At 44.6% G+C, this 60948-nt stretch overlaps 1 protein-coding gene across 1 annotated transcript; it reads left to right on the top strand.

Annotated features, from left to right (window-relative positions):
* The first annotated feature begins 9869 nt into the window (after positions 1–9869).
* LOC132386670 (C3a anaphylatoxin chemotactic receptor-like) lies at positions 9870–10805 on the top strand. The gene has a single exon (XM_059959008.1). The coding sequence runs from the start codon at positions 9870–9872 to the stop codon at positions 10803–10805; it is 936 nt and encodes a 311-aa protein (XP_059814991.1).
* Positions 10806–60948: the final 50143 nt, after the last annotated feature.

Genomic DNA, 60948 nt, shown 5'->3' with positions numbered 1-60948 from the left:
GATTTACTTTTCATCCAAAAAATTGTTTTAGTTAATGTTTATGCTTCGAATATTGACTGTCCCAAATTTTTAAAATGTTTAATCCCTCGATGGACAGATCTATGTCCATTCATGTTCTTCCGAATAAATCGGCCTCTCTCATCCACTCCTTTATGGTTATTTCTGGAATCTCTGAAATTTGGCAATTTCTACATCCCAAGGATAAAAAATTTCAATGTTTTCGCATGTTTATAATAATTATTCCGGAATTGACTATTTCTTTATTGATCATCGTTTCCTTGCGGACGTTATTGATTGTAACTACGACTCTATTACTATCTCTGATCATACACCTTTGAAGCAATCTATTAAGACAACGGATTCATCCTGTTAAACCATGGAAGTTCAACTCCACATCAGTGATGAGACTTTCTAAACTTTATTAAACAACAAATTGATTTGTTTTTTTTTCAACAAACTTTACAGAACAAACTTCTAGGGGAATATTATGGAATACTTTTAAAGCTTTTATCCGTTGACAAATTATTTCATACTCTGCTGGAGTCAGAAAACGAATTAACACTGAAATACATATGTTGGTTGATAAAATTAAAGAAATTAATAAGACTTACTCTGTGACCCCTAGTAAAGAACTCTGTAAAAAGAGAGTTGAACTTCAAATGGAGCACAGTTTGCTGACATCCTCTTCGACTGAAAATCAGTTAGTTAAATCTAGGACTCAATTTGTAATCATGGGGAAATATCTGATAAATTATTGGCTAATCAATTGAAAACTCTTTCAGTTAAACGGCAGATCATTAAGATTCGTTAACGAGATGGCACTTTGACGGTTGATTATAAAGAGATAAATAAAGCATTTCAAGATTTATAACTCTCTATATCAATCAGAATTTTCCGATGATTCTTTCATAATGGATTTTTAAGGATGCGTTAACTGCAGGTAAACCACCGCAATCTTTTTATGACGCCTCCATGTTTTTACTTCTTAAAAAAAAATAGACCCTACTGAATGTGCATCATATCGGCCAATATCCTTGCTGAATATGGATTCCAAGAATTTTACCAAACATTTGGCCAGTAGATTGGAAAACATATTACCTCAAAGTATATCTGAGGACCAAATGGGATTTATTAAAAATCGTTATTCATCTTTTAGAAAATTAATTAATATAACTCCGACTCCTACATCTAGAAACCCAGAATGCGTCATTTCCTTAGATGCTTAAAAAGCGTTTGACAGAGTTGAATGGCAATATTTATTCCATACTCCGCAGAATTTTAACTTCAGCCCGACATGTATATCATGGATTAAATTAATATATAATAACCCTTTGTCTTCGGTTCTTACCGACAAACAAATATCTCCCATTTTTCAGATGTTTCGTGGCACGAGTCAAGACTTTTCTTTTAGTCCTCTACTATTTGATATTGCTTTAGAACCCCTAGCCATTTCTACTCATTCAACATTTTTGGTACTTTACTTTACTTCACTTTATTGTCACCAAATAATTGATAGTAGAGCGTACAATTATCACAACGATATTTGATTCTGCGATTTGCGCTCCCTGAAGGACAAATCGAATTAAATATAATAAAAAATTAAATTATATGTCATAATTACAAAATAGAAAAGGGAACGTAAGGTAGTGCAAGTCAGGTCCGGATATTTGGAAGGTCGGGCCCAGATCCGTGTCAGTATCTCTTCAGCAGTCTTATCACAGTTAGAAAGAAGCTGTTCCCAAATCTGACCGTACGAATCTTCATGCTGCAGAATCTTCTCCCGGAGGGAAGATGGATAAAAAGTGTGTTGGCTGGGTGGGTCGTGTCCTTGATTATCCTGGTAGCACTGCTCCGACAGAGTGTGGTGTAAAGTAAGTCCAAGGATGGCAGATTGGTTTGTGTGATGTGCTGGGCTATGTTCACGATCTTCTGCGGCTTCTTCCGGTCTTGGACTGCACAATCTCCGTACCAGGTTGTGAATCACCCTAGAAGAATATTTTCTACTGTGCACCTATAAAAATGGTGAGGATTTTAGGGGACAGGCCAAATTTCTTCAGCTTTCTCGGGAAGTAAAGGTGCTGACGGGCCTTCTTGGCAGTGGACTTTGCCTGGTTAGACCAAGTCACGTAATTTGTGATATTCACCCCGAGGAACTTCAAGCTTTCGATTTGTTCCACCTGCGCACCACCGATGTAGATGGGGTCGTGCGGTCCGCTACACCTTCTGGTCAACAATCAATTCTTTCGTCTTGCTGACGTTGAGGAATAGATTATTGTCTTCGCACCATGCCACCAGGTTCTTAATTTCTTTTCGGTACTCAGAATCATCATTACCCAAGACACGGCCTACAATTGTGGTGTCACCGGAAAACCTGTATATTGAGTTTGATGGAAACTTGGCGATACAATCCTGGGTGTACACTGAGTACAGCAGGGGGCTGAGTACACAGCCTTGTGGGGCACTGGTGCTCACATTTATTGTAGAGGAGACCTTGTCCCCTAATTTTACAGCCTGGGTCCTGTCCGTGAGGAAGTTGTGGATACAGCTGCAGATCTGATTGCTAAGACACAGGTTCCGGAGCCTAAGAATCAGTTTATTTGGAATGATGGTATTAAAGGCAGAGGTTTAGTCAATGAAAATGAGCCTTACATTTGCGTCTTTATTCTCCAGGTGTTCGAAGGAGGAATACCGTGCCAGAGAAATGGCATCTGCCGTTGTCCTGTTGGTCCGGTAGGCGAATTGCAAAGTGTCCATGTTGACAGTTCGGTTATGGTTGATGTGTAACTTAACCAATCGCGGGAAGCACTTCATAGCAATTGATGCTAGAGCCACAGGTCGTTAGTCAATTAGGCATGCTACCTTGCTTTTCTTCGGCAGCGGGATTACCGTTGCATTCTTCAAACACGAGGGAAACTTGGACTGAAGCAGGGGAAGTTGAAGATGTCAGAAAACACTCCAGCGAGCTCGCTTGCACAGGCCCGGAGAACCCGTCCCGGGACGCCTTCCTTGGATTTATTTTCATGAAGGTTCTTCTACCGTCTTCCTCGGTGACGATGAATCTTGAAGCCACCAGATCTGGTTCATCCAAAGGGGACGGGACGCTCCTATTCTGTTCGAAACTTGTGTGGAATACGTTAAGTTCGTCAGGAAGAGAAGCGCAACAGTTATTGATATTACCCATGGGGAAGGGCCATTTAAGCTATCACTATATGTTGATGATTTGTTATTATACATCTCTGATCCTGAGAGATATATTCCTGTTATTTCAGCTTTTCTGTCTATAAAGTGAATTTTAATAAGTGAATTATTCCTATTAAATATGCAAGTTCTAATATATAACAATCTACCATTTAAGGTAGTTACAGATATCTTTACTTATTTGGTATTAAAATCACCAAGAAACATAAAAACTTATTTATACTTAACTTTTCACCTTTAATTGACCAAATCAAGCAACTTGTTAGTAAATGGTCAACATTGTCTTTCTCATTGGTTAATCGAATCAGTGCTATTAAGATGACAGTTTTACCTAAATATTTATATTTATTTCAGGCACTACCAATTTTTATTCCTAAATCTTTTTTTGATATTATATATTTCAAAATATCCTCGGATGTGTGGCAGAACAAAAATCGTAGATTACGTAAAATATACTTACAGAAGTCTAAGAAAGAAGGTGGTTTGACAAAGCCATTTTACTACTGGGCAGTCAACATGCGATATTTAATATTCTGGAGACAGGAATCGGAGACATTACAAAGTCCAGAATGTGTAAATTGGGAGTGTAAATTTGTACAAGGCTTTTCACTGTTCTCTATTTTAGGATCTTCGCTTCCCTTTGTTTTTTTTTTCTAAATTGAATAAACAAATAACTAACTATAATTAAATATAAATTACGAATATGGTTTCAATTTCGTAAATTTTTTGGTTTGCAAAAGTTCATCCTATGAAGCCCTATTATAGATAACTTTTTTTTTCAGCCCTCTTTTATGGACCATGCCTTTGAACTATAGAAAACCCGAGGTATAACATGTGTTCGTGATTCATTTTTAGGTAATTGATTTATGTCCTTTGAACAGTTGTCCAATAAATATAATTTGTCTAGAACACATTTTTAAATTCTTACAAATTAAGTTTTTTTGAATGATATGTTACAGTCCGTTCCGAATTTATACCCAATTGATATTACGAAAAATTCTAGGTTTGAATCTCTGTCAGAAGGGTTTAGTAGCCGTCATTTATAATATGATGATGAAAATACAACCATGGATGTCAGATAAAATGAAGAAGGAATGGGAAAGAGAACTTCATTGCTCTTTACCTACAGAGCAGTGGGAGAAAATTCTACAGTTATTTAACTCCTCTTCTATTTGTGTCAAACATGCCTTAATACAATTCAAGGTTGTACATTGTGCTCATATGTTCAAGGACAAACTTGCTCGATATTTTTCTCATGTTAATCCAAACTGTGACAGATGTCATTCTGAAGTTGCATCATTGACTCACATGTTTTGGTCTTGCCCTTGTTTTCAAAATTACCGGAAAAAATATTTTTGGCGTTATTTCAACAGTTTTGAATATTAAATTGCAACCTCATTCTATTACTGCAATTTTCGGCTTAGCAATAGTGGATAACAGTCGTTTACCCCCTCAGCTCGCCGAATGATTGCATTTGTCACATTGATGGCTGGAAGATCTTTTCTGTTGAACTGGAAAGAAAGTTATCCCCCAACTACATGTCAATGGTTTTCCCAAACTATTTCTTGCTTGAGTTTAGAAAAAAATTAAAAATGTCATTTTTTACGTCTTGCTCAAATTTGAAGAAACCTGGAGACCAATTATTCAACATTTTCATATGAGTTAATCTGACCTTTACCAAACCTTATTCTTATCATCTTTAATTATTTGGATAGAGGTGCAGAGTTATTGACATTACTGTGTATATTTCATATGATACAATAATCCATGTCGGTGAGGTTTTTTTGTTTTTTTTTTTTCCCAGTTTTGTAACATACTATAAGTTTGGGAGGTTAATATATTTGAATTATTAACTGATTGCATTTGTATTCTAGCCTATCAATTATGTACTCTCAACGTCTCTGTATTCGATATTTTTCTTTTTATGTTTGTTTGAAATCTAATAAAAAGCTTTAAAAAGAAAAATAAATATTGACAATTTGAGTATCGAGTTTTTGAAAGTGAGTCTGTAGGTTGTGAGATCTTTTCAGTGTTGGGTGAGAGAAGTTACCTTCTCTCGTTCAGCAGCCTGGGATGGCCGACGGGTCATAGCTGCTCCTGAACAGGTGGTGCGCTACCGAAGGCTCTCCTGCCTCCTGCCCGATGGTTGCAGAGGAAGAGAGCATGGCCTGGATGGCAAGGGTCCTTGAACATGAATGCTGCCCCTGGACTAAGGAGAGAACGTGAGGAAGTCCTGGACAGATTTTAGTTAGCGCAGTAGAAAGCTGAGAATCGTGACCACCGGTACTAATCGCTGGATTGCTGGCTCTGGCATGTGCCAGTGATGGTGAGGATAGGAAGAATTGCCAGGTAAATGTGTTGCTGATGAGTTGTTGTAGGGAGCAGGCAAGGATTCAGATTTAAAGATCATCGGGAACCCCTCTGGAGAACGTAAGGGGCGGATTAAACCTGAATATCAATGTGGGCGGGTTTGCTGAAGCTGTTCGGGAATGTTTCTGGCAGGGCAGTGGGAACAAGAGAGATCTTGCTGAATATGAGGCAGTTAGTTTACTAATACTAATGTATATTGAGGCTCCTAACAAGGAGAGGCTAATGACAGCAAATAATTCTGTCAACACGATGAGTCACAAAGAAAAAGGTGGACAAAATCGAGAACATTGAATAGAGGGTGAAGGTATTATATTTTAATTCACACAGCGTGGGGAATCAGGTAGATGAACTTGTGTGTATGATGCTGGTGTGGACATTACTGAATCGTGGAAGAATGAAGATTGCAGCTGGGAGCTTAAAGTCCAAGAATAGGCACTATGTGTCGAAAGGTCAGGAAGGAAAGCAGAGGAGAGGCGTTACTCTGTTGGCAAAAAAAAAAAAAAAACAAGTGAATTGAAATCATTGCGGATAGAACTATGGACCTGCAAGTGCAAGAGGCCCTGGTTGAAGTAGTTGTGGAATTGACTGGAAAGCTTAAGGTAAAAGACCCCAAAGTGGAAGTAATCATAATATAAAAGATTTTAGTCGGAGAAGCAGATGCTGAACGCAGATGTATCAATATTACAGCAGAGAAAGGGATTTAGAGTATTGAGAGAGGAGTTGGCGAGAACTGATTGGAAAAGAACACTGGAAGGGATGATGGCAGAGCAGCAAATGCTGAAATTTCTGGAAGCAATTGAAGGCACAGCATATCTAGATCACAAACAGGAAAAGTATTCTAAAGGCGAATCGGCCAAGAAGAGAAGTTAGAGCCAACATTAACCCAATAATGGACTATATATTACAAAAAGAATTGGTAGATTTTACGGGATTAACAAGCTTTTAAAAACTAATTGGAACAACTAAATAGCAGTTAAGAACCTCTAAATGGAATAGGAAGGTAAGCTAGCCAATAACATTAAAGAGGATGTTAAATGTTTATTTAGAGCCATAAAGTGTCAAAGAGAAGCGAGAGAGATAATATTGGATCGCTCTAAAAAGGTACTGGAGAGATACCAATGGGGGATATGGAAACGGCGGAACACCTGTACAAGTATTTTGCATCAGCGTTCACCGTGAAAGACACCAGCATGAAGTGAGTTGATTCACTATTCCTCGGGAGAAAACTTCGTTGAACTTCAAAGTTTAGAACATAGGTAAGTCACATGGACCAGATAGGGTTAACTTCAGAATTTAACCACGTGGCCTCCTTATCTACTTTACTTCTCAAAAATAAAAGGAAATGGTTGTTTCTTCACCTCTCTCTGAGCAGAGTATTATCTTCTGGTGCGATCAGCCCAACTTCCTCATATCGAGCCTTTTGGAACTTCTACCGAGGTGGACTAACTCATCTACTCGGCTCATTCGGAATTAAGACCGCCACTATTGCTAAATTAGCATCCATATTCCCCACAAGACACCACTCCCTGATGTACCTGGAGCACGCAGGAAATCCCACCGTCGAATTTAAGGTCTGAGTGCAAGTATTCTATACCACTAAGGACCGGTGACGGAGCAGGAGATTCCAGGGAAAGGTGAGATGAATTTCCATGGGTTTTATATTAATTTGGAAGAGTGGCATCTGATCACGGTTCTTCAGCGTGGCTGTGTTCCGGAATTAACATGGACTTCCTACTTTCGGGTGTTTTTTTTCAGAGATAACTCAGTTATCCAGTGAAGGCAGGACAGTGGGATTGTCAATATGCAGTTCAATGAGGAGAACTTCAGAGATTACAGAGGCTGTGCTTGTTTTTTATGTGTTCGAAGGACGCTGACCGATGAGCTGACAAAATAAATTAAGATAACAGATGCAGAGATAGTGTGTACAGAATCGCTTTCCCACGGTAGGAGCAACGTTAACAGAAAGGCATGTATTTATCTTGAGGAAAGGAGAATTAAGTCGAATATAAGGGATAGTTTTTTAACAGTTTGTTCTAATTGCCAATTCGATTCCGAGATACACCACGTGGACAAACCTCTCCGGCTCTTCGAGAACGCCCCGCCCAATTACACCCGTGTGATCAATTGACACTCCAGAGTCGCAGGCCTTCTGGGTTTGAAAGGCTTATCACATAAGGAACGTGTTACGGTGCTGCTCTTCTACTCACCCAAATTCAGAAGAATGAGAGGTGACTGTATTGAAACCTGAGGACTGTTGAAAAGCCTCAATGCAGTCGATGTGGAGTAGGTGTTTCCTATGTTGCGGGAGGCTAGGAGGCTCAGAAGGGAGGGCTGACCTTTTAAATAGGAGATTCGGATTAATTACTGTAGCCAGTGATTGGTGAATCTGTGACATTCATTTATGTACATTTTAAGATGTAGGTGATAGGTTCTTGATTGGTCCGTGCCTGCTCGGAAACAAGTGGAAGGGAAGAGACTGGGGCTGAAAAACAATATGGCGGAGCAAATTCAATGAGCCAAATGGACTAGTTCTACTCCTATATCTTACGGAATTATAATCTTATGTGTGAGGAAACTGGAGCACCCAGAATAAACCCACGCAATAGCGGGGACAAATTCTAAACTCCCTTCAGACAGCGGCGGGAGATGAACTCGGCTTGTTGGCACTGCATCAGAGTCATGTTAGTCACTGCGCTACCATGCTGTCCATTATGAACTGACACTTTGAACGTGGCTGCCAGTGGAGTTGACAAACGTCATATGGATTGTTGTAAACGGGGAAATGGGAGGCATGGCCTTCTAGGCCAAGGACCTGTTGCTGTAGTGATCTTGTAGCAATAGTAATAGTAGTAATATTTGATAGTGATGCGCTAGTGATGGTAGTAACGGTGGTAGTGGTAGAAATCCTTTGGTAGAATTGGCCAGTACCAGAAGGCGTGCATTTAAGGTGAGAGGGGATAAGATGAAAGGAGACGTGCAGGTAAGTTTTTTTTTCATAGAGCGGTGGGTGCCTGGAATGTGCTGAAAGAGTGGTGGTGGAGGCAGATACATTGAGAATGGTAAGAGCCGCTTGGATGGGAACGTGAATGTGAGGGAAATGGGCATTGTGTTAGCAGACGCCATTAGTTACGTAGGCCATGTGCTTACTTACTTAATTGATTTGGTACAATATTGTGGAGTATTCTTGTGCTGGATTCTTCTGTGTTCGTGCAAACGTCCTGGGCACATTTCTGCAGTGAAGGTGACTTCGAACTTTCCAGGGTACTATAGTTGTCAACGTAGACCGGAGAGCGGCGGGCGGACGTAAAGGATGCTGGGAATGGCGAGGGTGATGAGCCGCGGGAGGGATTTGGGACTGGTGCCAGAGAAGGAGGGCCAGGTTCGGTATTGGGAGCGGTTGCTAGCACGGATGTAAACATGCGCTGACCTGAGACAACAGGGAAGGTCATTTGATTTTCAAATAGTTTGTTGTCCTTACAGAATCGCCCTTTGGTGCTTTCCGCTTCCTCGCATTCACTTCCCCTTTCCTCCAAGCATGATTCCCTTCTCCCTGCCCCCTTACCAGTCTCGGTCCACAACCCATATGAGAGTCAGGTGTATCGTCACTCACAAACAGTATATCATGAAATAATTTTGTCTTTTGGCGACAGTGCAATACATCAATTTACTAAAGTACCGTGCAGTAATAGACCCTTCCGGCCCAGCAACTTACCTGGTTGACCCGAGCCTAACGACAGGAAAGTTCAATAAGGTCAATTCACCTAAGAGCCAGAGCGTTTTTGGAATGTGGGAGGAAAGCGAAGCACCCGCGGGAATCCGGCACGTTCACGGGAGCAAGAACTAGTACTGGTAGTAGCTTGATCGCTCCAGTCCAGTAGAATGTTCTTCTAAGGAATTGTCATCCTTGGGTCCTCGGCGGGCTGTAGAGGCCGATGCAAGATCCACAATACGTCAGTGGTCGGGTGCATTTCCTTAATGCGGATCGGCCGCGCGCGACTTTCTCTAATGTACGGCCATATATCACATGGTCGTTGACAGATCGGGGACATGCCGGTAAGGGTTAAGTGGCCTGGAATGCGAGACGACTGTGGTCTCTGCGCTGCAGCAGACTTCCGCCAGCCTCACTGCCGTTGCGCTGTGTCAGGTTTCTCTTCCGTGTTGCATCCCATCTCTGCTCCCCATCCTCTCGTCCCCTCTTCGCTCTCACACCTCCTCCTGAATTCGCCACCTCTCCATTCTGCACCCCTCTCACTTCCACGATATCTCATCTACCAGATCCGACAATATCGTTCTCCGAAGGAATGACCAGTTCGACGCTCGCTGGGAATCTCTCCTCTCACAATTCCATGGCCGATGGAAACAGAATGGAGTGGGGAGCACCTTCCGTCGTGTCAATGGTCATCTTCACCCTCACCGTCCTACTGGGCGTCCCGGGCAATGGCGCAGTCATCTGGGTGACGGGCTTCAAGATGAAGAGTAAGGTCCACACGGTGTGTTTCCTGAACCTGGCTCTGGCTGACCTGATCTATTGCCTCACCCTTCCCTTCAGAATGGCAAACATCTCCCTCATCTGCTTTGGGGACAACGCCTACTTTTCCATGGAGTTTATTAGGATGTTGACGTTCCTCAACGCAACCGTCAGCATTTATCTGTTATGTCTGATCAGCATCTGCCGCTGCCTGGCTATTACTCGGCCTTCGTGGTTCCAGCAACAACTGAGCCTCACGTGGGCTCGTGGGGCTTGCTTCGGAATCTGGATCCTAGCCTTCGCCATGTGCAAGCCCGTCCTCCTGCTTCAGGATTGGAAGAAGGAATTGACTGTCTTGCAGCCATTTTGGTTTGTTTTCATCTTCGGTCTTCCCCTTCTAATTATGATCACCAGCTACTCCCTGGTTGGTTGTAGGCTGCAAGAGAACAGGTTCGTAAAATCTAAGAAGTCTGTCTGCCTTATCATCACCGTTGTCATCACCTTTATGATCTGTTGGATCCCGAACACTGTCTGCAACCTCGTTGCAATCGTGAAACCGATTCCACCGGACCTGTCATTATTCACTGTTGCCCTGGCCTCCTTCAACAGCGCCCTCAACCCGCTTCTCTATGTCTTCGTTGGCCGCGAATTCCACCAGGTCTTCAGGCGCTCCATCCAAACTTCGCTTCATCTGGCCTTGGCCGAGCAGAGGCTGGAATCGGAGACCCAGCCCCAAACCCCCAACCTTGCCTCAAATACGAATGTCTGAGGGAGTTCCTCGCGGCTAGACGTCCGACTGATATCCCCTGACTACCGACACAGTGGACAGTCGAATGCAGTTATGGTCGGCAGTGGAGGCTTTACTACACTCTTATTTTAATCTCTCAGAACATAGAACACAGTCCACTCGCTCAACCAATTCAGTCAGTCAATAAATGGTCAATTAACCAAATACCCTCCGCCTACACAATGGAGATATCCTGCCTTTATGCTGATTCTACCTGTCTAATTATCTCTTAAAGGTCTCTAACCTATCTACAATTACCACCATTCCGGGCAGCCTGTGCCAGGCACACACCACTGTCTGTGCAATTAACCTGGGCTTTGTATATCCTTCGGAATGACGCCCTCTCACTTTAAATGGACGTCCTCTGGTATCAGACATTACAACCCTGGGAAACACACGGATTACCCATGCCTTTCTTTATCTTCTAAACGTCATCCCACCACCCCAGTGAAAATAAACCAAGTGTATTCAACCTCTCGTAGTAGACGATGCTCTCTAATACAGGCAGCTTTCTGGTATATCTCCTCTACACCCTCTGCAAAGCCTCGACATCTTTAATGCAATGGGCGACCAGAACTGCATACACCTCTTTCACCAAGTAGTCCCAATTTTCCTATGACCTCTCACCTTACAAGTCATTTTCACCCACAGAACTAGATGGTTTTTATCTCACCCTTCTCGATAAACTCTAAACAGACCGTCGTGCGTGAGAATCCCATTAAATCAGCAGTTTCTGATTTTCTGGTGGTGGCTGATGGAGTAACAGCAATCTGTCGATGCTCTAAATCTAGTTATCATACTATTTCCAACCTGTCCTGAAACTTCTTTTTTATGTGTGATATTTTTTTTCATTATGGCTACAACGAGTGACAGAGGTAGTAAAAATGATGATCCGCTGCTTCGCTGGATTCTATTGTGGATTTGCTGCAAATCATAAACGAGGAGCCTCTGAGAAGTTTCAACAGTTCAGCTGTGAATTTAAAGTAATGGATGGTGAATTGAATTCTATTCAACAAACTGTTAATGAACACGATAAACGCATAAAAATAATGAAGCAATGTTTTCGTTTCTGCAAACGGAAGTGGATGAACTGCAAAAGATTTATGAAAAGTAATCGACGTCCAACGAAAGTTAAGACAGAAGATTGTCAACGTGGAAAATAGAACTAGAAGGTACAGCCTACCGGTTCTGGGTCTCGAAGAATTAACAGAAGGTAATCGTCCTACGGAATTCTTTGCAAACTTTCTACGAGTATTCCTTCCGGAAATGTTGGCGTCTTTGCCTATGATTGATCAAGTTCATAGGTATCCCGTGTTTAGAACTCATAACAGAGATATACCAAGATCAGTAATAATCTGTTTTCATGAATTTACAACAAAGGAACTGTTAACATGTGATTCTCGACGATGAGGCATGATTGTCTACCTTGGTTGCAAGATTAGAATTGTGGAAGGCTTTTAACAAGGATTCCCTTCGCTACCCAGCTCGACTCAGAATCACACAAAAATGGATCTTTGGAATCGTTTCTTCGACTGCTGAAACACAAAGGTGATTTTTTTTTCTTTAAATCCGAAGGCTAGCTGTTTAGTTTGTCCTTACATGAAGTTTCAGGATTAAATGAGAAAATACTAATTCTCAAATGCCGTCGTAGGGGCATGATTCGTTATATGTTGGAATATTAAGATTCTCGAAGACGATTTGCTTGAGTTTATGCAGGAACGTGCTAAGTGTAAGCTGCTTTGTTGGAATTTTTTAACAAGAGTTTTAACCCGTCCCATGGCTGCCCAGTTTGACTGAGAATCTCACTAAAGTTCGATCCTTCGAATGGTTTAGTTCGAGAATCGCAGCAGAAAGATTTTTTTTTTTAATTTGAAAGCTAACTGCTTAGCCTGTTTTCCCATGGAGATATAAGTTTAAATGTTCAATGACTTTCTGTATGAAGAATTCTAGGGTTTGCTTTTGGTAAACATTTGTAACTATTTTCCTTTTGTATTTTTAATACTGTATATTTGTTATACGATAATTGTTTGGATATTCTTTAGTCAAGTTTGAAATATATTTTAAAAAACATTGAAACTAATTGGAGCGATCACTAGGTTTTTTTGGGAGGGTTCTCAGTAGTAGTAGATGCTGGCCATCTGTTGGTCGGTCTTCTTTCTTGGGAGGAGGGCGGGGCATGATTATTTTTCTTATACGCTTTTTTGATTTTTTGTTAGCTAATTTGTTGCTTGGTTGCCATTTCTCAAGGTTTATGGATTGGTTTAACTTACATTTTAAACTTTCCTTTAATTAATATAAAAAAATGAACCAAACTTCTAATTTACTTAGATTTAACGTGAGGGGTTAAATCACCCTGTTAAACGTAATAAGATTTTTGCATATATTGGGGCATTTAAAGACCCTATTATATTTTAGTAAGAAACTCACATCTGCAAATGCGATCATCTACGTTTTTTAGCCGTTGGAACGGCCTTTGTTTTCATTCGTCTTTTCAGGACAAATCTAGTGGAATTTGATTCTTATAGGCAATACATTTTCCTTTGTCGAACATGAAGTAGTGTCTGATACGATTGGACGTTTTGTTATAGTTTCAGTAAAACTAAGTAATAAAGTAATCGTATTGCCAATGTGCATACCCCAAAAGTACATGATCCGGATACATTCAGCGTTTTTTTTCGTCTTTACCAGATCTGAGTCTTTCTTCTTTGGTGATGGGAGGAGATTTTAACTACTGGATAAACCCAAGTTTAAACCGATCATCTTCTAAACCAGCGTCTCTTAATAAGTCAGCTTTGTTTTTTGTTTAATTTTTTTTAATGAAATGTGGTATTGTTGATATTTGGCGTTTCTTACACCCTTTAGATTGGATGTACTCGTTTTTCCCCATGTCTATCATACATATTCCAGGATTGATACTCTTTATTGATAGTCAAATGATTTCATCAGTTCCTTCCTGTGAATATAAAGAGAATGCTGTTTCAGATCATGCTCCTGTATTTCTGTCTTTAAATCCCCCTGGTCGTCCTCAAGCAAACACATTTTGGCGTATTAATACATCTTTGTTATCTGATAAGGATTTTTTTTAATTTCTAAAGAGGCATATTATTTTGATTTTTGAAGAGAATAAAAAGAATGATACTTCTATTCGTACTGTATGGGATACTTCCAAGGCCTATATTAGAGGACAAATGATTTCATATACTGCGATTGTTAATAATGAAGCTAATAAAGAAAGATTTGAATTAGCCAAACAATTGAAACAATTAGATCAGAAATCCGCTACAGTTCCAGATCCTGTTTTATTTAAATGGCGTGCTTAAATTAAAGCTAAATATGATCTTTTGTTAACATTTCCAATTGAAACTCAACTTTTGTTATTTGCAACTCAACTCAATTGACCACTGTGCAGTGTGTTGGACCAACGGGATCAGGGAACCTCTGCAAGACTGATGGTGTTGTGGTGTCTGGTCCGCAAGTCAGATGAGATCCTTTCCATGGATGGGAGGAGGGTGAAATAAACATGAGAACTTCGCCGCATCTAATCTAACGTCACTGCGAGGGCGATGAATGAGTGGATATTCTGGATCGGATGAGGGACACTCGGAAATTAAGCGCGGACAAATTGCTTTATAAAAGGGATTTGAACTATATCTGTATTAAAGCCCTACATATTACTTTCTATTTTGCAGCCTGTCCACTCACCTGAAAGTTTGTTAACCCACACAGAATGCTGGAGGGGTTCGGCAGTTCAGACAGCATCTATGGAGGTGAATAAAGAGTCGACGTTTCGGGTCGAGGCCATTTTAAATAGAGCTGCGAATTGGACTGGAGAAGAAGGAGGCAAATGTCAGAATAAGACGGTGGGGGAGGCTATACTGAGTAGAGACTGGTACGTGATATTTGTGGCCAAGTGAGCGTTTAGATGGGTGGGTGAGGAAGAGGGATGAAGTAAATACTTTGTATTTGTTATTTGAAAAAAAGTAAGAGATGGAGAAGAAGGAATCTGATAAGAGAGGGGAATAGAACATGGAGAAATGGAAGGACGGGGAAGCGATTTGCTCGAGAGAGAATGTAGTACCAGAATGGATAATTGAAGAAAAGAGAAGGGGAGCAGAGAAAATTATGGGAAAACATTAAAACCATGTTATTTTGTTTTTTATGCACGTACCACAGTGAAAATGTTTCCGCAATTATACCCGTCTGCATGTCTCATAAGTTGATATATTTCGTTCGTTTCCCCTGCAGGAAAAATTAAGACCAGCTTATCCAATGTCTCATCATAACCTGCAACCCAAACAAATTTCCAGAGATTCTCCTCCTCAGCTGATCGTATCCTCCTGTGCTACGGTGACCAGTATTACACACAGTTCTCTAAAGCCGGGCAATTTAATGTTATGCACACAGGAGTGGGGAATATTGGAGAAGTCATGTTGGGCAGAATATCTTCATTATGATGCTCTCATTTGCGGGTTCAATATCTCACGCTAGGTCACTTTCACTTTCCAGTTTTAACATTTATACTCGCAGGTTATCCCTGTCTTTCGCCTGTTGCTATCTCCGTCTTAATACTCTTTAACTGGACGTCTCTTTCTTCCTTAGACTACTGCTAGAGGTCGTCGAAATGACTGGATATTATCCCTGTTCTGGTTTATAACTTAATACCCGGATGCGTTCTCTCCCTTCCCATCACGAACTGAACATTAACAGTCAATCCCACAGGATTAGGGATCTGCCGAAAACTGTTTGGATAGAGGCTGTCTTTAAGCCTGATTTAATTTTCTTTCGATGGGATAGTGGAGCAGAGAGAATGTCTTCAGTTCAAGGATATGTTGTTATGTGGGCGCTTTACTGTGCCAGACAGGTGTGCAGACAGAATCTCTGAAGTGGAGACAAGTTGACCAAATGGCCGGTCTGCGACAAAAAGGGAAGCACTGTCAGTTAATTCATCGGGAGCGTTTAGTACGACAGCCTGAAAACACCCTTTGTTTCAGGTGTGTGGTACAGACCAGAAATCTGTACACTGCAGGGCTGTGTTGCGCTGTGTGTGTACATTCGGGAAACCAGCACATGTGTAAAAGGTCGGAAGTTCTGCGCGCGTACCAGATTGCACATTGCAGATTGCGCATGCACAGGGGCACAATTTTGCGGATACACACCAGTACACCAGGGAGCGGTGCTGCGAGACGTGAGGACTGTCAAATTCCAGTGGAGATGGGTACAGCATAGGGAGGCGTGTGGAAACACAAGACAACGAAACAGTGGTAAACATGTTTGGATCTCCCTCCAATATGGTGATTTTGTTATCGGCTCTGATCCGATCAGCGATAATGTTATCGTCGGCAAACCTAAATATGGCATGGGAGCTATGCTTAGCCTTAAAGTTATTGAATCTGAAGCAAATTAAGCAGTGGGCTTAGCACACAGTCTTTTGTGGCTCCTGTTCGGAAGGAGATTGTGGAGCAGATGTTGTTGCCAATCCGAAGTGACTGGGGTCTGCATGTGACGAAATCGAAGATCTATTTGTTCACGGAGGTATTCAGAACAATTTCCTTAAGCTTATTAAATATTCTTGCTTGGGCAATGAAATTAAATGCCGAGATGTCGTTAATAAAGGTCATGATAATGTATGCAGATTTGCTGTCCAGATGTTCCAGCTTTGAGCTCATTTCTGATCGTAGCCAGAGACTCCAATCAGACTTGTTTGAAGAAAACCCTGGGTTTTCCCCGAACAGAAGCCCTGAATGAGATCCGAAATATGCTGAGAAGCATATTCTGAATCAAAGAAGGGTACAAGAAGATTAGAAGAATATACAAAGAAGGGTACAAGAGGTGAAGGCACAATTTCTGGACACCCGGTCTTCGGGCTGTTTATATCTCCCTCTTAATCGTCTCTCACTTTCCAAATCGACCTCTGCTGGATGTCGCCTCATTGTCTGAATATTAGCCCTGCTCCAGTCTTGGATCTTAACTCGTGCACACTTCCATCCTTTTCCATCTGAGGAGTCATAGTAAATCTTGTAACATCGGGATAGAAGCTGTCTTTGAGCCTGCTGTTTCTATTTTCTTCCGATGGGAGAAGGGTAGCAGAGAAAATGACTGGTGTTCATGTAGATTTTGTTATGCTGACTTCTTGCCGTGTCAGACCAGTGTGTAGACGAGCGTATGGAGTTGAGATGCGTTGGCCCGAAAACGTGGGAGAAACTTAAAACTGACCCCTCTCCCCCGGCTGCCACCCCCCCCCCCCCACGCAACATACCGCGTTTTAAGAGCGGGCGGAATTAACTTAGTCGCAGGTAGGCAAGATGGGGTTGATCGTCTGAATATAAAGGGAGGACTGGGGTCGTTAGTTTAACTCGAGATCCTTAAAACTGCATTATGTTACCTAATTAGAAGCTGTCGTGCAACTTCATTCTCTCTGGCAATTCCCTTACTACCTATGGCTCCCTCTCCCTCTTTATTTAATGCGTCCTCTTGTTCGTACTCTCTGCTGCACTCATTGGACCCGCTCTCCCCTATAAGCGCCTGTTTTTTTTTTCTTTTCCTCACAACCACTGTCAACCCTCTCTCTCTGTACCCGTTTTCCTTGTCTCTGTCTCCCTATGTCGCTCTGTTCCTCCCCAACGTGCGTTACTGTCCTCTCTTTAACTTTTACGTTGCGTTGGACACCTCTTGTGATCCACGGTTGTGTCTTTAAAATCCTTCTTCTTGTTAGGAATGTGTATATTCTGTGCCTTCTGAATTGCTTGCAGGCTTTTCAGCCATTGCTGTTCTGCCGTCATCCCTGCCAGTGTTCTTTCCAAATTGTAGAAACATAGAAAACCTACAGCACAATACAGGCCATTTGGTCAACAAAGTAGTGCCGAACATTTCCCTACAATTCTGCCCGTCCGTGTGTGTCTCTCTCTCTCTCTCTCTCTCTCTCTCTCTCTCTCTCTCTCTCTCTCTCTCTCTCTCTCTCTCTCTCTCTCTCTCTCATGCCGCGATTATTCTCTTTCCTCCACTGAAATGCTGATACATCTGACTTTAGCTTCTTCTTCCAAAATTTCAGGGTGAAAGAAATCATTTATCATCATATTATGATCTATTTTCCCCAGTGGTTGTGTTATATTAATCTTTCGATTCAATTTTGTTTTTTTGTCCAACGCTCACTCCAGAATAGCTGATCGTCTGGGGGGCTCAACCACGAACTGCTCTGAAAAGCCATCTCGCAGGAACCTTAGAAATTTCCCCTGACTGATTTTCCAATCCACCTGGATATTAACGTTCCCCTTGAATAATGTTCCTTTTTACATGCATTTACTAACTGCGGTTGTAATCTGTAGGCTACGTCCTTAATACTGTCCAGGTGTCTGTGCACAACTCCCGACAGGGTTTTACTACCCTTGTGTTCCTTAGCTCTATCCACAATAATTGTAGATCTTCCGACCCTATGTCACCTCTTTCTAATGATTTGACTGCATTTCCTTAACAACAGAGCCACACCGTACCTCTGCCTTCCTCGCTACGCTTCCGATACCATACGTAACTTTGGGCATTAAGCTATAATCATATTAAAATTATAAGCTATGAGATATTAAGATATAATCTTTCAGCCTTTAGTCAGTTTTGCCGAAAAATTCACACCTGCCAATCTGCAGCTCTGCTGCAAGTGCGCCCAGCTGATTCCGAATGTTGCACGTAATCAAATACACCTTCAGTCCTGAATCACCCGGTGTGATTTTGATAAGCGTTTAAGGTGCATCTCACCATCTTCACTGGAATTTTGCTCAATCAACATTCTGTCCTCACTACATATTACTTCTGTTTGCAAATCGGCTACCTCATCTTCTGCACTATTACCTACCTTTTCCTGCGATAGTCCCTCATTTAAATACAAGATGTTCATGACACTAGGTATTACATGCTCAATCTTTTGATTCCTAACTTTGTCTGAACGCGTACCAACATCTGCCTCCATAACCCCTCCACTAACTGTTCTGGAACTCAGCTTTCCATTCCCCTGCAACTCTCGTTTAAACTCCAGCGTGCACAATTAAGAAACCTTCCTGCTAGTTTATGAATACCTCTCCAGTTCAGTTGCATACCGTCTCTTCTGTACAAGTTCTATCTTCCCTGAAAGATCCAAAAGTCTTATGCTCTCCGTCCTACACCAATGGCCTGGCCACGTATTAAACTGTATAATCTTCATGATCCTGCCCTTTAACGTAGCACCTAACTCCCTGAACTCCGTATGCTGAACCACGACACTCGTTGACCCCAGGTCATTTTACGTACATGGACCACAACTGCTACCTGTTCACCTGCCCATTGAGAATGATGGGGACTTGATCCGACCTATCAGGGACCCTGGCACCCGGTAGGTAACATATCATCACGCCCACAGAACTTCGCGATCGTTCCCCTGTTTACACAGAGTCCCACTCTAACTTCCTACCTCCCCTTCCCTGCTGAGTCACAAAGGCAGATTGAGTGTCTGGAACAGGCCCTTCCGGTCGATTAAACCGCGCCCTACAGAAAACCACATATTTAGCACTGGCCTAATCACAGGACAAATTTGCAAATACCAATTAACCTACCTGGTGATCGGCATTTGGATTGCGAGAAGAAACAGGACCACTTGGGGGAGAAAGTCCATGCGTTCCCGTGACGGATGTACTAAATGTTCTCAGAAGACGTCGGAATTGTAGTCGAACTCAAATGCAACGAGCTGTAATCGCGCCTTGCTGTCTGCGACGCTGCGATGGCGCAGTAGATCAGTTACCGGGCAAAAACCACTGAGCAAAGGAGCAAATATATTGGGAGATGGAGACACAGACACCGGCTGTCAGTGCGTCGGAGAGGGTAGTGTTTCACAAAAATATGCGGAATATAGGTAACCCTGCTGCTTTCTGGGCCACAACAGGGTGATAATATATTAGTTTTAAGATACATGCTAACAACAAGACAGGATTCTCAGTTGAAAGTGTGGCAGTGAGCAATGGGTGGTCCTAAACACAACTGTAAAAGAAGGAGAGTTGGGCATGGGACCAGCAAAGAAATGCCAACAGAATCTCCACAGAATACATCGCCGGGAGAGGGAAAGATTTTGGCTGAGAAGACGATTGAAGTCGTCTGGAAAAAAAGGGGACACAGGGTCGATATCTCTCCAATCAGCCAGGTCTGAGGATCCTGGCAAGTTGTACCGGCGGCCTAGACCACAGTAGGGGTTATGGGATTTAAGAAGAAAAGGAGGGCTCTATATTTGTATATTTTGCTGACAACATCCAAGGTCAAGTTCCTAGGGCGTGTGCACATGTGCTGACTGACGTCCCAAGGACATCTTCAACACCGCTCATACAGGACATATACATATATAAACGGGACAACACCGCTCAAACAGCACATAAACATATATAAACTACTGTCCAGGCCACTGAGAGCAGGACAACATATCTTGGTGCGCAAAACCAAGCGGTGTTAGTCAGCTGACTAACAGCTGACTTCGGAGAGCATAAAAAAACAGAAAACGTTCTTTAAACAGCTCAGCGCGGCCCACGGTCCCCAGAACCACAGTCGCCATTATCTCAGGGCAGTATTTGGCTTTCAGATTCTGGCAGCGAATAGCCACAAATCGGCCAAAGGTGAACATGATGGTCAACCAGACGGAACAGTCGGTGGCTGCGTAAAGTAGGACCGCGTGGACATTAAACACGGGGATGTTCCTCAGGAAAGTACACGCATCCAAATAAACAATCGGAATCTGCCTCAGGACCAGTCCTGAGATAACAACTAGGAGATCGGCTGCTGTCATGGCCACCAGGTAACGGGTGACTCCTTTAGAAAGACCGCACTTTCCCCGGGACAGGACCACAATCGTCAGCACGTTCACTATTGGAATTGAAAGAAACACAAGCATGTCAGTGGGTAAGCAGCAATGTCAGAAACGTCACAGACAGCAAATATCCCATTAGATGTTGGGATGTTAAACACAGAACTAAAGTCTTTAAACGGCAGCTTAGCATGTGAGACCCTATTTTTCCAGGTGGGATAGGAAGGAAGCTAATACATCTTCGGTGGATTAATACCAGCAGTGTGAACTGAAAGGGTCCAATGCAGCCAGGAGAAAAGCCTTAATGCGCTCTATGAGTAGCCGCTCAAAGCACTTCAACTGGCATTTCATGATTGCTAGTTGTTTCGGACAGTATGTTATCTTGACTGACACGGATATTCACAGTGGTGACAAAGGGATGCAGTTTTGTCTATTTCAAGTTGGAGAGGGCTGTGAAGGTTTGAAATTAATGCTTTGTGGTGCCACCGTCTTTAACTCCTTGTGCAAATTAAATTGACGACAAATCATTGACGTCCTTCCTATAATGGCGTGACTAGTACTATATGCAATTCTCCCGATGTGGCTTAATTCCAGTTTTATAGATCTGTAAGATAACTTCCTGACTTGAACTCAATATCTCAGATAATAAAAGCAAGCATGCCATTTCCCTGCTTAACTGCCTTAAAAAAACTATGTAGCCACTTTCAGGGAGCTGCGTACTTGGACGCAAATATCCCTATGCTCTTCTCCGTCTTATACTACGAAGTTCATAGATTACAGTACATTAGGGTACTGTACATTGAAGTCCCTGTATGACAACAATTCAATTGTCTTTACAGGTTTCGTTTCTCTGCCTGCATATCTGTAGTGCTGATCTTAGAAGATCAATCTAACTGTTTCCTCCTGCATCGGACCACCTAGCGGAGTGCTGTCGCAGCAACAGCCATGTCAGTGAGACGAAAGAGCTGATTGTGAACTTCAGGAACGGGAAGGCGAAGGAGCACATACCAGTCGTCATAGGGGGATCAGAAGCGGAGAGTGTGAGCAGTTTCAAGTTCCTGGGTGTAAAGATTTCTGAAGAACTCACCTGGCCTTGCCTCTCTAAAGAAGGCAAGGGAGCGACCATACTTCATTGGAGTTCGGAGAGATTTCGTAAGTCAACAAAAACATTCAGACACTTCCAGAAATGTACCCTGCAGGTGGGAGTGGGGGTGCTACATCACAGGTCTAAAATAAGCTGCAGAGGGCCGTATATTTAGTCAGATCCATCTTGTGTACTTGCCTACAAAATTCCCAAGACATGTTGAAGGAACGGTGTCTCATTAAGGCAGCGTCCACTATTAAGGTCCCCCAGCACCCGGAGCACGCGCTTCACTCATGGCTGCCATCAGTTAGGAAGCACAGAATCCTCAAGGGACGCACCCAGCGATTCAGAAACAGCATCGTCCTCTTTGGCATCGGTCTCCTAAATGGATATTGAACCCGTAAACACGACCTGACATTTTAAAAGGTATAGCATGCTTTTTTTGATATTTTTAAACCTAATCCATATACACAGACAGTAATTGGTTCACTCAGTTATTTACTTTTGCTTCCATATTATGTATTGCTTTGAACAGCTGCGGCTAGGTTAACAAATGTCACGACACGTGCGAGTGATCATAAATCTGATTCTCATTCCGATACTGATTCTGACTGTATTATCCCTCTGTTCGTTTACATTGCCAACACTCCTGTCATTAGCACTCAATTGCGCCAGATCCTTTACTTTTTTCTTGGTTTCCCGAACAAGAGGATTGGTGTTTGCATACTTGGTCATAAAGAAACCCGTCAATTTACTCTCCGATATTGGTTCACAGAAGTTTTTCAAAGTTTTAGATGATATGCCAAATCTTTGGAAAGTTCTAAGAAAGTAGAGGCGCTGTCATTCTTTCTTCATTATGGCACTTACGTGCTGGGCATAAGGGGGAGCCTCTAAAATTACAACAGAGAGGAACTCACTAATATTATGTGAGCAGCAAGCGGCGGACAGGTTTAAAGTTTTTAAGAAGACATCGGTAACAGATTTTATGACATACGTGAGCGACGATAAACCTGATTCTGATACGGGTATTTATTGCGGACTGGCAGTGGAGAAAGGGTAGGGAGAGGGGTATCATTGTTGGGAACAGAGGGGAGCGAGCAGAAGGCACCAGAAATACATTTTGTAATGACGAATATAATATTTATTTGTAATAATTTGTTCTTGCTCTGTGACTTACGGCTTGTTTTGGTGGTAACCGTGCCGGTGGCCTCCCTCGCCTGGGCACTCCTTTCTTGCCACGTGTCCCAAAACCACCTCGGAAAACTCCACATTCGCTGCTCCCAACCTCCTTTGCACCCACGAAGTTTACGAGCTCGTTCTCCGCTCTCCGTTGACAGATGCTTACTGTGTAAATGTCTTATGCACCCTAGCTATATAAGCGTGTCAATAACTTACGCATGGTAATGTATATTTGGGGTAAATGGGCAGTTTCATGCTTGGGTGTGGAATAGACGCCATTGACGTCAACGGTGATAATTTCTAAAACCAAAGGAAATGAACGAAATGTTAAATCCTCAGCTACATATACAAACAGGAAAAGATCTGGGGATGCTGGAATCCAAAGCAACATACACAAAACGTTGGAGAACCTCAGTAGGCAAGGCATCATCTATGTAAAGTAATTAATATACATTTACTCGTGAAAAGGACATAGTTTCTGAGTTCACTGGAGGGTTCTGTGCTATCTGAGAGCACATCAATTAGAATGGACGAAATGTAGGAGATTTTCATGAACGTTCTCCGATCCTGACCATCTATTTGAAAGGACATTATGGGGAACGAGCAGATATTGTTGTGCCCTTGGCAGGGATCTTTGTTCCCTCCTTTTCAAAAATTAATGTATTGCAAGGCAGAGATACATTAAATATTCCATCACTATATTATGATGCCGAGAAGAGTCAAGTAGCTATTGGTAGAAGAACTTTTCAACAGTGGTCAGTCATCTAATGGGTGGGATTCAGATTGACAGGATCTACCTTCAGAGACAGGTAGTGTCACCGGAAGGGGGTCAGCTGACAGAATGGACAAGGAATAGAGAAGTGAAATACTGACTATGGAAGTGTGTCGTGGAACGAATGATTAATGCGCAGAAAAAAAATAGTTTCTAATTGTGAAATCAGAGCTGCATGCGGACTCACGAGTCTTGCTCGGGATTTCCTGAAGGAAAACATGCAGGGTAATTCGGTGCTAGCGAAGGCAAAAGCAAGGCTGGCATTCATTTCACGACTCAGATTTGATGCCATGAAGGTGTGCATGCCGAGTCATTGGGTGTTTTTTCAGAAAAAGGTTCACAAGTTCTTAATTGGTCAGGGGACTAACGGCTTTTTGGGAAAGAGGAGGAGGTTAGGGTTGAAGATCAGATTACCCGTGATGGAAAATTGGAGGAGCACGATGAACTAAGAGGCACAATTCTGCTCCGATATCCTGTGATTTCATGTTCACGTCCCTTGCCATTAACCATTGGACATTGACTCAAAGCCTTACTAAAGTGCCGAGGGTGGCTTCTACCGTGAGGCTTTCATTAAAATGCTTTGCTAAATCCTAACTTCTTTGTTACACTGCAGGAAATAAAGCAGAAAGACGACTTCCAAACTAATTCATCTTTAGAATTTCGTTAGATAATAATAGGACGTTGTTGAGTCATTCCCTGTTCAGATAACCAGATCAGAAATTTGATACCAACTCAATGGAGGCAATTAAACGCGAAGGTTGAAGACCTCTGTGCAAGTGGATGTGTGAGAGAGAGAGAGAGAGAGAGAGAGAGAGAGAGAGAGAGAGAGAGAGAGAGAGAGAGAGAGAGAGAGAGAGAGAGAGAGAGAGAGAGAGAGAGAGCATGGCATTGGGGGCAGGGTTTCAACATGGATAGAAAACTGGTTGGCAGATAGAATGCAAAGGGTAGCAGTGAATGGGTGTTTCTCGGACAGGCTGGAGGTGACTAGTGGGGTACCACAGGACTCTGTATTGGGACCACAGCTCTTTACGATTTATGTCAACGATTTAGATGAGGGCATTGAAAACTATATCAGCAAGTTTGCTGACGATACTAAACTGGGTGGCAGTGTGACATGCGAAGAGGACGTTAGGAGAATACAGGGAGACTTGGATAGGCTGGGTGAGTGGGCAGATACTTGGCAGATGTCATTCAATGTGAATAAATGTGAAGTTATCCACTTTGGAAGCAGGAACAAGAGGGCAGAGTATTGTCTGAACGGTGTAGAGTTAGGTAAGGGAGAAATGCAAAGAGACCCAGGAGTCCTAGTTCATCAGTCAATGAAGTTGAATGAGCAAGTGCAACAGGCAGTGAAGAGGGCAAATGGAATGTTGGCCTTTATTACAAGGGGAATTGAGTACAAGAGCAAGGATGTCCTTTAGCATTTGTACAGGGCCCTGGTGAGACCACACCTGGAATATTGTGTACAGTTTTGGTCTCCAGGTTTAAGGAAGGACATTCTGGCAATTGAGGAAGTGCAGCGTAGATTCCCTAGGTTGATTCCTGGGATGGCAGGGCTGTCTTACGCAGAGAGATTGGAGAGATTGGGCTTGTACACGCTGGAATTGAGGAGATTGAGAGGGGATCTGATTGAAACGTTTAAGATAGGATTTTGGCAGGAAATATGTTCCAGATGTTGGGAAAGTCCAATACCAGAGGGCATGGATTGAGAATAAGAGGTCAGTTATTTAAAACAGAGTTGAGGAAGAGCTTCTTCTCCCAGAGAGTTGTGGAGGTGTGGAATGCACTGCCTCGGAAGAGGTGGAGGCCAATTCTCTGGATGCTTTCAAGAAGGAGCTAGATAGATATCTGATGGATAGGGGAATCCAGGGATATGCGGACAAGGCAGGGACTGGGTATTGATAGTGAATGATCAGCCACGATCTCAGAATGGCGGTGCAGTCTCGAGGGGCCGAATGGTCTACTTCTGCACCTATTGTCTATTGTCTATTGAGAGCGATTATGATTATGATCTCTGATCATAATCCATACTCTCTAAACCAGGCAGCATCCTGGTAAATCTCCTCTATGCCCTATACTGAGGCGACCAGAACTGGACACAGTACTCCAAGTGTGGCCTAACTGTAGTTTTATAGATCTGCATCATTACATCGCTTCTCTTAATATCTATCCCTCGACTTATGAAACATAACACCCCATAAGCTTTCTTAACTACCCAGTCTACCTGTAAGGCAACTTACAGGGATCTGTGGATATGTGCCCCCAGATCTCGCTGCTCCTCCACACTACCAAACATCCTGCCAGTTACTTTGTACTCTGCCTTGGAGTTTGCCTTCCAAAGTGTACCACCTCACATGTCTCCAGGTTGAACTCCATCTGCCACTTATCAGTCCAATGCTGCATCCTACCAATGTCTCTCTGCAATCTTCGACAAACCTCTACACTATCTACAACACCACCAAACTTTGTGTCGTCTGCAAACTTGCCAACCCACCCTTCTACCCCCACATCTAGGTCGTTAATAAAAATGTAGAAATGTAGAGGTCCCAGACCAGATCCTTGTGTGACACTACTAGTCACAACCATCTAATCTGAATGTACTCCCTCCACCACGACCCTCTGCCTTCTGCAGGCAAGCCAATTCTGAATCCACCTGGCCAGACTGACCTGGATCCCATGCCTTCTGACTTGCCGAATAAGCCTACCGTGTGGAACCTTGTTAAATGCCTTACTAAAATCCATGTATATCACTTCCACAGCACAACCCTCATCTACATGCCTGGACATCTCCTCAAAAAACTCCATCAAGCCTGTTAGGCACAATCAGCCCTTCACAAAGCCACGCTGACTGTCCCAGATCAGAGCAGGATTCTCTAAATACTCATAGATTTTTCTCTAAGAATCTTTTCCAACAGCTTTCCCACCACAGACGTAAGGCTCACTGGTCTATAATTACCTGGACTATCCCTCCCTTCACTCCTATCATCCTTTTGTTCTTCACATCTTTGAAGAATGCCTTGGGGTTTTCCTTTACCCTAGTGGCCATGGCCTTCTTGTGCCCCCTTCTTGCTTTTCTCCTCCCCTTCTTAAGCTCCTTTCTTGCTAACCTATATTCCGCAATAGACCCATCAGATCCTGGCTTCCTAAACCTCATGTATGTTGCCTCCTTCCACCTGACTAGATTTTCCACTTCACTTGTCACCCATGGTTCCTTCACCATACCATTCTTTATATTCCTCACCAATTTATCCCTAACATCCTGCAAGAGATCCTTAAACATCGACCACATGTCCATAGTACATTTCCCTGCAAGAACAATCATCCCAATTTACACCCGCAAGTTCTAGCCTTATAGCCTCATAATTTGCCCTGCCACAATTAAAAATTTTCCTGTCCTCTCTGATTCTATCCTTTTTCATGATAATGATAAAGGTCAGGGAGCGGTTATCACTGTCCCCCAGATGTTCACCCACTGACAGATCTGAGATCTGACCAGGTTTGTTACTTAAAACTAGATCAAGTGTGGCATCCCCCCTAGTCGGCCTGACAATATACTGTGACAGGAATCCATCCAGGACACACCTAACAAACTTTGCCCCATCTAAACCCTTGGAACTACTCAAGTGCCAATCAATATTAAGGAAGTTAAAGTCACCCATGATAACAACCCTGTTATTTTTGCACCTTTCCAAAATCTGCCGCCCAAGCTGCTCCTCGGTATCTCTGCTGCTACCAGGGGGCATATAGAATACCCCCAGTAGAGTAACTGCTCTCTTCCCGTTCCTGACTTCCGCCTATACTGTCTCAAAAGAGGATCTTGCAACATTAACCACCCTTTCTGCAGCTGTAATAGTATCCCTGACGAGTAATGCCACCCCTCCTCCTCTCCCCCCATCCCTTTTAAAGCAATGAAATACAGAAATCTTGAGAATCCATTTCTGCCCTGGTGCCAGCCAAGTCTCTGCATTGGCCACTACATCATAATTCCATGTATGTATCCAAGCTCTCAGTTAATCACCTTTGTCCTGATGCTTCTTGCATTGAAGTACACACACTTTAGCCCATCTACCTTACTACCTTAATACTCTTTATTCTGCTGTTCTTTCCTCAAAGCCTCTCTATATATTACATCTGGCTTTACTCTATGCACTTCTTTCACTGCTCTATCGCTCCGGTTCATATCCCACTTGCAAATTAGTTTAAACCCTGCCGAACCATGCATATTGGTTGGGATGACGCCAGGGCAGATATGGCTAACTTTACTGGGAATAGTTCGTAATGTACAGGATAGATACGTGCTGTAGAAGTTGTTCTCGAATGGTAGGGCTGGGCTGCCGTGGCTGGCAAAGGAAGTTAAGGACCATATAAAAGCCAGGGTAAGTGCTTAAAAAGTAGCAAAAGCGAGAAGGAAGTTAGATAATTAGGTACTAGGAGACTAATGATAAAAATAAGTCAAAGCCAGATTTCTTCTGTACAGGGAAATCTTGCCTGACAAATCTGTTAGAGTTTTTCGGGGAAGTCATAACCAGAATGGACAAATGAGAGGCAGTGGATATTATTTACTCGGATTTTCAGAAGGCATCTGATAAGGTGTCACACATGAGACTGCTGAACAGGATAAAAATCAGAGGAAATACTGGCATGGATAGAGAATCGCTGACAGCCAAGAGGCAACGAGTGGGAATAAAAGGGGCCTTTTCTGGTTGGCCAGCAGTGACTAGTGGTCTTCAGGGGTCAGTATTCGGTCCGCTGCTTTTCACATTGTTTGTCAGTGATTTGGATAATGGAACTGATGGTTTTGTGGCAAGGTTTGCGGATGATACTAAGATACGTGGAGACGTTGGTCATGCTGGGGAAGCAATGCGACTGCAGCAGGACACAGACAAATTTGGACAAAAAAGTGGCAGTTGGAATACAATATTAGGAAATGTGCGATGACGCATTTTGGCAAAAGGAATAACAGTGAACTATTATCTGATTGGGGAGAAGATTCAAGAAACAGATGTACAGCTGGAAATATGAGTCCTCGGGCAAGACTCCAGAAGATTAATTTACAGGAGGAGTCTGTGGGAAAGAAGGCAAATGAAATGCTAGCATTTATTTAAAGTACTGTAAAGTAGAATATATAAGGAAAGAGAAAATGTTGGTACTTTATAAGACACTACTTAGGCCGCACTTATAGCATTTGGGGCCCATATCTCAGTAGAGTCGTGTTGTCTTTGGAGAGAGTCCAGAGGATGATTACGGGATTGAAGGGGCTAAGATATGAGGAGCGTTTCGCAGAATTGGGCCTGTACTCATGCACTGACCTAAGTTTAATAAATGTGGTTGGGATTGGGAGTGGGGAGGGGTAAATCTTACTGAAACCCACCGAATGCGGAAAGGCCCAGATAGTGTGGATGAGGAGAGGGCTTTTCGTATGGTAGTGGTAGAAATAGTTTTTGAAGCACAGCCTCAAAACTGAGGACTGACTTTTTAGAATAGTTAAGGAGGATTTTATTTAGTCAGCAGTAGTGAATCTGTGGAATTCTCTGACTTTTTCTTTCAAGGCACATATAAGTATCTGGGAAACAAGAAGACATACAGATGCTAGAAACCTAGAACTACACACAAAGTTCTGGAGGAGTTCAGCACGTCAGGCTGCATCTATGGATGAGAATTAACATTTCGGGCCAAGACCATTCATCGGAACTCTTGGTACCCACATATCTGGAATATCAACAAGCAAAGACAGTAGAAAGTAGTGCAAAATAGGGAAACCCTTTGACAAAATTTAGTTCAAGGCTCAAAAAATCCTGACAAACAGAGCTCAATAGTTAACAAATACAACAAAGGCAATAATCACTTTCAGCAATACCGACATTCACCTTTTAAATGAAAATATCTTTGTCCCATTTAAATAAAAAAATTCACAAAGATAAATAAGAACAGAATTGAAACTTTAAAAAAGACGTATCACACTCAAACCCACTTAGATAAATATTACCTTGGAAAGAAAGAGGAGGAGGTATAACACTTATGAAAAACAAAAATCACACAAGAGTCAGATAAAATTTCTAGTTATATACTTTCCTCAAAACTGAACAGAATTCATCACTCCATGTGTGTATATTCAATTGTGACAGAAAATGTGTGGCTTCTGTCGGTCGTGGTCGACCATGGGTACAAGCGCCTCTGTTATTCACTGGGAGTGGCTTCTGCAGGGTGCAAGCCAGGGAAGACTTAATATTGAGATTCGTCTGTTGCCCATGCAGTGGGACCCCCTCTCCATGCTGATGACTGGTCCAAAGGAAGGACGAAAAGTCCACCGAGTTTGGTGCCAACAGCATCGCAGGATTTGCCTTGCCGATACTGGGTAGAGCAGTCAGCCGCCTTCGGGACTCAGACTCTGGAATTTTCCTCGCGGTTTCCCAAATCCTTTCCTGTGAGCGGGTGTAGCCGCAAGGCAGCGCAGGTTTGAAATCTGAGTTTTGCCTCTTCTAAAAGTGGTATCATCCGTGCTTATGGAGCCCCATCTGCCCGTAGCTGCTAGAAAAGACCACTTGCACTCAAACCCACTTAGATTAACACTACCATGGACAGAAGGAGAAACAGAAATAACACACATGAAAAAAAATCACACAACAGTCAGATAAAACTAAGTATATATTTCATCAAAAATGAAGAGTATTCAGTACTCCGTGTGTGTTTATGCAATTGTGATAAGCAATACCGACCAGAAAACTTCAATGCGAGGCAAACTCAGAAAAATAAATCATCACTCTGGAAGAAAACATTAACCAATGGAATGAGACTGACCCTCCATGGGAGACATCCCAATGATCCGCGCTGGTGACAAGGAAGCATCGAGCACCTGACTGAGAGTTGGAGAACCCTTCTCAGAAACAGAGGGGTGCCTTGCAGAAATACAGGGCAAGGTGGTTAACAAAAGAAAGAAAAAAAAATCAAAAATACAAACAAACATGGCAGTAAGTGCAGAAAATGCCGAGAAAAACCAGACACAATCCAACACATTCCAGGATCATGCAGCAGTTCAACTCAATCTCGTTCCTAACACAGGTACAAACAAGTGGCAAATATCATTCACCAAGATCTTGCTTTAAAAAACAACCTCACGAATGCACTACATCACTTCTTAAAAGCACCATAAATTCAAGCCTGATCCAGTTTTCGAGTCAAAATCTTACAAATTAAATGATCATACAGTATTTCAGATAGGACAATCCATAACAACCACGCTGATATAATATTACAAAATAAACAAGCAGGAACAAATCCCTAAATAGATGAAACCATTCCCAATGCTTCTCGACCAGTGAAGCACCACACCACAGATATTGTTTGTGTCACCAGTCAGACAACCGAAAGATTGTCTCTGTCAATCAGCTTCCAAATGTTGCTATTCTGTTATTCACTGCCATGCTCCGGTGCTGATTCCTTTCTCCTCATCATACGTTTTTACACCGACCATCGTCCAGAGCCCCAAACTCTGCCCTGCGCAGACTTGCCTCTAGTTTCTGACCCTGCTTCATTGAGCATCCAGCAGATGGTTTCAGTTTTTGGAGGACAGGGGTGTTTTATAATAACCCTTTAGAAGCAGAGAAAATGACCCAGAATTTAGATAGAAATGAGCCATGAATAAGGAGGTTATCTTCGAAAGTCGTTCTTGCTCAGCCCAGAGTCTTGAGGGGGGAAGAACATCTCAGACAGAACTGCAGTTAGCACTACTTCTTCAGTCTGCAGAAAATTCAAGGGAATCCTCTTCACCCACAGAGTGGTGACAGTAACCCACCCCACAGGGAGAGCAAGAGATGAACAAAAGAGGAGATTTTAAAATGACTGTCGTGGAACTGAATCACTGGCAGGGACCAGCTGGCCTGAGTGACTCTCTACTGTGCACTAGTTGTGTTATAAATTCACTAAGTACCAGAGACAGAGTTTAAAATGAACTAATTTATTTTTCTCAGATCCAGAATATTAAACACAAGTCCGATTAAAGCTGAATATGCATCAGAAGAAACTCCTCCCATGCCCAGTGACCAGGGTGTAGAACTGGGTGTGGTGAGCAGCAGCAATAATTGCAGAGTTCAGCACCGACATTTACTCACGAAATTGCATTCAGTAACGGTGATGGATGCGTTCATCCAGCATGCAGTTTACTGAAAGTATTTCCCCAGTGTGAAGCCGATAGTTTGTAATAAGACTAACACGTTGTAAGTGTTCACTGCTCATGTAGCGGCCTCTCAGCAATGTTTCAATGCTGTGGTAATGGTTTCTATGTAGCAGTAATGATTAGGTTACGACTGGAGATAACAGGGTTTTGGAGTGCGGGGCTACCCAATGACAGAAACGTTCTTCCCTGTGAGCCTGGAAGAGAGATTTTCGTGGTCTTTGGCTGGGGAGAGATGAGAAAACGCGAATGGCGAGAGTGGGCCCTTTTTCTTTTTTTTTGTTTACTTCACAAACCATATAGTCAAAGTAAGAATTATGAAGCTGAATTGTATAATCGCATATCCAGTATTGCTTGTTATTTCCGGGAACAGCACTGATCTGTAACAGGGGACACATTGCGCAGCATGCACCCAAACGAGATTTCTTAAGCCTGGCCGACTGGGGGGTTATTTTAAGCTGCTTGCCAAAGCGAGTTACATAAGGTTAAATGACTGAGTGAATCGCTTCCCACATTCAGAACACGTGAACAGCCAGTGTGAAACTGGTAAGGATAGATAAATGAATGAATTCTTAATCACATTCAAAGCAAGTGAACACTGTGAACTACCTGTTGTGAACTCAATGATGCACATGTGGTTGATTTGGCTGAGAGAATCTCTTTCCAAAGTCTGAGCAGGTGATCGGCCTCTCTCCTCTGTGATCTCGCCGATGTGCCTTAAGTTGAGATGATGCAGTGAATTCTTTCCCATTGTCTGAGCAGGAGAACGGCCTCTCCCCAGTGTGAACTGGATATCCAGTTCGCGGACGATTTCCCTCCACGCAGCTCTGACATATTGGGAAATCGTGTTCGGGGCAGGTTACAGCAGTGGTTTTGCCTTTGACTTCTGCCGGCTGAGTTTAAAGTGATCACCACCTCTTGCAGTGGATGACCAGGAGGTCTAAGTCCACGTCGTGCTCTTGGCGCTCCACCAACGTATGCTGGCCGGCCCTCTTGAACGTTGGACTCGTGTGGTCAAACTTCACACGCTGGGACAGGCAGATCCCCTCCCTCACCGGGGGCCGAAGTCCGGTCGGCTACCTTCAACTGGTTTGGCCCGCCTGCCGAGACGGTTTACCAGGGTGTGGCCGCTGCGCGTATCACAGCGACTTGAACGTTGGACTCGTGTGGTCAGACATCACAAGCTGGGACAGGCAGATCCCCTCCCTCACCGGGGGCCGAAGTCCGGTCGGCTACCTTCAACTGGTTTGGCCCGCCTGCCGAGACGGTTTATCGGGGTGTGGCCGCTGCGCGTATCACAGCGACTTGGAGCCACAGGTGAGAGCTGAGCTGAGCGCCAGATGGGGAACAAAGGTGGACAAGATAAGGGAGGGAAGTTTAGAGGAGACATCAGTGGTAAGTTGTTTTACACAGAGGGTTTTGTGTGCATGGAATGACTTGCAAGGAATGATGGTGGAGGCTAAAACATTAGGGGTATTTAACAGCCTCTTGGACAGGCTCATGGATGAAAGAAAAATGGAGGATTATGGGGTAGTGTGGGTTTAGTACTTTTTTTAAGGTTACATGGGTCCGCACAACATGGAGGGCTGAAGGGCCTGTACTGTGCTGTAGCGTTCTATGGTTCTATGTTTGATGTTTTTGTGGACAGTCTAAATATTTTATTCGCATCTCCCTTTTTTACGGCTGTTTTACTTTTGCCTGACTCCTTTACCATGACAACTGACTGGAACTCTTCTGCAAATTACTTGTTGGCGGGGCGATTAAGGAGCACAGCCTACAAAACTCTAGATTCCACCGCCGAACCCAGACCATTCCACTCACGATGGAACACACAGCCACGATTTCCTTCGAGCACGTGATCTTCCCATTGCACTGCATTCTATCAATATGTCCAGCAATGTACACTCTATCAACAGGGTCAACAGAGAATTCCGAACTCTCCAGCTCTCTCTCAATCGGGTCAATTACCATGTGGTCACGTCAATGTGCAAGCAATTTTATTATCAAACCATGTTTGATACTACTTTGGGGTTACTTTTCTTGGTGGCATGCAGAGAACCACAGAGAAATGCAACTGAAACATTGAAGTACCATGCAGAAAGTTGGACTATGCAAATTGCCAATGTGCAATAGATGACTCACTGAGCAAACAAGAAGTAAACAGATTAACGAATAACGACTGAATAGATGGATAGCTAGGGGGATGGGTTGATGGACAAATAAAAAAAAACACTGCGAAAATGTTGCAGGGTTTTTGAAAGTGCTTACATAGCTTGTGGAAACATTTCAGATTAGAGGTTAGTGAGGTGATCCAGGTTGGTTCTTGATGCCGATGGTTGTAGGGTAACAACAGTTCGCGAAGCTGTAGTGTGGGAAATACAGCTGCCTTCCCTCCTTCCCAATGGCAGTAGCGGGAATGGCGCATGGCCTGGATGGTGGGGGTTCTTGATCGATTTGGCAGTTTGAAGAAGTGCTCAGTGGTGGAGAAGGCTGCTGCTGAGATGGACTGGACCCGAGGTTTTTTCTGCTCCTGTGCACTGGTTTATCGATAGCAGGGCGTGACGGAACCAGTCATGGTCCTCTGCCCAGTGCATGGAAAGAGATTTGTCAAAGTTTTACTGGCAATTCCGGATCCACGCAAACTACTAATCATTCAATTATGGACTGATCCAACATAACTGGTAATTACTCCTTTCTACTCTTTTAAAGAGTGTAGCCATCCATTTTCCTCATAGGCACATGTCTGTCTGAGATTCCCTTCGAGTTCCTTATTCCTTGACATCTACAACCACACAGGGATGTGCATCCCAAGCACCCTCTGTTTATAGCTCTTGGCTTTTAGAGCTTATTTGAAATTACTACCTGAAAATTCCCCGTCACTTTGTGCATGTTTCTAAATAAATGATTATGGTATCATTTGCAAGATTATTTAGTCCATTTTTGTACATCCGAACTGACTGTGTATATTTCAAACCCCGGATCAACTGACTGTCAACTACTCTTTGTGATTAAAATGCAATTCCTGGATTACAACGTGGTTGAGAGTGTGCTGACCTTTTGCATCAAAACCTGGTACTCCAGCTGCAGTGCTGCCGACAAAAAAAAGCCTTGCAGAGGGTGTTTAGGGGAGCAGAGAAGGTTATTGGGGTTACCCTTCCTTCTGTCCAAGACTTCTTTCAGAGTCTATGCCTCCAGAAGACACGATACATCATTAAAGCCCCTCACACCCTCTCCATGAATTTTTGTTCTTCTGCCATCAGGTAAACGATACAGGAGCATCAAAACGAAAACCACAAGGCTACTAAACAGCTTCCTCCCACAGGCAGTCAGACTGCCAAATAGCTGCTCTACCTGACTCTGCTTTGGAAGCTTTTAACTTGCACTGGACACGTATAACTTGATTTTAACTGACATGTGGCTGTTGTGTTTTACTATATATTGTTATATTTATTATTTAGTGTTGCGCTTGTTGTGTTATGATTGCACTGCTCCTGAGAAACGCTGTCTCATTCTGCCCTGCAGAGTTGCTGTACAGTTAGAGTGACAATAAAGGTTTTGAATCTTGAATCTTGAATCTTGAATGAATCTGGAAATCGCTGCCTTACAGGCTGCCACCTGCTGGCGGTAGTATGACAAAACTGTTAATTGACTGGCCATCTGCACTTGTAACAAGCTTCCTCAACATCCACAACCTCATCACGTTTTGTGTCGTCCACAAGCACATTTATGAATCTTCCCTATTTTCATCCAAGACAAACGTCAGAATATCTCCAACACTTGTCACATGCAGAATCGCTGCCCCCGACCACTGTTTTATGCCAACCAACTCTATGCCCGGAGCAAATTTGAATCCATGCTAGCCCCTGCAGCTCGGTCTTATGGATCAGCCTCCCGGAACACGTCCTTCTCAAATGCCTTACTGCCAGTCCGTTCCCATGGCTGGCGGAATGATTCACGTTTCCAGTGGCCCGAATCATGGGACAATTTTCAGTGACACATTAAGCTATCAACATATAAGTATTAGCATTTGGTCTGTGTGGGGAAACCAGAGCCTCCCGAGGAAACCCACGACGTCACAGACAGCGGCGGGAAAGAAGGAGAACACTGGATGATCAAATAAAGAAGGAAAAAAGGAATTAAAAAAAAAGACTCCGGGAGACCGAACAGAGGTGACAGTCGACGTTTCGGAAAGGATACGATCCAGTCAACATCTCAGGTGGAAAATGCTCCAGTGCAAGATACTATTCCTGAAGGGTCAGCGGGAGAAAGCTCTGATGTATCGATACCAATTGATGGCGTTTATGCTAGAGCCATACATCTGACAGGATTTCACATTTCGTGCCGGATCTCAATAAATACAAAAAGATCCGGTGCCATTTCCTCATCAGTCACCTTCCCCACATACCCAAAGTACTCAACTGAATTCGACACATTGGAACTCCACTGCAGTAAGTGTCCGTGAATATCTTTAATTTCGGAAAAGCACTGAAATGGCAATTACTGCTTGGGAAGAACGAGTGGAAATTGAATGAATGGTGTTGCGGGTGACATGTTCTCGAGGTGGCAGACAGATCTCGAAAAGACCAAAGTCGCTAGCGGTGTTCTCGGTCAGTCTTTGGCAAGGGACCCGCCTGAACCGATTAATGGCAGGAGTTCTTGGAGCCACTGGACCCTCGATGGAGGAAAGAGATCGCGCGATACTGGGAGATTCCGAGCAGCCATTAGGGCCGCACGGAATACCCGCAGGGCCCAACTCCGCATTCCGATTTTGATGCAATGTTTGGCCTGCAAAGAAAGTTCGAATCACCCACTTGGTGCAACTCGAGGCGAAAGTAAACTGGATGGAGCATTACAGAAAGCAGACTGGGGAGAAATCGGCGATCGTGTCAGTGTATCGAGAGGCTAACCACGGCCGTTCAGAGCCTCAATGGAACTGCATATGCACGTGAAGAAATGGGATATTTTGGGGCGGTATGGAAGAAAGGTCACTGAGGATTAATGCGGACCTGACAACGCCGATTAAGCTTTGCCATGAGACTGAAGTGCGATTTCACCGTCTCCTTCAGCTGAGCCCTAAACCTGGCCTGGACCACGGCGTAAAGGGCCGTGTTGGTGCAGCAGCTCAGCAGTTGCAGCATGTAGCCCAGCTCCCGCAGAGGAGACGGGGACAGCACGTCAATGTAAGCAAACAGGCTATCCCATACGGAATACACCGTCAGCAACGCCCACAGCAGGATGAAATTCCCTGACATCACCAGTAGTAACAGGAGTGATTGCCTGCGGTTCTTCATCTCCGGGTCGGCGGGCGTTTCGCCATCGCGCGAACTCCGGAGTCTCCTCCGGGCTCGGCTGGCCACTAAGACGTGTCTGATGGTTAAACTGTTTAACAGAAGAATCAGGACAAAGGGTAATGCTGGGGTGATGAGGAAATTAATCAGTAGGTATGCAGCCTCCTGAGATGCGGAAAAACTATAATTACGTAGACAGAGCAGGGGCAAAATTACCATCGAATATATCCCGTTGAGCAAAAAGTACCAGAAAATGTTCTTTAGGCAGCTCAATAGAGTCACTGTCCCCAGAACCAGAGCCGCCGCTCTCCCGGTGCAATATTTTCGTTTTAACCTCGGAAAACAAATGGACACAAATCGATCAAAGGTGAAAGTGACAGTGAACCAGACAGAGCAGTCCGTGGCGGCGTAAAACACGACGGCGTGGATATTACACACGGGAACACGTAACGACCAGAGGAAAAGCTCTGTGTGCATGTAAATCAGTGGAATCTTGCTCAATACCAGATCAAAGAGAACGACGAGCTGATCCGCTGATACCATGGCAACTAGGTACCTAGTGACGCATTTGGAGAGACCGCACTTTCCCCGCGACAGGATGACGATTGTCAACACGTTCACTGTGCGGGGGGAGATAAAGACCATTAACAGACTTTTGGATGGAAACATTCTGAAATTACAATTCTTTTAATCGTTACCTCTTTCGAACAGAGAGGGCGAGAAATATCTTCGGACCGAGGCTGGTAAATGTGTGCAATTCATCGCCACAGACGGTTATGATGGTCAGTTCATTGGAACGATTTGTAGCGGGGATTAATCGGCTCTTGATTTGTCGGAGCTTGACAGGATGCGGGGAGAGGGTCTAGAATGTGTTAGGGAGGGATGATAAATCAGCTATGATGGAATGGCGGAGAGGTCTCGGTGCGAAAATGGCCGTATTCAGCTCCCGAGCCTTATGGGCTCAGCAGCGATATCAACCGATGGCTGGAATGTACTCAGATGTTCCGCGCCAGAAGGAGTTGCAACCGGGAGGTGTAAAGAGAATAGTGAACTGATTCATGTATCAAGTATCACGATGAGGGAACTTCAGCTCCCCTCAAATGCAAACATGAGAAAACATGAGAACATAAGAACATTAGCAATTCGAGCAGGAATACTGTTCGGTTTGGCATGCTCCGGCAATGAAGATGTTAATGGCTGATCTGATCATGGACTCATCGCCGCATACCCGCCTTCTTCTCAGACCCCTGAATTCTTCTGGTATGCAGACAACAATGATAACTGGTCTTAAGTATATTTAACGCACTGAACTCCACTGCTTCATTGTGCATATATTTCCACAATTTCACCTATCTCTGCGAAAAACCGTTCCTCCTCATCTCAGTCTCAAATTTACATCCCAGAATCCTCTGGCTATTTCCCTCAGTTATAGTCTTACCTACTAGTGGAAACAACTTTCCTAACTCTATCTTACCTATCGCTTCAACAATTTTAAATGTGTCTGTAAGATTTTCTCTCAAACTTATGAATTCCGACGAGTACGTTCCCAGGCGAGTCTATTTCTCCTCATAGTCGAACCTTCTCATCTCTGCAACCAACTGGTGAACCGCCTACAGCTCCAGTTTATCCTTCCTCAAGGCAGGAGATCAGAACTGCACAATACTCCAGGCACAGCCTCAGCAGTACCTTGTGCAGATGCGGCATAACTTCCCTGCTCTTAATTTTAATTCGTCTCGTAAGGAAGGCCAACATTCTATTTGTCTTCCTGATATCTTGCTGCAGCTGCGAACCAACGTTTTCTGATTTAAGCAGAAGCACTCCAAGATCCCTCCGTACAACAGAACACTGCAATCATTTAGCACTTAAATAATATTCTGTTCTTCTATTTCTCATTCCCAAGTGGATGACCTGGCATAAACCAACTTTGTACTCCATCGGCCAGCGCTACTTCATTCGCTTAACCTACCAATATCCCTCTACAGGCGCTCAGTTTACTCAACGCTCTTGGTGACGGTGATAACTCATGGCCGTGATGATGCCCAGATGACCTCATGCTCTTCAACAGGAGAGACGTTGGAGCTATTTATTTATTTAATATTTATTCTTTTCAGCAATGCAGCCCACTCCAACAAAGTTCTGCAAAGCCGACTAATCCTGCCCTGACACAACCGCACACATCGCTACGGGGATCATAAACAGCAGACGTCTTGGTCCCCTCACTACAGGAAGGATTTGTAAATTACACGGGTTTGCGTATGAAATAGATCAGAATGCTGACTGGATTGCAGAGAATTCCCTGTGTGGAGAGTCTGTGTGTGCTCAGACTTGTTTCTCTTCGAGTGAAGGTGCTTGGGAGGTCACTTGGTGGATGAGTTTAAAAGGAGAAGAGGCAGAGATAATGTTTGCCTGTCAGAGAATTAATCGGGACACCGAGGGCACCAACGATGGAAGGAGAAATTCCGCAATGAATCGAAACATAGAAAACTTGCAGCACAATACTGGCCTCTCGGCCCGCAATGCTGTACCGAACATTTCCATTCCTAGGGATACACATAGTATACTATTTTCTAAGCTCTATGTGGCCATCCAGTAGACCCTATCGTATCCCACTCCCTCAGAGTGCCGGCAGTCCGTTCTGTCTGCATAAGATATATACCCCTGACATCTCCTCCAGACCTACTTCCAAGCACGTTAAAATTGTGTCCTCTCGTGCCAGCTATTTCAGCCCTAGGGGAAAACAAATCTTTCACTATCCACAGGATGAGTACCTCTCGTCATTTTATAGTCCTCTATCAGGTCACCTCTCATCCTCCGCCGTTCCAGGGAGAAAAAGCTGAGTTCACTCAACCTGTTCTCATTTCCAATCCAGGCGACACATCTGTAAGGCTCCTCTGCACACTTTCTATGATTTCCACATTCTTCCTGTTGGGATGCCACCAGAACAGAGCACAGTACTCCAGGTGGGGTCTGTACTGGATCAGATGAAGCTATAATATTACCTCTTGGTTCTTAAACTCAATCCCATGATTGAAGGCAAGTGCACCGTATGGCATTCTTAACCACAGCGTCAGCCTGAGCAGCAGCTTTGACTGTCTTATGGACACTGACCCCAACATCCCTCTTAACCTCCAATCTCGCCAAGAGTCTTCCATTTATTTGGGTTGGAATCAATCTGCCACTTTTCACTGCAGTTTTGCGTCCTCTCAATGTCCCGCTGTAAACTCTGACAGACCTCCACACTATCCACAACACCCCGAAAACTTGCGACATCAGTAAATCTACTAATCCACCCCTTCACTTATGCTTCAAGGTCAATAATACAAAATCAAGAAGAGCAGTGGTCCCAGAACAGATCTCTGAGTCACACCACTGGTCACAGACATCCATGCAGTATAAGACCCGTCTACAACCACACATAGGTAACCATTTCTGGATCTACAAACCAATATCCTCTTGGATCGCATGCCTCCCTACTTCACAGTAAGCCTTGAATGGGTTACCTAATCAAATATACTCAGAGGAACTTTGCGGAAGCAATACCGGGTGGAGAAAGCCGCTATGCAATTAGAAAGAGAATCTGACATATTTTTCAACGTTAACCAGGAGAAAAAGACGAGACGAGACACTAACCAGGAACAGCTAAAATGGCGAGTAGAGGGTAGTAAATCAGTTGGATGGTCTGAAGAACAATCATGATTCGAATACCCAAGTGCAACTTTTCATGATTTTCAACAAGATATTGAAATGCCCAGAAAATATTCTTCGAGATTCCCGCAGCATTCCGCGTTGCATTTTGTAGATTATGATCCATTGCTGGGATAGTCCAGATTACCGTTCGCGATTCACCCTCTGTCCTCTCTCTATCTGGAGCCGACTCGTCTCTGACAGCGTAGACTGCCGGCTCTCACTGTAGCTGTCGTTGTGAGGGATTCATATTAGTAGACCAGGCAACCAGCAGCCACACCTCCGTGGTAACGTCGACAATCCCCATGGAAACTCCCTTCATTAAATTCTATGGAATGACAGGTGCAGTCAACCCTTTATCTGCAGGCCGTCAGTTAAGCAATACAAATGCAGGGTTGGAAGTGTATCTAGTAATCCCAGCAGTTAACTGTCCACGGATGCGTGTCGTGTCTGTAAGGCGACACAACATGGATAAACTTACTGAAATACATTTGCAGGTAGCTGCAGACAATTGTGACTCACTGATAACGGAGCATGCGTGTTTATGACATTGAAAGCTCATAGCTCAAAGAAGGGAGTTTGGCATGGGAGTAGGCGGAGGTGTAAAGCACACTCTGGTGATAGGGGCCTCATTATTAAGGGGAGTGGCAAGAGGGTACCTGGGCAACCACGACCAGGATATCTTTGATCGAGCTACGTATTCTTGTGGAAGGGTGAGGAGCCAGACGTCGTGGCCCATGTACGTACCAATGAAAACGCTAGTACGAGGGATATTCTCTTCTTTATATCTTCTCCGATTGGATACCAGAGATGCCAGGCAGGATAGTTGAAAGCTCCTCTGCGGGATTGCGGGAAGGCATGGAGACCTCCGGAGTCCCTGGCGATTACAGCTGCAAGAGGTGCGGTCAGCTGCAGCTTCTAAAAATCAGGAAGGGGAGCTGGAAATAGATGAGCTCGAGATTATTTGAGAGGCTGAAGTACCGATAGACAGGACAATTAGAGAGGCAGTGAAACCCAAGGTGCAGGACACAGGAGACAGGATGACAGTCAGGAAGATGAAACGGCTGAACGTGGGACAATAACTCCAACTGAACTTTGTGTATTTTTGATGTGCGTTCTCCCCAAAGCCGTCGTCTGTGACTCTATATTGCCATGTGCTCTTGTTTATTTTCATGCCCCATGTGCTTCTGTCCCCGATCCTACTCTACTCGGGCCCCTGTATTACTGAGTACTCCGTCTCTCACCTGTTAGACATTATGACCAGTTTTCCTGCCACTTCTATCTCATTGTGTTCCACCGATCATCTGCCTCTCCCTTTATTGTGCAGTGTATCAGTGTATTTCAGGACTGTGTTTTCACCTGTTGGTTGCGAGATTTTCCCAATGAATTTCCCTGAGACTTTCCAGCATTCGTATCTGTCCGTCTGAATATCGACTCTGCCCGTTTCTCGATTCTGATGTTTTAATTTCTCTGCCTGGTTTTGATCTCTGTCTGAAATTTGACGCCGGCTTTGTTTGCACCTCGGGATTTGTTACTCAATAAATATCGCAGTGTGCACAGTGCAGGGTCTGTGATTGGATCCCTGATCCAGCGCCCTAACAGAGTTCAGTCACAGTGCTCGTGTCTCTGCCGATCAGTTTGCTGCTGTGACTAAGAAGGGAAGAGGGCGGCGTGTGTGGAGGGAGGGGGAATGCACTCGGCACGGGCAGGAGTTTCTGCCGGCAACATCAGGGACATCCTGGATCCAGTCTACAGCATTCCTAAGCAGGAGGGTGAACAACTGGAACTGGTGGTATATGTCGGTGAAAGTGGCATGGATACGATGAAGGACGATGGTCTGCACAGGCATTTCGGGGAGTTAAGAGCATAGTCAAAGGGCAGGGCGTGCAGGGTTGTGATCTCAGGATTGCTACCCGTGCCACATGCTTTTGGGCCGGACCCGGGGAGAGTATACAGATTAATAGGTTGTAAAAGAGTGCTTTTATATTCCAGTCCTCTGCAGATGGGTGCTAACTTTGCATTTGGCTTCCTCACATTTCTGCATTGTTTTCCTGTGTGGAATCCTCCCAGGCTGCTCTGCACCTCTGCTTGATTCAATGTTCACCCCATTGTTAGAATGGTTCACGCCTTCATTTAGTCAGTCCAAGAGTAAGACTGAGCACTTCCCTACATTATATTCATTCTGCAAATTCTTTGCCAATTTCTCCAGTCTGTATAACTCCATCTGCAAGCGCCCTGCTTCTTCAACTCTACGTGCCTTTCCATCTATCTTCCGAGGATCGGCAGACCCTGCAACAAAGCAATCAAATCCTTCATTCAAATCATCGACACACAACGGGATAAGAAGCGAGTGCTGTGGAACTCCACTGATCACTGCCGTCCAATCAGAAAAGGACCTACTCAGTACTGTTTATGGACATCTCCAGAGCGCTACAATATTAAACACCACCAGGATAGTCTGAAAGTTCCGAGCAAATGAGAGATGAGTATGATTGGCTGTGTCCGGACATGAGGTTTCTCCAGCTGCTGTGAAACAGTAAAGACACAATAATTTACAGATCAGTGATTACAGACAGAATAATCCATCATAACCGTCCGGATAAAATGACACAGGATAGACGAAGGACAACAATTTATTCAATAGATAAAGCCATTGCGAACTCAGATAACATACAGAAATCCAAGCTTGAACTACATCACCATATTCTGAATTAAAAAGGAAAGTGAAAGACGATGGCGCATGAACAGGGTTAATATTGTACCAAATGTAATATTTACAACGAGTATCCTCCCAGTCATTATAGAACAGCATTAAAAAAAACTACCCGTACAGACAAAATATTTGTGTAATTCTCCAGAGCGCTACAACACTAAGCATGTCTTGAACACTCCGAAAGCTCCGAGTCATTGAGAAACGGGCATGTTTGGTTCAGGTTTTATCAGTGTTGGGGTGAGTGAAGCACTCCAGTCTAGTTCAAGAACCTGATGTTTGCGAGGCCACGACTGCTGCTGAACCTCAATTGAGCATTCCCAATCCTCAATGAACTCCCCGGTTCAAAGAACAAATAAAAACACTCCAAAAATACAGCAAAGTCCAGCTGAGCTGCGGCCAAGAAGGTACCCTTCCCTCTTTAGTTCCTGGAAGGACAAGGAAATCCGTCAGGAGCCTGTTGACTGCCCACAATATTTAAACCATCCTGTCATTTCATAACCAGCGGCTAATCATTGACTCGGCCGTTTATCATGTTGCAGATACGTTCGCTGGGTAATCGGCAATCGGTTTATCTGTGTCATCTTCTCTGTCTGTCTGTCTGTCTCTCTCCCTCTATTTTGCAGGACACCAAGCCAGAGCATTACGATTTTTAAAGAAAATCTAAATTCCACACTAAACAGTCAAACGTATAACCAGTTAGAGCTCATCTTGAACTTCCTTGTCACTCGCCTGGTGGACCCTCAGTGAACTGGAAAGCACACACCACCTTCCGAATGCCGCTCGCAATCCATCTCCAACAAACTGGTCTCCCACTGCATTCTATCCTACGGTCGGTTCTCATAGCGTCTTCGTTCCGCATCTCCGCCAAACCAAAGAAAAACAAGACCAAACATAGTGTCCCTCACCAAGAAATTCACCCGTAATCTGACCATGCTAACTGGATGGCACACTTTCCTTAACTTTAACAGTGATCCAAGCAGGTTGCCAGCAGAACGGACTGCTCTTACCGAACTGCTAAAGGAAATACATACAACATATATGAACCAGGTCATTACAGTATTTCGATAATCATTGGCCTTTGACTTCTAAAATTAGAGCAGAATCACACAGAAAATGCTGTGGGAACGCAGCAGGTCAGACAGCATCTCTGGAAATAAAGAAGTTCATGATGTTTCGAGCCAGCACCATTCATTGGGACATGACAGCTGCAATGTACTGTTTCTCTCTACATAGTTTCAATCAGTTCCCTGCTCATTACAGGCATTTGCAACTAGTCAGCGTGATAGAGAACTTAAGGGAAAATGGATAAAAAAATGTCTGAGATTCCCACCCATTTATGACAACAAGGTCATAAGTCCATTATATCTGGAGCAGAATTAGGCCATTTGGCCCATTGAGTCTGCTCAGTCATGCCTAATCCTCTATTTCTCTTGCTCATCTCCATTTCCCGGCTTTCTGGCCATAACGATTGATGCCGTGTTCCATCAACAATCTATAAATATCTGCCTTGAATAAACACAACGACACGGCCTCCACAGCTGAATGTGTTTACAAATTCCCCAAATTCACCAGCCTATGGCAAAAGAAATTTTTCCACATCTCTGTTTCACTGCTGCCTCTCTATTTTGAGGCTACACCCTTTGTCTTAGGCACTCCAACCTTGGGAAACATCCTTTCCACATCCACTCTGACAAGGCTTTTCAACATTCGAAAGGTTTAAATGAGATCACAACTCATCCTTCTTAAATTTAAGCGAGTACAGACCCAGAGCCCTGAAAGTGTGCTCATGTGTTAACCAGTTCATTCCTGAAATCTTCCCTGTGAACCTCACCTTGACCCTGTTCAATCTCTGCACATCTTTTGTTTGTGGGGATCAGAAAACATTCACAATTCTCGCGCTGAGGTTTCACAACTGTCTTGTAAAGCCTGAGCATTGCAGCAAAGTTCCAATATGCTAGACTGTTGGAAAAGACAGAGATAGAGAGATACCGCTTCTACCTCTTCCAACGATTCTGAGTGAGGCACAGAGATATCGGTATTTACTGACAATTACCTTTATTGTTCAAACTAACAAATACGTGAATTCATATCATAAATACCTTGTGCGCACAAATGTTAAGTACCCCTGACTCTGCTGTATAGTCAAAGAATAGCAAAGGTATTACCCTGGCGGAGGAATTTACGCTGGCCAGGCGCTCCTTGTTCCTTGTGGTCCCGACACACTCTCTACGTGCTTTACGCAGGGTTTTTCTCGCTTGCGTTTGCGATGGTTATTCTTCGAAGTTACCGCCAGCGGTGCACACAAAGCATCCACTTTTATATCCATTGCTTATCAATTCAAATGTCGCATTCCCATGTCATTGGCCGCAGGTCATGTGTCTGGACTTTAACACCTGGTCATTGGCTCTGGTCTAAAGCAGACTCCATCTATCGTCCTCTCCCCATCAAGGGACAGTTGCTGACTCATGGCTCTTTGTTCTCAGTCAGCAATGAGCTTGAATCACCTCAGGCATTCACAATCCTGCATGTTATAGCCAACCAAAGAACACCTCACAAAGAACTCCTTATTTGGAAATGACCTCCAGTCCAGCAGATTACCTAGTCTTTGTGTCTTCTTTAAAACACTAATCAAGTCCAGCATGTCAAGCTCACAAAATGGAGAATAGAGTGTCTTCACAAAATGGCAGCCTCCATCCCGCAACCACACGGCAAGAAAAAGACTGCTTTCACTGTCCTTGATTCATTTGAATTCACTGATTAGATTATCGTTCTTTCAGGCCAACATATCCCTCCTCTTGATCCAAAGATTTATCTTAGGATCACTATCCTCCTCTATTCTGTTGACTATTCACTGGATTGCCATGGACCCCCAGCAGGTGTGCTGCACTTACATTTTATCTTTACTTACTACATTCTTACAATTTTTATACTAGCCATCGTTTTTTTCAGAAGTGCAAAATCATTTCCTTTTGCATAATATCAGCCTTCCATCTTCTGAGTTGATACACATTAAATTATATAATTATCAGTGTTCAAAAAATTAATATTACTGCAACATGTGAGATTATTCTCACCCATGGACGTATTTGAACAAAGTCTAAATCACTCAACATTTAATTTGCCTTCTCAGCATGTGTCTTAATAACTTTTGAATGTTCAGCCCACAGATGAATTGTTTCCTTTGCCTCCTCCACCACTCGTGTCCAATCTGCAGTCAAATGAGGAATCGGTGGTAACTCAGTTACAAAATAGTCCCCAAATCTCCACTGCTTGTTAAGGCAAAGTTTGTCCTCCAATAGTCAAATTTAAAGTCACATCCACAATTGCAACATTGTGACTTCCCAAAGGACACTCTTTCCATCCTTTGGTATAAGTCATAGCTTATGTTACCCACATAAAACCTCCCTTTATCATCATCACAAGTACCCAGTACCCTATGGAATATTTAATGTTTTATCCACACACATCAAACCATCTACCCCAGCATAATACAAATTCGAGTCTTCCATTTCTTCCACATGCGCCCGTATTACCCGTATCCGTTGAGGAAAGTTTCTTCATATAACGACGTTGTTGTTGACAAGTTCATTGGCAGTAATGTTTCTGAAGCGCAACCAATCATCACCCCAGTCATGGTCAATTCCATCACCATAAAATGCATTATTCTCTTCATATTAAATTAAATCTGTAAATACACAAACGGTAATATCTGCTCTTATTTCCAGTTTCAATCTTGAATTACTTTAAATCCATGTTTTCTATCTGGTTTTCAAACCCATTCAATCTAGGCTGCCAATCATCTTTGTACTCAAGTCGTCCATCTTTTCTCCCCCAATTCCGTTTCAAGACAGGGGAGGCAGCAACCAATGTATTTCTCCTCTTTGTTTTATTTACACATCTCCCCTGTTTTTCAAACTGAAAAAATGGACAAACTCCTTCTTGGTCAGATCTGTTGCCATCCTCTCGGAATAACTGTTCCAAATTGAGATCTTCCAAATCAGAACTATTGTGTACATCAATTGTCCAGTCTCCAAAATTGGGACTATCATGTACATCAATTGTTACATGTCGATGATGATAATTTTCCTTTTTCTCCCCCACCAATTTCAAGTGGTTGATGTGGTACCATCCAATTTTATCTGGAGAAGTTAGCACCCTGTATACTGATGGACTTGCTTTGTCTATGATTTCATAGGGCCCTGCAAACCTTGGATTTAAAAATGAAGTGGGTTGGTGTATATTAATCATCACTCTTTGTCCTGGGCTTAATTTTATGGGAAAGACCTTTGAGTCAAAGTAGGCTTTACTCTGCTGCTTCTTCTTTCCTATTTGATGAGCCGCCACATAATTGGCACTCTTTCACTGTCTCTACCAACTGTTGTACCCACTTTTCTGACACAATCCCATCTATTTCAGGTTCTGACAAATCTAACCCCAACAACTCCTCTAACCCTCTCATGTTTCTTCCAGTCATGAGTTTATAAGGGGTGTAACCTGTTGAAGATGCCACTGTATTCCTTATTACCATAAGGCAGAACTGTTTGCCATGTTGTTCGATGTTGTTGGACCATTTTGGCCATCATGTTTTTTAAAGTTCGGTTCATTCTTTCCAAAATTCCACTAGACTGTGGCCTATAGGGTATATGAAATCTCTGCTTAATTCAGAAAAGTGCCATGGCATCTTGCATTATCTGGGTTGTAAAATGTGTGCCTTTCTCTGATCCTATACTCCGAGGTAACCCCCAATGAATAAAAACCCTTTCCAATAAGACTTTTGCAGTAGCTTTGGCTGTGTTAGTCTTAGTTGGGAAAGCTTCCACCCATTTGGTGAAAGTGTCTACTACTACAAATATACATTTGCACCCTCCTGTGGTTGGTGGCAAGGGTCCAACATAATCTATCTGCAAATTAGTCCAAGGTCCTTCCACTGGTCTGGTATGTCGGAGGGCTCCTTTCTTTACATTTCCGTCAGCATTATATTGCGCACAAACCAAAAAATTCTTGACATCCTCCTTCATCCTAGGCCACCAACACACCTCCTTGAATTTTTTAAGTGTTCTTTCAGCTCCCAGGTGTCCCCATAAATCATGGTACCAGTGGATCATCTGATTTCTTCCTAACTCTGGAACCACAAACTTTCCTTCATATAGGACTACTCCATCTTTAACATGTTACACCCTTGTATTCTTTATACATTTCTGACCTTACTCCTTCTATTATTTTTTTAAATTCTTTATCCTTCTTCAGCTCCTCGGATAAATCCATAACCTTAATCTGTTGTTCCTTCTGCCTTCCCATCTCCCCAATCTGTGATTGCCATTCCTGTCCATTTAAAGCACCTTGCTTTGCTAACTCATCAGCCTTTTTATTCCCCCCAGGGGACAATTTAGAGTGAGCTTTCACCTTTACAACTCCATATTCTTTCCTCTTTGCTTCTTCAAATATATATTGCAGCAAAGCAGCAGATGGAAGGGGCTTTCCGTCAGCTGAAACGAACCGTCTTGCTTCCCACAGAGGCAAATGGCTGTTACAAACATACATACTATCAGAGGGTATGACTGATCCGGGTGGAAAATATTCTGGGTGGCTAACCGCATATGCTACCGCTGCCAATTCTGCTGCTTGTGCGCTCATGGTTTTGGGTAGCTTTAAAGCTATACTATACCTTTCCTGTCCTTGTTCATCCTCTGTAAATGTCACACCCAGTTCTCTCTCACCATCCTGTACTGATGAGGAGCCAACTGCAAAAATTTTAAAATAGGTTTTTCCCTTCTCCTTTGTGTCTTTGGTCTCAAAGATTATTTTCTCTGATTTGTCTCTACCCCTCCTGTTTGTTTTGATACAAATGGTCCCTTGGGATCATTTGCTATCAGAACCTGACACTCATGTTCACCACCTTGGGACACCAGGTTGTCAGCTAACATAGTGGTTGCACTTACTCGTTTTGCAGTTATATTTCTCCCTTGCAACAGCAATGCCCACCTGGCAATTCTGTTTTGGCTTACTGAGCCATTTTTAATCCTTCCACCTAACAGTAATTGTATGTGGGTATGTTCTGTCAATATCGTAAGTGGATTACGTCCCACTATGTAGTTGAAATGTTGTACTGCCCAGAAACCCGCTGTCGTGTTTTTCACGTACAGTATATTTCTCCCTTGCAACAGCAATGTCCACCTGGCAAATCTGTTTTGGCTTCCTGAGCCATCTTTAATCCTTCCATCTAACAGTAATTGCATGGGAGTATGTTCTGTCATAATAGTAAGTGGATTAAGTCTCATTATGTAGTTGAAATGTTGTACTGCCCAGAAAACCGACAACAAGTGTTTTTCACATACAGTATACCCATGTTCTACTGGTCAGAGCATGCGTGATGCATACGCTACAGGTCGTAACATCCCATGCGTCTCCTGTAATAGGACTGCTGAGAGGGTGGTATCAGTTGTCGCCACCTCCAATCAGAATGGTTCATCCGGATTTGGGGTTTTCAAAGGCGCCATGGCCATTGCTTGCTTCAGAGCTGTGATAGCCTGGGAGTGTTCTGATTTCCATTCCCATGCCGCATTCTTTTTTCAGTAATTCCATTAAAGCAGCTGTCTTAGTGGAAATTCCATCAGTGTGATTTCTACAGTATCCTATTAGCCCCAGGAAGGACCTCAGCCCTTTCACATCTTGAGGAATAGGCAGTTTCATAACCGACTCTACTCTTCGTTTATCCACTTCTCTTTTTCCCGGTGTCAAGGGCATTCCCAAATAACGAACTTCTTGTTTCATCACCTGTGCCTTTTAGGATTTACCTTTAGTCCCAATGCATGCAATAATTGCAACAGTTCTGTCAATAGCTGATAATGTTCCTGCTTAGTTTTCGGCTGCAGGAGTAAATCATCTACACATTTGACCAAGCATTCAGGCATTGAGACCCTCTTTAAGCTTTCCCTTAAATGCTGATGAAATATAGATGGGGAATTATAAAACCCCTGTGGTAGGGCTATCCATGTATATTGCTGTCCCCGAAAGGTAAATGCAAACGTGTATTGACACTCTCTTTCTAATGGGATTGACTAAAACCCATTGTTTATATCTAAAACAGTAAACCCTTGCGCTTTTTCATTCTGTTTGACTACTGTTTCTGGGCTATTGCTACAGTTGGGGCTGTTAAAGGGGTTACTTTATTCAGCTCTCGATAGTCTATTGGCAATCTCCAACTACCATCTGGTTTCCTCACTGGCCTTATGGGTGAGTTACTAGTTAAGGTTACTGGCCTCAGTAACCGCTGCTGTACCAAACTCTGTATTACCTTACCTACATCTTCCTCAGCTCTCTTTGGAAATCCATATTGCTTCTGTGGCTTGGGGTCTGGACCTTGTATGCACACACTGCCAGCCATCTTTTCGCAGACATGATTGTACCGTGCAAATGCCCCTGAGTTTTGCGTAATGATTTACTGTACCATATGATCATTGCTCATCTCCTCTGGTTTTATCCACATTTCCCCCATGGTGCAGATTCTATCCTGATATTCACCTACTGGAATTTGTCTGTGACATGTATCATTCATACCGGTTTGCATTCGCCAAATCATGCAGTTAACTGGATCAAAACAAAGTCCCTCTTTGGCCATGTAATCACTCCCCAGTATATGTTCCTGCTCCCGGGGTAATTCAACTAGCACTATGGAATGTTCTAACGCTATGTCTCCTATTCTAACTTCTAAGGATGCAGTCACATGTCCCACTTGTGAATGATCTGTAAATCCACTTAAGATAATTTTACCTTGTATTTCCCAGTTTGCATTAGTTACGTTAGTGGTGTTGACGGTGGTTCGGGATCCTCCAGTGCCCCATAAAAAGGTAACAGGGCGTCCTCTGACCCTACCATTTACTAGAGGTCTTCCAGTTTCGTCCCACCTTGTGTTACACACCCATGTTGGTGAGACCTGACACCGTCATTGAAGCTCGGGTACAATACCCCAGATGGCGATGTCTCCACCACATTGTTTTGTGGGCTTGCTCTGTCTGGCCCCTCCAAGGTCAGACCTCCTTGCCCTAGTCTCCCACTTCTCAGGTTTGGACATTTTCTCTTGATGTGTCCCTCTTGACTATAATTATAGCATTTAAACACTCCACCTCCAAGTCTCTCTGTTCTCGACACTGTTTCATTTCCTCTGGTTTTCCGAGTCACTTGATAGTGTGGTGGGGTGATATTTGGAGTGGGTCCCCCACCCTCATTTTTCCAGGCACTTGCATTACCTCCAACAGCCAGCAATTTCCCATTAGCGGGTTTATTTGGCCTTTGTGTCTCCTTTTCCCATGCTCTACTCATTTTCCTCAGTATCCACGCCTCATTATGTGTACGGCCAGTGGGACGAAACATGTCTAATACCTTTTTAGATTCATCGGTAGAGTGAGCCACCGATTAACCATCTATTTAAGGGCCCTGGTCCTAAATGGTCTCGATCTACTTTTGCTCCATATACTCCTTGGAACACCGTCCATAAACGGGAGGCAAACGCTGTGGGATGTTCACCTCTCCTCTGGTAACATTTGGCTAACGCCTCTACAGGATCGACTCTGTTAATACCCATAACCGTCAATATTGCCGTCTTTAATTCCTCATTTGTGCCCCCACCTTGTTGTTGTATATTTGGCAAAGCCCAGTGTATATTTGGATGCAAAGACATTATAATCAATTTCCTTACCTCGGTGTCATCCAGACCGTGTATTATTCTCTGATGATTAGTGGCTAGAAACAGTTCCCGAGGATAATCTCCGAACCCACAAATACCTATATCTCTGGCAATATCTCTGAGCTGCTGTACTCCGAACGGAGTAGTGTATGTTATATTCTGGTTTTGATTTCCTGCTACAGCTCCCCACTCTCGAATAGTAACTACGGGAGCTAGTGGTGCCGTTGGCACAGGCGATTCCTGAGTATTGTATGCGGGCGGGGGATCCTCAGGAAAAAGCGCTTCATCATTATCAAGACTATATCTAGTCGCATCATCGGCTAAACCGTTCCAATCTATATCTGCATATTCACTCTCTTCCCCTCTTTCTGATCCAAAAGTGCATATTATCCCCTTCTGTGCAGAAAGTTGGTCCTGCAGCTTTTGTATCTGCTTTAAACACTTTGTATGGTCACTAATATTACTTCTCTTCTCAGAAACTGATTTCTGTATCATATTTATAGCTGTTGTTAAATGTCTGCACTTTTTCTTTAACTCTTCTGCTTGACTCGGCTACATTAGCTTCCTTTTCCAGTTTACTCTGTTCTTTAACGAGTTTCCCGCATTTCAGCTGAAACTGATCCATATGCACCAAATCCATACTTCTTTGTCCCTGTAAATATGTAAAATTTCCCTTGAGGATTTGTAACTCCTTTCTAAGCATTCTGTTTTTGTTTTCTAACTCCTCTCGGATTCTTTTGTTTTCGTCTGCTAACTTATCTCTCTCAGCGTCGGCTTTTTTTGCGATTTCCTATTAATTCCTGAGGGAGGCAGGTAACTGCTACTGGCTTCAGTAATCGCCTAAATTCCTTGTCCGACAATTTTCCTCGGGCAATTCTAAACAACACTTCGCCGCCTTTACCGCTGGTGTGTCCAGCACACACCCCGTATTTTGGCTATTCCCCAATAAGTACTTCTGGAGGAATTCCCTCCGATCAAAGCTAGCCAAGTCCTTCGGACTTGCAGATTTCCCTAAATTCTTCATCCTGGGTCTCTACCAACCAGTTACCCAGCCCCGATTTCTCTATTTCTCACCCACGTGGTCCGGCTCGAGTCTCGTGCTGACTCAACAAGAGATTTAACCTCGAGCCCACCCAGGGACGCCAATTCTGTTCGAAAGAGAGAGAGACAGATACCGCTTCTACCTCTTCCAATTATTCTGAGTGAGTTACAGAGAGTTCTGTATTTACTGACAATTACCTGTATTGTTCAAACTAACTGATACTTGAAGTCATACACTAAATACCCTGTGCGCACACCTGCTGAGTACCCCTGACTCTGCTGGATAGTCAAGGAATATCAAAGGTATTACCCGTGCGGAAGAATTTACGCTGGTCAGACGCTCCTTGTCCCTCGTGATCCCGACACACTCTCCACGTGCTTCACGCAGGGTTCTTCTCGCTTGTGTCTACGATGGTTATTCTTCGAAGTTACCACCCCCCAGCACCCACAAGGCATCCACTATTATATCCATTCCTTATCAATTCAAACGTCGCATTCCGCAGGTCATGTGTCTGGCCTTTAACACCTGGTCATTGGCCTTGGTCCAAAGCAGCATCCATCTATTGTCCTCTCCCCATCAAGGGACAGTTGCTGACTCATGGCTCTTTGTTTTCAGTCAGCAATGAGCTCGAATCACCTCAGGCATTCACAAGTCTGCATGTTATAGCCAACCAAAAAATATCTCACAAACAAATTCCTTATTTGAAAATGACCTCCAGTCCAAGAGTTTAGTGGTCATTGTGTCTTCTTTAAAACATTAATCAAGTCCAGCATGTCAAGCTCACAAAATGGAGAATCGAGTGTCTTCACAAAATGGCAGTTTCCATCCCCCAAACACACGGCAAGAACAAAGACTGTTCCACTGTCCTTGATTCATTTGAATTCACTGATTTGAAGATTGTCATTATTTCTGGCCAACACCTCAAACTCCATTTCTGTAGTTTGCCTTTTGGTTCCCACACAACCAAAGCAGATAAGGGAATGTACCCCAATCAATTCACCAGCCCCCAAATTGGTAACCATCTCCCGGACCAGCCCCCAATTTGTGCCGTACCCCGTAACTGGGTTGCCAAACCAGCAGAAATGGAAGACACTTTGGAATCTGGTGGTACTGTAACTAAAGGTGTTTATTAGCAAAGTACGTAATACAATACAAAAATAAAATGCAAATATGTATATATTACAGGATAACAGGATATACATGTTGTCCAAAATAGGGAGAGGTTAGCAGTGATAAGGAGGGGTGTAGGAGGCTGGAAGCCAACTCTGCAAGTGGATGAAGTGCCCCAAACCTCTCTCCTCACTACCATTCAGGGTCCAAAACAGTCCTTCCCTTGTGAGGCAACTCTTCAGCTTCGTGCCTGTTGAAGTTATCTTCTGTTTTCTGTCCTCCCGGTGTGGCCTCCTTTACAGTAGAGAGACCCGATGTAGTCTCTGCATTGAGACCTAATGAGATTCTGCAGATGTTGGAGATGCAGAGTAACATACACAAAATGTGTGAAGAACCCAGAAGGCCAGGTAGCATCTACGGGGGGGAGAAGCATAGCATACATTTATTCCTAAGACCCTTCCTCGGAAATGGAAGGAGGCTGAGTAAGATGTTGGGCAGAGGAGGAGGCGTACAAGCTGGCAGATGATAGTGAAGCCAGATAAGAGTGAAGGTGAGTGGGTGGGGGAGGTGGAAGATGAAGTGAGAAGCAGTGAGGTGGTAGGCAGAAAATGCAAAGGGCTGAAAATAAGGACTCTGAGATGAGAGCGGACTATGGGAGAAAAGAATGGAAAGGAGGCATCAGAGGGAGATGACCAGCAGAGTGCAAGAGAGGAGGTAAGAGGGGATGCAGAACCGAGAGCGTGTGGTGTGGGTGGAAATAAGTGGAGGTGGAAGTTAAAAGCATCGATGCTGTCAGGTTGGAAGCTACACAGAGGTGTGGCTCTCATTATGTTTGTCCAACAATGGACCGATATGTTGGAATGGGAGGCAGAGTTGTTTTGAAATGATGAGCCACCAGGAAATACATTTTATTGTGGAATGTGCTTGACAAAGAAATTTTCCAATCTACATCAGGTCTCACTCAGGTACAGGAGGCCGCACTGGGAGCACAGGATACAGTAGAAACTGACAGACCCGCAGGTGACACGTTGCCTCACCTGGACGGAGTTTGCAATCCTGAATGGTGCTGAGGGAGGAGGTAAATAGGAACGTGTGGCACTTCCCTCGCTTTGCAAGGATACGTTCCAGGAAATAGATTAGTGGGGGGAGATGAGTGGACTAGGAAATCCTGATGGAAAGCAGTGAGATGGGGCGGGGGGTGGTTAGAAAAAGATGCGTTTGATGGTTGGAGTTAAGAGAAGTTGTGGAAGTGACTGGAATATGGAGTGAAGGCAGATTTTCAGGAAATAGAGCAATTGGGTGTGAGATTGGCCTCAGTGGTGGTGGAAGGGAAACTGCATTCTTTGAAGGAGGACATTTCGGACGATCTAGAAAGCAAAACTTCGCCCTGTCAACGAATGTGGCAGAGACAAAATAGCTTTTTTTAAAAAACAGCGAACAGCATGGGAGGAGGTTTAGTCCAGATATCCATGCAAATCGGTATTTTTATAAACAAAAAGCGCCACTGGCAGTGTCTTTCTCGGGTCAGCTGTCGCCTGAATACTCCAGTGTGGATGGTGGAGGGGTTTACAGAGATGGCGAGTGCTGTAGGGTTCAGAGGGGTTTACAGAGATGGCGAGTGCTGTAGGGGTCAGAGGGGTTTACAGAAATAGCGAGTGCTGTAGGGGTCAGAGGGGTTTACAGAAATGGCGAGTGCTGTAGGGGTCAGAGGGGTTTACAGAAATGGCGAGTGCTGTAGGGGTCAGAGGGGTTTGCAGAGATGGCGAGTGATGGAGGGGTCAGAGGAGTTTGCAGAGTTGGCGACTGCTGTAGGGGTCAGAGGGGTTTACAGAGATGGCGAGTGAAGGAGGGGTCAGAGGGGTTTACAGAGATGTCGAGTGCTGTAGGGTTCAGAGGGGTTTACAGAGATGGCGAGTGCTGTAGGGGTCAGAGGGGTTTACAGAAATAGCGAGTGCTGTAGGGGTCAGAGGGGTTTACAGAAATGGCGAGTGCTGTAGGGGTCAGAGGGGTTTACAGAAATGGCGAGTGCTGTAGGGGTCAGAGGGGTTTGCAGAGATGGCGAGTGATGGAGGGGTCAGAGGAGTTTGCAGAGTTGGCGACTGCTGTAGGGGTCAGAGGGGTTTACAGAGATGGCGAGTGAAGGAGGGGTCAGAGGGGTTTACAGAGATGTCGAGTGCTGTAGGGGTCAGAGGGGTTTACAGAAATGGCGAGTGCTGTAGGGGTCAGAGGAGTTTACAGAGATGGCGAGTGATGGAGGGGTCAGAGCGGTTTACAGAGATGGGGAGTGATGGAGGGGTCAGAGGGTTTTGCAGAGATGGCGAGTGCTGTAGGGGTCAGAGGGGTTTACAGAGATGGCGAGTGCTGTACGGGTTAGAGGGGTTTACAGAAATGGGGAATGCTGTAGGGGTCAGAGGGGTTTACAGAGATGGGGAGTGATTGAGGGGTCAGAGGGGTTTACAGAGATGGCGAGTGCTGTAGGGGTCAGAGGAGTTTACAGAGATGGCGAGTGCTGTAGGGGTCAGAGGGGTTTACAGAGATGGCAAATGCTGTAGGGGTCAGAGGGGTTTACAGAGAAGGGGAGTAATGGAGGGGTCAGAGGGGTTTAAAGAGATGGGGAGTGATGGAGGGGTCAGAGGGGTTTGCAGAAATGGCGAGTGCTGTAGGGGTCAGAGGGGTTTACAGAGATGGCGAATGCTGTAGGGGTCAGAGGGGTTTACAGAGATGGCGAGTGCTCTAGGGGTCAGAGGGGTTTACAGAGATGGCGAGTGCTGTAGGGGTCAGAGGGGTTTACAGAGATGGCGAGTGCTGTAGGGGTTAGAGGGGCTTACAGAAATGGGGAGTGATGGAGGGGTCAGAGGGGTTTGCAGAGATGGTGAGTGCTGTAGGGGTCAGAGGGGTTTACAGAAATGGCGAGTGCTGTAGGGGTCAGAGGGGTTTACAGAGATGGCGAGTGCTGTAGAGGTCAGAGGGGTTTACAGAGATGGCGAATGCTGTAGGGGTTAGAGAGGTTTACAGAGATGGCGAGTGCTGTAGGTGTCAGAGGGGTTTGCAGAGATGGCGAGTGCTGTAGGGGTCAGAGGGGTTTACAGAGATGGCGAGTGCTGTAGGGGTCAGAGGGGTTTACAGAGATGGCGAATGCTGTAGGGGTCAGAGGGGTTTACAGAGATGGGGAGTGATTGAGGGGTCAGAGGGGTTTACAGAGATGGCGAGTGCTGTAGGGGTCAGAGGGGTTTGCAGAGATGGCGAGTGCTGTAGGGGTCAGAGGGGTTTACAGAGATGGCGAGTGCTGTAGGGGTCAGAGGGGTTTACAGAGATGGCGAATGCTGTAGGGGTCAGAGGGGTTTACAGAGATGGGGAGTGATTGAGGGGTCAGAGGGGTTTACAGAGATGGCGAGTGCTGTAGGGGTCAGAGGAGTTTACAGAGATGGCGAGTGCTGTAGGGGTCAGAGGGGTTTACAGAGATGGCAAATGCTGTAGGGGTCAGAGGGGTTTACAGAGACGGGGAGTGATGGAGGGGTCAGAGGGGTTTAAAGAGATGGGGAGTGATGGAGGGGTCAGAGGGGTTTGCAGAAATGGCGAGTGCTGTAGGGGTCAGAGGGGTTTACAGAGATGGCGAGTGCTGTAGGGGTCAGAGGGGTTTACAGAGATGGCGAATGCTGTAGGGGTCAGAGGGGTTTACAGAGATGGCGAGTGCTGTAGGGGTCAGAGGGGTTTACTGAGATGGCGAGTGCTGTAGGGGTCAGAGGGTTATACAGAGATGGCGAGTGCTGTAGGGGTTAGAGGGGCTTACAGAAATGGGGAGTGATGGAGGGGTCAGAGGGGTTTGCAGAGATGGCGAGTGCAGTAGGATTCAGAGGGGTTTACAGAGATGGCGAGTGCTGTAGGGGTCAGAGGGGTTTACAGAAATGGGGAGTGCTGTAGGGGTTAGAGGGGCTTACAGAAATGTGGAGTGATGGAGGGGTCAGACGGGTTTGCAGAGATGGTGAGTTCTGTAGGGGTCAGAGGGGTTTGCAGAGATGGCGAGTGCAGTAGGATTCAGAGGGGTTTACAGAGATGGCGAGTGCTGTAGGGGTCAGAGGGGTTTACAGGGATGGCGAGTGCTGTAGGGGTTAGAGGGGTTTACAGAAATGGCGAGTGATGGAGGGGTCAGAGGGGTTTACAGAGATTGCGAGTGCTCTAGGGGTCAGAGGGGCTTACAGAAATGTGGAGTGATGGAGGGGTCAGACGGGTTTGCAGAGATGGTGAGTTCTGTAGGGGTCAGAGGGGTTTGCAGAGATGGCGAGTGCAGTAGGATTCAGAGGGGTTTACAGAGATGGGGAGTGATTGAGGGGTCAGAGGGGTTTACAGAGATGGCGAGTGCTGTAGGGGTCAGAGGGGTTTGCAGAGATGGCGAGTGCTGTAGGGGTCAGAGGGGTTTACAGAGATGGCGAGTGCTGTAGGGGTCAGAGGGGTTTACAGAGATGGCGAATGCTGTAGGGGTCAGAGGGGTTTACAGAGATGGGGAGTGATTGAGGGGTCAGAGGGGTTTACAGAGATGGCGAGTGCTGTAGGGGTCAGAGGAGTTTACAGAGATGGCGAGTGCTGTAGGGGTCAGAGGGGTTTACAGAGATGGCAAATGCTGTAGGGGTCAGAGGGGTTTACAGAGACGGGGAGTGATGGAGGGGTCAGAGGGGTTTAAAGAGATGGGGAGTGATGGAGGGGTCAGAGGGGTTTGCAGAAATGGCGAGTGCTGTAGGGGTCAGAGGGGTTTGCAGAGATGGTGAGTGCTGTAGGGGTCAGAGGGGTTTGCAGAGATGGCGAGTGCAGTAGGAATCAGAGGGGTTTACAGAGATGGCGAGTGCTGTAGGGGTCAGAGGGGTTTACAGAAATGGGGAGTGCTGTAGGGGTTAGAGGGGCTTACAGAAATGTGGGGTGATGGAGGGGTCAGACGGGTTTGCAGAGATGGTGAGTTCTGTAGGGGTCAGAGGGGTTTGCAGAGATGGCGAGTGCAGTAGGATTCAGAGGGGTTTACAGAGATGGCGAGTGCTGTAGGGGTCAGAGGGGTTTACAGGGATGGCGAGTGCTGTAGAGGTTAGAGGGGTTTACAGAAATGGCGAGTGATGGAGGGGTCAGAGGGGTTTACAGAGATGGCGAGTGCTCTAGGGGTCAGAGGGGCTTACAGAAATGTGGAGTGATGGAGGGGTCAGACGGGTTTGCAGAGATGGCGAGTGCAGTAGGATTCAGAGGGGTTTACAGAGATGGCGAGTGCTGTAGGGGTCAGAGGTGTTTACAGAAATGGGGAGTGCTGTAGGGGTCAGAGGGGTTTACAGAGATGGCGAGTGCTGCAGGGGTCAGAGGGGTTTACAGAGATGGCGAGTGCTGTAGGGGTCAGAGGGGTTTACAGAGATGGCGAGTGCTGTAGGGGTCAGAGGGGTTTACAGAGATGGCGAGTGCCGTAAGGGTTAGAGGGGTTTACAGAAATGGGGAGTGATGGAGTGGTCAGAGGGGTTTGCAGAGATGGCGAGTGCTGTAGGGGTCAGAGGGGTTTACAGAGATGGCGAGTGCTGTAGGGGTTAAAGGGGTTTGCAGAGATGGCGAGGGCTGTAGTGGTCAGAGGGGTTTACAGAGATGGCGAGTGCTGTAGGGGTTAGAGGGGTTTACAGAAATGGGGAGTAATGGAGGGGTCAGAGGGGTTTGCAGAGATGGTGAGTGATGGAGGGGTCAGAGGGGTTTACAGAGATGGCGAGTGCTGTTGGGGTCAGAGGGGTTTACAGAGATGACGAGTGCTGTAGGGGTCAGAGGGGTTTACAGAGATGGGGAGTGATTGAGGGGTCAGAGGGGTTTACAGAGATGGCGAGTGCTGTAGGGGTCAGAGGGGTTTACAGAGATGGCGAGTGCTGTAGGGGTCAGAGGGGTTTACAGAGATGGCGAGTGCTGTAGGAGTTAGAGGGGTTTACAGAAATGGGGAGTGATGTCGGGGTCAGAGGGGTTTGCAGACATGGTGAGTGACGGAGGGGTCAGAGGGGTTTGCAGAGATGGCGAGTGCTGTAGGTGTCAGAGGGGTTTACAGAGATGGCGAGTGCTGTAGGGGTCAGAGGGGTTTACAGAAATGGGGAGTGATGGAGGGGTCAGAGGGGTTTGCAGAGATGGTGAGTGCTGTAGGTGTCAGAGGGGTTTACAGAGATGGCGAATGCTGTAGGGGTCAGAGGGGTTTACAGGGATGGCGAGTGCTGTAGGGGTTAGAGGGGTTTACAGAAATGGCGAGTGATGGAGGGGTCAGAGGGGTTTACAGAGATGGCGAGTGCTCTAGGGGTCAGAGGGGTTTACAGAGATGGGGAGTGATGGAGGGGTCAGAGGGGTTTGCAGAGATGGCGAGTGCTGTAGAGTTTAGAGGGGTTTACAGAGATGGTGAGTGCTGTAGGGGTCAGAGGGGTTTACAGAGATGGCGAGTGCTGTAGGGGTCAGAGGGGTTTGCAGAGATGGCGAGGGCTGCAGAGGTCAGAGGGGTTTACAGGGATGGCGAGTGCTGTAGGGGTTAGAGGGTTTTACAGAAATGGCGAGTGATGGAGGGGTCAGAGGGGTTTACAGAGATGGCGGGTGCTCTAGGGGTCAG

The sequence above is a fragment of the Hypanus sabinus genome, unplaced genomic scaffold (assembly GCF_030144855.1).
Source record: "Hypanus sabinus isolate sHypSab1 unplaced genomic scaffold, sHypSab1.hap1 scaffold_125, whole genome shotgun sequence".
In the NCBI taxonomy this organism is placed as follows: domain Eukaryota; kingdom Metazoa; phylum Chordata; class Chondrichthyes; order Myliobatiformes; family Dasyatidae; genus Hypanus; species Hypanus sabinus.
Note: the sequence above shows the minus strand (reverse complement) of the source record. Positions and strands in the feature narration are given on the sequence as shown.

Coding starts and splice junctions, on each gene's coding strand:
- LOC132386670 (XM_059959008.1), top strand. CDS start 9,870: ATGACCAGTTCGACGCTCGCTGGGAATCTCTCCTCTCACAATTCCATG.